Genomic DNA, 63,335 nt, shown 5'->3' on the forward strand with positions numbered 1-63,335 from the left:
TCTGAAGTATCACATCGCCACACTCAAACCACACACTTTAAAAAAAAAAAAAAGATATATACATGAAACCCAATACATTTTGAACAAGGAGCACTGTGGGCTGTTGAGATTTATGCAATGTCACAGTTGTTTCTCCTTGACAGCATTGAGTTTCAATGGAGAGCAAATAGAGACACTGAGACAGTAGCCTGATCCTCTGACGTTTCTCCTTCGTAATCTCACGCGTGTCTCCTTGAGAGATCTAAGCAATATCTCAAACTGTGCCTGATATGTCTGAAATTTCATTTACAACTTACCACTTGCAATTTATTTACAATTTACAACAGTGTCTATATCAAAACTGCATTAAGTGTATTGTAATTAGAAGAACAACTGCTGAGAAATTCAAATGAGTTGTTGTTTTTGGTTTTGTTTTCTTGTTTTTAGCAGATCTAACCATTTTGTAAGGGTTTATACTTAAAATATGACAAATACACTTTGTCAATGGGGTAAAAAAAAATGCAACGCAAGAGATTCACTGAAAGTACGCATCATTATTTCCTGACGTTGCTTCTGATTTGAGAATGTTTATTGAAATGAAGGAGCAGAATAAGGAGGTGTCAGAGAAAAGGAGGAGGAGACTTGGGAAGGTCCTCGTCCTTCATATTTCATCTCCTGTGGTCAGTGGAAGTGTGTCTGCTTCTACCTGTGTGGGAGAAAGACCACATCCCTGCTCATCACCGTCCCTCCTTCATTCACGCCTGCATTGACAAATAATGGCCATAATTATCTCACACATTGACGAGGATCATCAATGCATGAAGTAAGAAGCTTTTTTGGAGAAGTGCTTTACCCCACATTGAAGGTACGATTCTTACGCTGCTTTTGTGTTTTTATTGCATGATTCATGTTTGGACAGTAATTTCAGAAGCTCGACAGGTGCTGCTTTTCTGACAAGTCCAGTATTTGACTAAAACAGCTTGTGTTCTATTTTGTGATCTTGTGTGAGCAGTTTGTCAGAGAAATTTAGCTTCTAACTATTTTATTCTTGTGGTTTTATTTTTTTTCATTTCACTATCTGACTTTTCATAATACCTTAATATTTTGTTCAATTTATTTATTTATTTTATGTCAATTGATTCAAGCATATTTGGGTCATCATTTATCAAATATGAATATTATTTGTTAACACTTGTAAGGAGATATTTTATATGATCTGATCCTTAATATTTTTTTTGTTAATTTCAATATTTGCATTACAATAATTCCCTTATATTTTGTTGACATCAAATGTCAATTTATTCAAGTACAATTGGTCATCATTTATCAAATATGAACATTATTTGTGAACAGTAAAACTGCACAGTTGAAAGGTATTTAAATGATCTGATCGTTGAAATGACTTTCATTGGTGGAACCAATTTTTTTGTAGAAGAAAAAACTGTTCAGATGAAGCTCATGTTTAGAATTTGCTAAATGGATTATGGCAGTAATGAGTCATCTATTATATGTTTATTACAACATAATGTTTATCGCATTAAACAGATCTACATGTGACAATGTTTGTTGATATTTGTTGAACAGATCTGTGCTTCAGTCTAGTTTAGTTTACAGCCTGTACAGAGAGCGAGTTTTAGCGGGCACCATCCGGTTCGGGTTGATCTCGAATCAACATGGTTGATTTGCTCCTCCCTCTGTCTTTCTAATCATCCCTCTTTCCCCTGCGTCCATCACTGCGCTCTCCTCATCCCATCAGAGAGGCTCCTGCGTCCGAGGTCTCTCTCCATCCTCTGCATTCCAGCCCAGAGACCCATGCCAAGAGGCAGACTCGCAGTCACACTCATGTCCTCTGCCATCGCCCCCGTTAAACCCTCCAGCACCGCGGGCCCCAAGGAGGTGGAGCTGATCCTGGTGAAGGAGCAGAATGGGGTTCAGTTCACCTCCACCACCCTGGTCAGTCCCAGCGGTCAGACGCACCCGTCAGGAGAGGAGAGGGAGACCTGGGGCAAAAAGATCGACTTCCTCTTGTCAGTGATTGGCTTCGCTGTGGATCTCGCCAATGTCTGGAGGTTTCCCTACCTGTGCTACAAAAACGGAGGAGGTGAGACTGTCATCTTTTAATGTTAAAATAGGTCTGAAATTTGAGGTGTGTTTGTTTTTGAAGCCATGCTGAGGAAATTGATTAAATCTAGATGTAGAAGAATATAGATTTTCCAGCAATTTACAGCTGAATTAGTCGGTGAAGAGAAATGTTTATGTAAAATGTTAACACGTAATGATATTGAGCCTGGAAAACCTTGAAAAACCAATATTGTGGATTTAATGTACATCATCAGTTTGGACCATTTAACTAAAACAAAAACCATTAAAATTAACTTCAACTGAAAAATAAAGCAATTTAATTTAGTTTAACTTGATTTATTAAAATAGCAAACTGAAACTGAAACAAAAATTAATAAACGCAAAGGTAACTCTTTATTTTGGATAGTCCACTTTAGACATTCTACTAACTATACGTAACTGCAACTACATGTCAACTAACTCTCAGTAGAGTATTAGTAGACTGTCTGCTTAATATCTGCTAACACTTTATTTTGATGTTCCCCAACAGACATTCTACCGACTATAAGTAACTCTGCAAGTACATGTCAACCTATTCTACTAACCCTACCAGATTACCAGATCTAATGAGAGTTAGTTGACATGTAGTTGCAAATGAATGAGAGTTAATTGACATGTATTTGCAAATGAATGAGAGGTAATTGACATGTAGTTGCAAAGTTACTTAGTAGAACATCTAAAGTGTAATTGAAACTAAATAGAAATCAATAAAATTCAATAAAATGTGAAAAACACAAAGTTTAACAAAGTTACTTAGACGTTGAATTTAACTGAAAACCGAAAATATACACATTGTACTCATGTAACTCAACTTACATTTTAGTAGTTTTATTTTTAGTATTATTTTTTAATGAGTTATAGAAGCATCAGTGCTCATCCAGAGTGAATCTAGACGAAAAAGAAGCTTGAATATAAGCGAGTCACGTTTTCATCATGACATCATTCCCAGACTTCCATTTGTATGATTTCATTTTCATGACTTTACTCATATTCTAAAATGTATATTTCTGTAGGGTTCATACTCTTAACTGTTTTTTTGGGTTGTGTCAGGTGCTTTCCTGGTGCCGTACCTCTTCTTCATGGTGATTGCTGGGATGCCGCTGTTCTATATGGAGTTAGCGCTCGGCCAGTACAACCGTGAAGGAGCAGCAGGAGTCTGGAAGATCTGTCCTATCTTTAAAGGTAACGTGAACTTTGGCTTTTGATTTTATACAGATGGCACGTTTAGGTCTTAAGGTGACAGTGCTGTTTTGATCAGATGTTCACTAGCTCTGGAGGAAGAAGGTGTTTGTGTCCCCGAAATGAACTCATCATGGCAAACGCCAGACAGGTGCTGTTTATCTCCAGCTGAAATCATCTGCAGTCAAATGGAAGACAGAAAAATTGGCTTTTAGTATGACATTTGCCTGCCAGACCTCAGTCGTTGGTGGATCGCAAACTTCCCATCATGACGGTGGCCTGACACACGCATACAAAATATATTGAAGCTAAGTGACCTTCACTCTCAGATCTGCATTGTTCCTAAATAAAAAAGACTTTGTAATGTGATGAGAAGTTTTCTATAAAGAACGTATTCTTCTCTTGTTCCTTAGAAAACCTACACTCTTAAAAATAAAGGTTCCAAAAGGAGGTTCTTGCAGTGGTCATAAAAAAAACTTTCAGTGAACAGTTCTTAAAAGAACAAATTTTTTCTTAATTACATTTTAATAACCTTTTTCCACTATAAAGGACCTTTTGTGCAATGAAAAGGTTCCATGGATGTTAAAGGTTCTTAATGAAAGCATCAGTGCTAATAAAGAAACTTTATTATGTAACTTTATTATGTCTCATTAAGGACTTTTATAATTCTCCATATAATAAAATGTGAAGAAGATGACTCTTTGCTGAACCACCTTTTTTGGGATGTATCAGTTGTTTTTGGTGCTGCTTTGGTAGAATTGTTCATGTATGTTAGATTTCAAGTTGGTAAATCGGGGCTCTTCAAAATAAAATCTTAAAAATAATCAGCTTGAAACGTAAAAACTATGTCCAACACCACAAATTCTCCTCAAACTGTTTATATAACGAAACCCAGTATGTAAAGCATGATTCTGAACACACTCTGCAGGGTTGACAAAGCCATCATCTGTTTCCCAAAGACGCCTGTTTTCAGTATCCGTAACGGGCTGTCAAGCATATCGCGGATGGAGAGAGAGAAGGAGACGGACATTTTAATCACAAGCTTGGCTCTCTGTAAGCCTGCCACTCAACGAGAGATTACTGTAATTACCGCTGATCAACATGTTTGCTTCCTCAGGATCGATGCCGGGAATCACACATGTGCTGCTAATATATGATGGGAGAATCCTGCTTTTTGCTTTTAGACAAAGGACTCAGTTTGAAGAGCCATGGGGGTTTGATGACAGTGTAAACTAACTCTGTCTTATTTGAGTTCATGCACAGTGACCCGGAAGCTTTTTGTTTTGTCTTAGTGATTGTGAATCTTTATTTCACCTCATCTGTCAATTTGGTTGACTGATGTGCTACACAAGAGGCGCTTATTCAGGAGTAAAGACAGAGCTGGACATTTTAAAAAGTGAAAACTTTCCACAAATAGTATATGTAACATATATATGTAACATTATAGGTAAAGGTCTCCTTGTATAGACATTTTTTGGCATAAAGGGTTCTTTAAAATTGAGTCATGAACCCCAGGGTTCTATTTAAACCCCTTTGATCCCTTTCTTGTAAGAGTGGAGCGTATCTAGTCCAGGAGTTATTTTGGGTAATAATATACTGTAAAATAATGTAATCTAATAGAATCTTAAATGGCTTTTAGTATCACCAGTTGTTAGATTACATTAAAATTTCTAATAGTGTAACGAGTGTAGCATAACACACAACTCGGAATGAAAGCAGAAAGTCCAGAAGAAATACATAAGAGAGAAATTAACAGGGCTACTACACTTTACCATAAACAATACTGGACGAAGAACTGAGGAAACAGGGCTTATAAACGTGAGGAAACATAATCAGGATGAAACAGAACAGGTGTGTGGGACTAATTAACAAACGAGGAAATTAACTAGGAAATCAGGCAAACAGCAAAAGATCACGCAGAGTGGAAATGGAATTATAACAGAACATAATAAAAGTTTTAGCTTACAGTATCAGCTGTATTTGCACTGACTGTATGCTTACAAAAACACTGAAGCATGCACAAACTTTTTCAAAGATGTAAATGAAACTCACAGTTTCATTGTGATTTAAACTATTCATTTTAGTTCCTTTGTACTTAATTTCCTACCATCTTTAGTATCTATGGTTATTCTTTAATTAGTTCACCTGTTTGTATTCAAGTCATTATCAAGTATTTCTTGTGTTCATTTGTCTGGTGTTGAATAAAGCAGCCCGGGACAATGTGAAGGAGTTATATTCCAAGGATCCTAATGTTTGGAGGATTATGTGGAGGAGTTCCCTGACATCTGCCACCGAGTGACATACGATGACCTCACGCTTATGGAAGGGTTTTGGTGTGGGCTGGACGAGGACATTCGCTTCACCGTGCCCAGGGGGGATCCCTGTTGGAGTCTTACGGAGTATAACAACTTTGCTGTCTGGGTAGACGGATCCTCCTTTGAGTTGGGAAACACTGAACCCACCCAACATCCATCCTCACATCGTCAATTCCAGAGTCCAGCCATCTTTCACCCACTCACATATGGACATTCAGCCAGAACCCACCACAGACGAAGAGCTCAAGTTTGCCATGGTGAGAGAGCCAGAACCTGAAAAGGGGACAGTGCCAGCCATCGCCCCGGAGCCCGAGCCCCATAAAGAGTCTGACCAGGTGTGTGAGCTGGCACCACCTTGAATCGGTGTGGGATGACTGGTGGAATATAAGGGTATGGACACCCACCATACAACCACTGAGGGTGAGCTGGAGTTGGACTAAGTGGAGTGTAATTATTTGGAAAGTTTAGAGGAGCAAATCTTTTTTCTCCTGTCACCGCTGATCCAGCCTAGCTCAGAGTCCCCTGTGAATTTGTCGTCGCCCAGCCCTCACTCTCCCGCCTCCCCTTCTAACCAGCTCTTCAGCCCAGACTCTGCAGTCCCTCAACATCTCCAGTTACCCCACTCAACGGATCTGCCTCAGGTCCTCCAGTTGCCAGCACCGTCTAGGTAAGAGGTTCCCAAAGATCAACCTTCAGCTTCTGGGCTATTCACTCCACCTCGGTCAGTCGACTCACAAGCTCTGCCTTGGCTCCTCCCTCCCTCGGCTTCACCCAAAACCATCGTCCTTTCGCCTCCTCTGGTTTCCCTTATCCCACTGGCTTCGCCCAAGTCAGACGTTGCTCCATCTTAAAGTGAAAAAGTGACTTGTGAAGGCCAAGTATGGTAACCCATACTGGGAATTTGTCCTCTGCATTTAACCCATCCAAGTTAGTGCACACACATTAGGAGTAGTGAGTAGTGAACACACACACACTGTAAAACGTGGACACATACCCCCGAAGCAGTGGGCAGCGATTGGGGGTTAGGTGCCTTGCTTAAGGGCACCTCAGTCATTTCCAGCCGGTATTTAGAATCAAACCCACAACCAGTCTGACTCTGTAACCATTAGGCCACGACTGCCCACAGACTTCTGGATCATCAGCTATGCTTAGTCCCTCCACACCTAAGGCTTCATCGGGCTCCTCCTTCCCTCTGGCTTTTCCTCTGTCCTCAGTCCCCACGTCGTCACCTCAGTTCTCAGGCTCCTTGGCTCCACCTCCATTGCTTGTCGCGGTTTCTTCACTATGGTCTCCTAAGCCATCAGAGTCATTCAGCCACATCAGCTCTCCATCTACACCCTGGTCTACTCTGCCAACAGCTCCATCTCTGTCCGTCATCACCATGGTCCCTTCAGCCTTGCCTTCAGCATGGCTCCTCCCTCCGTTGCTGTGGGCTGTCACCCTGACTGCGGATACCAGTTTGGCTACTCCTCCCATCCACACCATCTTGGATCCTTCTGCCATTGGCTCCTCCCTGGATTCTGCCACCATCTACTCCTCCCTGGATTCTGCCACCATCTGCTCTTTCCTGGTTCCTCTCGTCTGCCCTCCTGCTGGTTTCCAGCCCTTCACCAGCTCCCCGTCCACCTCTAGAACCCCCCACTGTGTGAGGCTGTGCCTTCCTGTGGGGTGGGGGGCTGGGAGTTCTGTTACACTTTCTTTGTGTTTGGCTCTCATTTTCAAGTACTTTTAGGTTACATCCTGTTTCATTCTGTTTCAAAGTAAATCCAACAAAATGTTTTCCCTCAGTGCATTTTAAAGATTCTCTCATCTGTTTGTTTTTTTAAAACGAACAACAAAGTTTTGGCATCACAACATTACTTTTGACAACAACACCTACATTTGTTGTCATCTAATATCCCAAAATGCAAATATCATTTTAATCCATCCATTCCAGGCTGGTTAGAGCTGGTTTAGCTGGTGGAATACTAGAGGAACGACTTACTGTAGCTGATGAGGCTTATTGACCAACATGTTCATTATAAGGCTGACCAAGTACATCTTGCTGGTTAAACTAGTTATACACCAGCATCCAAAACATAACTAACAAAACATAACCATTTGGGGCAGTCGTGGCCTAATGGTTAGAGAGTCGGACTTGTAACCCTGAAGGTTGCGGGTTCGAGTCTCAGGTCCGGCAGGAATTGTCGGTGAATAACCAGCGCTGTCCTCCACCCTCAATACCACAACTGTGGTGAGACCCTTGAGCAAAGCACCGAATCCCCAACTGCTCCCCGGGCGCCGCAGCAATATGGCTGCCCACTGCTCTGGGTGTGTGTTCACGGTGTGTGTGTGTGTTCACTACTGTGTGTGTGCACTTGGATGGGTTAAATGCAGAGCACAAATTCCAAGTATGGGTCACCATACTTGGCCACACGCCACTTCACTTCACTTCACTTCACTTCATAACTTGGTGAGCAGTGATTGTGTTTTCAGCAGTGATATCTTACTCACCTCAGGTTTGCTTGGTTTTCTCAGGTGTGGGCTTCACAGTGATCCTGATCTCCTTGTATGTGGGATTCTACTATAACGTCATCATCGCCTGGGCTCTGTTCTACCTGTTCTCCTCGTTCACCAGTGAACTGCCCTGGATCAACTGCAACAACACCTGGAATAGTCCCAACTGCTCCGACCTCAATGATACTCTGTTCAACGACACGCATAAGGCCACTCCGGCGCTCGAGTACTTTGAGTACGGCCAGCACAAACACAAGCTGTCATGACAAAAGCACTTCACAAATACAGAGAAACCTCTCTACAATCATTACTGTACAGTCAGAAAGAACAATCATCATCTACACTGTAAAAAATGGCAGCTGAGGTTATTTACATATTACATATTTACAAAACAACCGGTACATTTTACAATTTAAAACTGTAATTTACACAAAAACATTAGATTTTTAACCAGTAAATCCTCCCTGCTGAATTAGGAAAGGCCACAAAATCTGTTTTGTACCTTTATAATATACTGACTTCACCATAATAACATGGGTGTTAAAGAGAAAGACATGATGAATCAAAGTGACTGGCTGAGGTACTGTAAATACTAATATATAGAATACACACAATGTCATACACAAAAACACAAAACAACATCATGGTAACACACACTAATTAATGTAATAAACATTTAACAACATAAGAAAAACCCTAATGTACATGACTGATAACAAAAAAATATATATATTTCTTTAGATATTTAAGATTATTAAAAGGAAAACCCATCAAATTTGATTCTGGGAATCTCAGCTTTTCACTGTAAATTAATGCTATTTGTACTTCCAAAAACTTTTACAGTTACAAATTGCAATCATGTTTAGCAGTATTTGTTTGCCCTGGTGTCTCTTGCACCTCCAGGCGAGGCGTGCTGCATCTTCATGAGAGTACTGGGATAGATGACCTTGGTTTGCCCCGTTGGCAGCTCACCGCCTGCCTGGCCGTGGTCATCGTGGTCCTCTACTTCAGTCTGTGGAAGGGAGTCAAGACATCAGGAAAGGTTCGAGCTCTTACAAGAACTCTAATGCATCTCTGCGTTCTAGCCAATCTGATGTTTAACTGGTGTAAGTCAAGTGTGCCGCACAAATCCTGAAACGTGAAGCCAAAGTGTCTCGATTGCCCTCAGGTAGTTGGTCCCAGTATAGGTCATAAACCCCGCCCTCTCTGTGTGATGTAATGGGACGTGATACACACTAAACGATCAAATTACACTTCAAATCATGTTTTTCAAAGATGGTTTCTGTCAGTTTAGGTAGTTTTTTATCACGCTGATATAAGTTCAATGTTCGTTTTTTAAATAAGTTTGGTTAAATAAGTTAGTTAGTTATTTGATGCTATAAAAATGGCGAGTGTGACGTCATGATTGACAGCTGAGATTGACAGCTTCTCTGAGAGAAGTTGTCACTGAGGCACTAACAGATTTATTTCAGGATTTTTGGGAGGAGATTGGAGTTTCAAGTTTAATTGATATCGCGGCTCTACTTCCTGCTCTCTACTGCGCAGACTCAGGTCCCAAGGTCACTACTGCGCAGACTCGGGTCCCAAATCAGTGCAAGATGTCAGTGCCATATTGGCACATTGGCGGCTTCACTTTTTTTCACCATCTTTTTTCACGGTCTATGGTGTAAGTGCACAGACTGACCAGACTTGGAAGCCAGCTAACCAGAAAATTGCGCTTTTGGCACTTTCCATAAACAGTGTAGCAAAAAGTAGTACATAGTATAAGGAGATCAGAAATTTTTGATTATCAGTGCCTTGGGGCCAAAACAAACATTATATGAGCTGCTTATATTTATATATTTATTTTATAAGAGTTTTCATTTTTTCCTCCACCCTGTTAAATACAAAGTTCTGTCATGAAACTCTAGATGGCGCAGGCTGATAGGTCCTTAACTCAATCTGCTTGCAATCACATTATTCTCTATAGCCCACAGCTGACTGGTTACTGTTGTATCAGTAGCCAATGAGCTTGCTGCTCAACCTTCAAATACTGGTCAGCATTTTCTGTTAGCAGTTGCAGCATGCTTTCAGAAACTCTCCACCTTCCCCAGCTCCACCTGTATAGATCTGCCACGGTAATTCAAGCATGCTTTTTTGTACAGCAGCAGCAGCATGTCTTACTTGCTCACAGCAGCGTGTCGTGTGTATTGACAGCAGCAAGTCCCACTTTTTTTTTTTTTTTTTTTTACAAATTGCTAAAATTACTGATTATTTACTATGTTTTTTTCTTTCCATTTTTTTTTAAATGAGGGGAAATCGTGCTAAAACATGGTTCTGCACAAAATGTGTAACACAATTAACTATTACTTTTTTGTTAAATAAAAGTTCATAAAAATGAATACAATTTATAATAATCAATTTTTTTTTAAATTAAAATAATAATTAACACATTATAATGAATCTGAGACTTCTGGGGTGGGACAGATTAAAACTTATTTTTTATGCATTTTTGTAATGTTACATAATTGTTTAAAAAAATTACTAATAAAACCAAAAAACAAACAAATACATTTTCTGATCGATTAGACATGCTTGCAAACGTATCACAACACAAATCATATTTCTGCAAAAATCTGGTTTGCAATTGTCATTTTTCACTTTTCTCTTTAGAAAATATGTGAATTATAGACTGTTGTTTGGTATAAATACGATGCATTGATGTTGTACGGTGACATTCATGATATTTGTGTGCAGGTGGTGTGGATCACAGCCACAATGCCGTATGTCGTCCTCACTGTCCTGCTCCTGCGTGGAGTCACACTGCCTGGAGCCATCGATGGCATTAAAGCTTACCTGAGTGTGGACTTCCTGCGCTTGTGTGATGCTCAGGTACAGACACACGGGTTCCAAGAACTGTTCACTGAAATGTTCTTTGGGGAACCTAAAATGATTCTTCTTTGGCATTGTGAAAACCCTCTTTTGGAACCTTCTGGAGAGAGTTTTGTGCCCAGGAGTTTTGTACACACAGAGTCACGGCAGACCAAACTTCCCTTAAGTTCACACATACTTTGGGTTTCCATGTTTATGGGGACTTTCCATAGACATAATGGTTTGTATACTGTACAAACTGCATATTCTATCCCCTTAAACTAACCCTACCCCTTAACCTTCACAGAAAACGTTCGGCATTATTTAAAAAACAAAAACAAAACATCATTTAGTATGATTTATAAGCTGTTTTCCTCATGGGGACCAAAAAATGGAATACCTGAGCCACGTGTAGCGTCTTCTCCATTAAATGCACAGGCATATAATTGCATTAAAGAGCAGGACCGGGGAAAAATCCCTGAGGCAAGGGATTTCTTTAAGAGCGTTGCAACAAACGTCTTAACCGTCACCCTTACCTAAGTGTTTATACTAAGCTTTTCGCGATAGTTTCTGGCAAAACACGGCAATGGAGAAGCGGTTGCTATAGTTACGAAATCTCACGCAATAAACATAACGGACCACTGACTTTTAAACAAGTTTGACATTAACCAAACTATACAGCTGCACTACAATATATGAGTTATGGAGAATATTAAAGGCGGTCTGATGGACGACACAGAGCATCCTAGAGCACATTGTTTTTATGAGTCCAGCTACGACACCTGACCGGAGGGTGTTCAAAATCCTGCCGCGCCACTCGCATCGTTTTCCATTAAATGACATTATAAATGTCCAACTCGTTGTTATTGTATTGTGCTCACGCATCAACGCCACTTTGCTCACAACTTCATTTTGGTGATTATTCACTGAATGACGCGTTCGGTGTCCTAGTCCTAGTCCGTGTGCTAACCAGCTTTACAGCAATTGAACCAACAAATCTAAAACAAACTGGACCAAGGACAGCATTTTTTTTAAAAAGAAAACACCCAAGCCTGCCACTATAATCAGTCACTCTTGCGAACAAGATGAAAGCCTGCCATGAAATAATTAATTCAAATACACAGTGGAAGTAATGAAAAAAACATGAAAACATTGGTGTTAAATGTTTATTTAAACAATATACACCGTGTCACGTCATACTTTCAACAGGCTTATTTTAATTGATTGGTGCACATCGGTACATTCTTCATCAATTCAATCATCCATCAATTTTGAGTTCAGCAGATGACTCAAGGGACCTATTTTGATCCCTTAATTTTTTAAGGGCTAAATGCTTACCAAGGACTTTGTTACAACGCATAACAGAACTTAAGGGAAAACTTAAGCATTTAAGGGAAATATTTAGTGACAGGTTTAAGATTCCTTAAGTGGACCCTTAGGGTTTTTTCTTGCAACCCATGTTTCACTAAGGGTACCCTTAACCTTGTAACTAAGGGTTTTCTTAACTTAAGGGCTTTCATGCAACTGGGCCCAGCTCTTTATTGCTCTTTGAGAACCAGTGGCATTTATGCAAAGAGTTTTGATCAGTCGATAGCACCGACAGAGATTCATGTGTGTGTATGTGTGTGGGCTTATGAATCAATCTCATAAGAATCGCTCATGTCATCGTCATGGAACGGCAGGTGAAGTTACTATTAACCTTAAGTAAGTTTTTCCACGATCCACGATTCTTTCCCGGTGGACCACTTGGCAAAGAGACCTCAAAGCGGCAATTTCAGAATTAGATTAGACACATGTGTGCAGCAGCAATTTGCAAAATTACCCTGTATTCACAAGTGTCTTTCATCTTTCTGCTGAATGAGTTTCCTGCAATTATCTCTAATGATAGCTGTTGTGCGGCCCCTTTTGTGCGGCTGGCCGGGGCCGTTTTGTGTCGCAGGTCTGGATCGAGGCAGCCACGCAGATCTGTTTTTCTCTGGGAGTGGGGTTTGGTGTGCTAATCGCCTTCTCCAGCTACAACAAATTCAGCAACAACTGTTATAGGTGAGCAAAGCAGAGTCATGTACTGGAGCAATAACGCAAACAGACACAGCGGGATTCACGAGCGACACGCACACACATTTTCTCACACCTTGTATTGCTGAATAAAAACCCCTTTGATGCTTTTTAGCACAGAGGCTTTTTGCATGGTCATCTTGACATCAACTGTTTCCTCAATATCAGGCTGAACAGAATAAAGCTGCCGATGTTTGTTGTGTTACAGAGACGCCATCATAACTAGCTCCATAAACTCTCTGACCAGCTTCTTCTCTGGGTTTGTCATATTCTCCTTCTTGGGTTACATGTCACAGAAGCACAACGTCGCTCTAGATAAAGTCGCCACAGATGGTGAGTGAGTGTTTTTGTATTGTGCAATCTCAGAAAAGGAAAAAAAAAGGTACAAAAGCTGTCACTAGGGGAGTACCCATTCAAAAAAACTACTAATATGTATATTTAATTAATTCCCCGGTTTCACAGACAAGGCTTAAGACAGACTAAAATGCATGTTTGAGAAATAGTTTTTTTGTTATAAGCAACTTTTTTTTTGTCTCCAGATAAGCATATAAGAGAGAAAAGCAAATGCTGGTTAGGTACGTTTTGAAGCATGGTAGCTGGTTTGAGATGGTTTAAGCTGGTCATGAGCTGGTCTTAAACAGGTCCTAAGAAATTAGCTCCAGCTCAGGACCAGTTTATAACCAGCTCAGGACCAGCTTAAACCAGCTCAAACCAGCTACCATGCTTCAAAACATACCTAACCAGCATATGCTTTTCTCTAAGGCACATTTATAAAAGCTAGTTAAATGTCCTAATTGAACTAAGGCATAATCCTGGCTTAATCTAAGCCCTGTCTGTAAAACCAGGCCTAAATGTACATTTAGGGTACTAAATATGCTTGCTGTATGGGTAAATAAGGCACAAATGTGTACCAATTGAAAGGGTAGACTACTTAGCTTTTGTACCTTTCTTTTTTCTTTTCTTTTTTTGAGTGTCCTGCGATTGAACCAGTGCATCTTACATTACATTGTTAATTTCTACATGAAGCACATTTTTAACATTTCAAGTTGTATAAATTAACATTTACATTTACATTTATTCATTTAGCAGATGTTTTTATCCAAAGGGACTTACAAATGAGATTATTACATTAAGAATACATAAAAAAAAATACATTTATCAATGAATTATGAACAATAGTATCGTTATAGTTTGTTGTAACTTGTATTAACCAATTTAATCTTATTGTAGAGTGAATTGGTGTGAAATTATCTTTTGCTGAAAATCATGATGCATGTTTCTGGGGCAATCAAGTTTTGTTTGCATAATTTTCATAAAGATTCTCTCTCATTAGTCTCATGCAGAATTTAAATAATATACTGTAGCATATGAAATTTAATTTAAACTATTTAGGTAATAATAATATTATTAACAATATTATTCATATTTCATAAATATTAGATACATGCTCAATGCTTCATGTCCTTTGTGAAATAAACATGTGGCACTGAATTCCTGATTGATCTTGTTCAAAGCGTAACTGTCACTGGAGCCGGTGTTCATTGTGACATACTCCTAACACCAGCGTCTGGAGACAGAGAATTATTTCTCGTCATCCTGAGAGCAAAATCAATATGTGCGATGTAGAATGTCAGTGGAATTCAAACCCGTCGATTTATCTAATTCTCAGCAACATTTCTGTTGGTCTGATTCATGTTCTTTTGATCTTTAAAACCTTTTGATTACAGACTTTTTCCTAAATGCTTTAACCCTTTAACTGTCACCCCCCTTTTTAGAATACACATGAAAATGCACTATCCAAACTTAAAGGGCTGTAATTCAAGAATGCTTTGGAATATAGACCAAAGTTTGGTCTCGTTTTAAAGACGACATTCTGCAGATTATTGCTGAAGTGAAAGCAATTCAAAATATGAAAGTATTAAATAGTTATGGAAGTTTAAATTTACTGTAAATGAAAAATACTGTACTAAATATTTTTTATTTCATATAAAATATATATTTTACAAAAAATAATTTACTCTAAAATTACTATAAAATCAAAGCCATATGTCTAACCAATTTGTGTTCCAAATTTGAAGTTGATATCACAAAAATTGAAGTCCCCATGAGATTTTGTTTAGGGTGCTGTACCAAAAATAGCCACCGGGTGTCATTCAAATTCCATTTATTGTTGTTTTGATGCATTTTCCTGTAAATTTCTGTCCAAATATTACTTCCATCACAAAACAGTCACCAAATATGGACCCTTGAGACTCAGACCTTTCCGACAATATGCGTTTTGTCAAGATTGGAAAAGATTTTGAATATAAAGTAGTTAAAATAATTGTTGTAATATGAAACATGACAGCGCCCACTAGGGGAGGAGCCCACTAGAATAATTTAGAGTAACGTTTCCATGGCAACACAATGTCCGATTTCAAAACGGTTTTCACAGGATGAATTTTGAGTTTGTAAGCTTTCAAATGATACCTAATTTGTGATAATTACTTAAATATATGATATGAAAAAAAGGCGATCAAAAAAAGAGCACCAGGCGTCCCACCTGTGGGACGGTGACAGTTAAGAGGTTAAAACAATTTTGCAGACAAGTATGCTATACAAAACAAAACCCTAATGTTGTGAAATATTATTACGATTCAAAATGACAGTTCTTTTTATGTGAATATATATTAAAATGTCCTTTATTAATATGATGCAAAGCTGATTTTTCAGCATCATTACTCCAGACTTCAGTGTCAACTTCAGAAATCATTTTAAAATGCGGATTTGATGCTCAAGAAATATTTATTATTATCAATTATGATTATTATGGAAACTGTGATGCATGTTATTTTTCAGGATTCTTTGATGAATAGAAAGTTCAAAAGAACTGCATTTATTTGAAATAGAAATATGTTAATTCATTATAAATGTCTTTACCGTTGCTCTTTTGATCAATTTAATGCATCTTTGCTGAATTATTAATATCTCTTTTTTTATCTAACTGACCACAACATTTTAAATGAAAAAATTACGTTTTTATCCTATGATATAATTCAGATAGTGAAGTAAAATCATAATAGTGTTTAAATAGTGTTTAATAGTGTTTAAAAAGTCTTCCAGGAAAAGTTGGAGAAGATTTTTCAATATTATTATTATGATCATTATTATAGTTTTTTTTTTTTTTTTTTACCATTTGTGTTATTTCATAATTGTACTATTAGTCTAACGTGGAAAGTAAAAGAAAAGAATGAGAAGATGCATAAATATTTTGACTGTTAGTGTATATGTATGTATATATGTATATATATGTATATATATATATATATATATATATATATATATATATATATATATATATATATATATATATATATATATATATATATATATATAATTGTTGATTGCATTTAGTTAAAAAAAACTATATAATGCAATTATACAGTGTGTTGGTGTATAATTTATATTGATATGATTGTGATATTCTAAAAAATTATAAACTATTACTGTGAGTTCGGTGCATTGAATTCAGAACTTCTCTCTGCAGTGTATGTAAATTTGTTGAATCTTTGCTCTTTGCTTCTCTCCAGGTCCTGGTCTGGTGTTCATTATTTATCCAGAAGCCATTGCTACACTACCAGGTTCATCAGTGTGGGCTGTAATATTCTTCATCATGCTGCTCACTTTAGGAATCGACAGTGCTGTGAGTCCATGTGCTAGACTTATTTTGTCCATCTTCACTTGCTCAGTCTGAAACAAAACTCCAGGTTGCATGTATTTACCTTATCGATGTGATGAATGGATGCTAATAAACACAATGCTCTGTCCTCATAGCCTGGTAAATCCACCAGTGTAACCAAAGCTGAAATCTGTTTTTCAGATGGGAGGGATGGAGTCAGTGATCACGGGACTCATCGACGAATTCAAATTCCTGCACAAACATAGAGAGCTCTTCACGCTTTTCATCGTAGTTTCCACGTTCCTCATCTCTCTCTTCTGTGTCACAAACGTATGTGAGAGACAAACAGTCCTTTAATGAGAGCGCTCTCATCTAATGAGCTTTTCATCTGATTATGAAGAGTCTCTCAAAGACTTGTGTCGAATCTCTGTTCATCGTGATCATGCTCTTCTCTTTGGTTTCGTCTCATCTCATCTCATTTCTCTCTCCAGGGCGGCATCTATGTGTTTACCCTGTTGGACCACTTTGCCGCTGGGACATCGATTCTGTTTGGAGTGTTGATTGAGGCCATCGGCATCGCCTGGTTCTACGGTGAGGCTGATTCCTCTTCTTACATGTCCAGTGAAGCTGATGTGGCATTAGGGCTCTGATGGCCTTTCAGACGGCTGTGCTCCAGGGCCGCTCGCACTCATTAAGCTCCCAGGGGTCCGGATATGTGGCTTATGGACTCATATCTGTCTGGAATGCTCTGGTTTACTCTTCTTCGCAAGGGTTTTAAAAACCACTTATGAATTTGCCATTCTATATTGATCTACTTGAAACAATCTCATTGAGTTTAACCCGATGTACTAAAAATAATAAAAACGAAAACTGAAATAATTTTTTTTTAAAATAATATATAAACTAATAAAAAGGACAAAAGCACAATTAAATTACTAAAACTTTAACTAAAATGAAAATAAAAATGGGAAATATAAAAATAAAAACTAATTCATAATGATAATAAAAAAATATTATAGCATCTCAATTATACAAAAATAACTGGTTGTAATGACTAGCAGCATTGAAGAGATTTGGGTTTTTTAAAAGGCGTTAAAGAAATAATAATAATAATCCTGTGCACATGTTAGGTCGAATTGGCAGTGTTTGTGGTTTGTGGTTTTGTTATCTTGAAATACAATATATTTTTTTAACAATCTGAATGATGGTCCTCTGGGCAGATGCAGAGAAATTGTAATTATTTAAAAGTAACCACAAAAATAATATTAGAAGTTAGTCAGACAATGTTACATCAGTCTGAAGTAGAAACTACAGACAAATTGGATTGCTCAAGCATTTTTACAAATGTGCCTTTCAATGAAAAAGTCAAGTCTTTAAAGAGTTAGAATTATTATTATTATTATTATTATTATCATTATTAATTATATATATATATATATATATATATATATATATTCATACAATTCTTACAAATTCATCTGCAAACACCACCTTGTAAAATAAATGTGTTTATTTTATGTGTGTTAACGTGCTTCACTTTTGGTGCTAAATAGAGGCTTTTGCATCTGAAGTGGAAACAAGAGCCACAGTGGATTGCTCAATATTTTTTATAGGTTGGTGACATTTGGCTAACTGCTAAGGGTGGACATTGTGGTTACATAATACGATTGTATCCTGAAAATGATGGTTAGAAATTATTTTCAAATAACCCCTAAATGTTTAACACATTGACTTTTTCCTCGAAAAGTAATTTCACTGCCTTTGGCGAACAGGCATGTGGTCGGAGGAATGTGAACTTTGCAAACATACCTGAGGCAAAAACGATTCTTGGAGACCTGAACTTCAGCATGACTCCATAAGCTCCGGACTGAGAGATCAGCATCAGAGAGCAATGTTTGAACCTCTGGATCTTGAGGCAGCAGGTCACAGGCTGCTGCTGTCAGTCAGGCCAAGACCAACCAGCCTGAGGCTTCAGTGGCCTTTTTGGAAGTTCTATTTCCTGGCAAACACCTGTGCCTTTGGACCTCTGCTCGTGACACAGCTCTGCTCTCGCTGTCGGCTGCATTCAGACATCAAGCCTTGATCAAAGCCCTGCGGCCAACCAGACTACATGCCATTTTTGACACACCATAAATAGAAATATTCATATGTTCCAAATGTACACTACCATTGAAAAGGTTGGGGTCATTAAGATTTTTTAAATACTTTTATTCAGCAAGGATGCATTAAATTGATCGTGACAGTAAAATGAGTAAGTGACAGTCTATTTTAAAAAAATGCAGTCCCTTTGAACTTTCTGTTCATTAGAGGTTTCTAAACATTGATGATAGTAAGAAATGTTTCTTGAACAGCAAATCGTCATATTAGAATGATTTCTGTGACTGAAGACTAATGATGCTGCAAATTCAGCTTTATATCACAGGAATAAATTACTTTTTAAAATATATTACAATGGCAAACAGTAATTTTAAATTGTAAAAATTTTTCACAGTATTACTGATTTTACTGTATTTTTGATCAAATAAATGCAACCTTGGTGAGCAGAAGAGACTTCTTTCAAAAACATTTTTAAAATCTTACCGACCCGAAACATTTGAGAAATCTTGTATCATTGATCAGAGATAAAGGAAAGATAAGAGTTCACAAGATGCCAGTGTTACAATTGATTGTCACAGTGGTTGTAGACAATTATAACACTTTAATTATAATTACAAACACAATTAATTATATGAATCCTCGTATGTGTGTTTAGAGCACACATTTTAAAATGGGTTCATTTCTTTTTGCTGAAATAAATGGAAATGATATGTAAAAGAACAGAAGTCTTCAAATAGATATTTTGATGAAAAACATGTCATTTTAAAGAGTCATTTTTCAATTCAGTTATACAATTTACCTTTTGTTACATATCTCTGATTTGAATAGAAGCTGCAATATCAGTGACATTCATGTTCATATTTAACCAATAACCTAAATAGATATTGGTTTGGATTCAAAGGTATCAACAGTTTGGAGAGCAGAAGAGAAATTTTTGACATGAAATAAAGGCTAAACTAAACTAAACAAACTATTTTGAGCTTAACCTTCAGGGCATTTACCAGCATGTGTGTTCTTAGGTGTGGATCGCTTCAGTGATGATATCGAGGAGATGATTGGACAGAGACCCGGCCTCTACTGGAGACTGTGCTGGAAGTTTGTTAGCCCGTGTTTCCTCTTGGTACGTTTACAATCCATTTGTATCCTGAAACTCCTTTATTTACCATTAAACAAAACTTGTTTTCTCTTCCCTTCATTCAGTTCATGGTTGTTGTCAGTTTTGCAACGTTCAACCCTCCCAAGTATGGTTCCTATTATTTCCCCACTTGGGCTACGATGGTGGGTTGGTGTCTGTCCATATCGTCTATGATCATGGTGCCTCTCTACGCCATTTACAAGTTCTGTTCTCTGCCAGGAAGCTTTTGTGATGTAAGTATTCCAGACGGTGAATATGCAAAAAAAAACTTTAATGAGATGCATTGTCAAGTCACATTTTGTTTTTATAACGCTTTATACAATACAGATCCCTGTAGTTTCAAAGCAGCTTCACAGTAATATAACATAATCAATAATGCAAACTTCATCATAAATTATGAAACAACTTCAATTTCAGCTGTAAAGCAGCTCTACTGAAGACAATAGTGTCATCATTCAGCTCAATTAATTTCCATAACATTGTTGATGCTACAAAGTTAGTGTCATTATCAATTCAGCGCGAATCATTTCAAATTTTGTTCTCATCCAATAGAAGGTATACGCACATGAAGTCAGAGTCACTGCGGTTACACCCACTGAGTGGCGAAAAGAATGTATGTAATGGACGGAAACCAGACTGAAAAAGTTCAAACAGATTTTCCAACATTGATAGTACAGATATATTCAACATGCTATTCAGAGAAGCAAATAGATCACTGCAATTTGCAGAAACAACTGGAAACATTGAATTACAGTTACCATTTTGTGTCAGATATGTTACATGTTGGGGTAAAATCATACCCTAGGTTATATTTTATATTCTGCATAACTGTCATTGTCCATTATGACGAGCCTTGTGTTTTATAAAGGGGGGTGGTTGGAAAACCAGTTTTCCTTACAAAGAAAAAGGAACTCATCATTTGCCTTATGGTAAAAGCTATCCAACTTTAAAAGTTCTACACAATATATATTGTATTACTTTACACTAAGGTTCATTAGTTAACATTAGTTAACTACATTAGTTAACATGAACTAATAATGAACTGCACTTATAAAACATTTATTTATCTTTGTTAATGTTAATTTCAACATTTACTAATGCATTATTCAAATCTTGCTAACATTAGTTAATGCACTGTGAACTAACATGAACAAACCATGAACAGCTGGATTCACATGAACAGTGGCGGCTGGTGATAATTATTTTTTGGGGGGCGTTTTTTTCTCGGCGGGGGGGTCAAATAAATACAAAGCAGTATCAAGATGCATGTTGACTAAATTCAAGCATTAAAGATAAATCTTTTTACACATTCATTTCCAACATACAATTGAATGAGGAAAGGAAAAACAAAAGAAAACAGCAACAACAGACTAGCATGTTGACTAATTGAACATAAATTTTGCTCTCCTTTTTTTCACTTTCGCTTTAGTGGCCAAGAGCTTAAAGTTGAATGACAGGTGACAAGAACCAATCAGATTGGATAAAATAACACGCATCCAATTCTGATTCGCCAGGGATGCAGCGACCTGCGTCCGGTGGAGGATCTTTAAGAAACCAATTAGAGACCAGCTTCAGGTCACATGCTGCCTGTAGATTTTTGAACTCAGATAGACATCCATTTGTCCGGCGTCCCTCGCGCATGAAACCACATGAAACATATTGAAGAACATTTAAAATAGTTAACCGATCAAAGCCAGTTTTTATTAAATGCTGAGGCTCTTACTAACAGCCAGCACGTTGTATGAGTAAACTATTTTATTTTTATTTCATTTTTATATCATTTTTGTATACATGTATATTTTTGGAATTTTGATGGGGGCGGCGCCCCAGCGCCCTCTATTGACAAGCCGCCATTGGTTAACAAAGATTAACTAATGCTGAACCGAGGTGTTGTTCATGGTTAGTTCATGTTAACTAATTAAACTAATGTTAACTAATACAACCTTATTGTAAAGTGTTACCATATATTAAATGTCCAGAATATTCATTGATGTCCTCATCACTTTAATTTCGCCAGCAAACCCTGTCTTGAAGTGTCAGAGCAGCTGAATCGATAATGTCTTTTTTAAACTTAATAATTGCTACTATTAATTGAACCACTTTTAAACATTCATCACTATGCAGAAATCATAATGCATTATTGTTGATATTAACATCCGTGCATTCATCTTGTTGTCTCCATGATTTTGTGTGAATGTGTTGTGCTATTATCTCGGCAGAAACTGGCTTATGCCATCACTCCAGAGACTGAACATCACTTGGTGGAGCGTGGGGAGGTCCGGCAGTTCACGGTAAGATCTTATTTTCAGGATCATGGGTGGAAAAAAATCAGACAGCCGTTTCATGTGTAGTAGGAAGATTACATAAATTTTATGGGTGAACTTTCAATTATGCTAAACTTGACATTTTACTGCATCGTTATCACAGATACAGTACACGACTTTTAGGGCAGTGCGATCCTCAGTGCAGATATGCTGGGATTGTTTTAGCCTCACTATTATTCCTCCATAAGTGCATCTGTAAACATTTGATCTGTGTGCCTGCTTTCACACTCTTAAAAGAAAACATTCTACAGTATATAGAACATTAAAGGGTTCATATGTAGAACCTTTTAGGGGTTCCCATCAGGGGATCATTTTATGTATTTAGTTTTAATTAATTAATTTAGTTTTAATTCTCTTTTAGTTTTAATTAAATTGTGTGAATTAAACAGCTCGTAAACATATTTTATCACTAGAAGGAAAAATTGGGTAACAATACATTTTAAGGTGATAACATGTTCTTACTATAGTAATAACAGTAAATTAATGATGCATAATTACAAGTAACCAACCCTAAAACAAACCCAAACTTTGACTCTATAGTAAGTACATGTACCTGTAGCCAATTTATATACTCAGTACGTATTTGAGTTAATGTCACTTTTAAATGAAGTGCAACCAAAAATTTTAATCACAAGTTAAACATGCAAGTATTATGTAATCATTTAAGACCTTTCTACTTTCTAAAGCACCTTTTTGGTTTATAGGGTTCTTAAAGCAGTTTCCAACTGACACTAGTGCACTCAAAAAATGTATTGTTGGAATTATTTTAAAAAGCAGCATCAAGTGGTTCCACGCAACAATATTGAGTATTTTGTACAAATAACAATTTAGTTTAATGAACAAAAGAAATTCAAGTGAATACAAATCATTTGAATTGGTCACTGTTACATAATATTTATATGTGCAGTTTACTTAATAATGTAAAGCTACATTTATAAAAGTTTATTACATAAGGTACACATTTATTGACTTAATTTATCATATTAAATTAACTATTTTCTCTACAAAACGCACTCAAAAAATAACTCTTGGAACAAACTACATTTAATTGAGAGCAGGAATTCCATCCTATAAACATGTTTAGAACTCACAGACTAAACACAGGCGCCAAAGTTCAAAACCATTAAAGAAACTCCTCTAAATGTCCAACATAACTGACCATTAAACTAACATAAACTAAAAACATCTTTCCCTTTACTGAGAAACACATAAAATAACACTTTTATCCCTAAATTTACTCTCCAAATGCAGTCCCTTGCAAAGCATGCTGGAAACTCGTATTCCACTGCCCAGTTAGTTATGTGAACATTAATTTGTGGGTTTCACTCAGCAATGTTAAGTCGACTGAAAAAACACTTATTGAGTAAAGCTGACAATACTAATTTTTAGTAGAAACAACTCAAATTAGGTTCATGTAGTTACATGAGTTTTTAAGTAATGTGAACAAGGATGTTTGAGTGAAACTAACAACAGTGAAAGTCTATTTTTTGAGTTTGTGTTGTAACAGATTGTCAGGTGTGCCATGGAAAATTATCAAATTCCAAAAAATAAGTAAAAATAAATGCTACATAAAAGACTATATCATCGCGATGTCTGGCCGAAACCTTGTATCTCTATTTCATCATTTTTTGTTTTATAAAATAATACTATTGGTCATCTTTGCTTTCTATATGTGCCTAAACCTCGTAACTCCATTGGAGTTGTGCCGCGCACAGTTTGGAGATCTGATGTTTGCATAAGTACAGTGTTTTCTTTACTCAAGAAACACTGTGTCCGTGAAGCCTAGCGTTTTTTGTGTTTGAAGAGCAGAGAATTGTCTTTTTTTTTTCTAAGGGTATATTTACACGATAAGGATATATTAAAAATGGAAAAGTGTTTCCACATTTGTTTTTTTCGAATATAGACAATCAAAACTATCAAAACGATCCCTGTTCACATGGATCCACGAAAATGACTAAAAACACTGTATTATGCAGAGCAGGCCCGTAGTTGTCACTTTGTAAAGAAACACGACCTCACCAATTCACATTTTTGTACTTTAAAGGTGCAGTGTGTAGTATTTATGAGGATCTATGGACAGAAATGCAATATTATATACATAACTATATTTTCAGTGGTGTATTCACCTTACATAATGAACCGTTATGTTTTTATTACCTTAGAATGAGACATTTCTATCTACATACACCGGGGGTCCCCTTACAGTGAAATCGCCATTTTGCTCTGCCATGTTTCTACAGTAGCCCTAAACGGAGAAACTGCTCTACAGAGTGCTAGTCACTCTCTGCTCTCTCCGACGACATTTTTGTCCTGTGGCGGCCACCGTAGCTTCTCTATGTGCTTCGAAAGAGAGGGGTGAGCGGTGGGCGATTGCAATTCACAACCTCACTGCTAAAAACAAAATTTTACACACTGCACCTTAAAACCGAGACGATAACGGTGTCGTTTTCAGTAACTTGAACTCGTTATTAAAGGTTTGCATTTTCAGACCCCCAAAACGCCATTGTTGTGTAAATGAACGGCCAAAATCCATTAAATGTTTTCCGGTTTTAGTTGAAAATGGTGTCATGTAAAAGATCCATAAGAATGCTTATTTTCTGTAAAGCAACTTCAAAATACTACATATTGTGAAAAGTTCAATATGAACATGACTTGTTTCTCACAGCTTCAACACTGGCTGGTGGTTTGAGCGGCACTCTACATGGAGGTAACGAAGGCACCAGAGGACTCGGCTTGACAAGAGCAATGCGTGTCAGTGCCAACAGAAGCGTATTACTAGTTGTTTCTTTCTCGCATAATCGGACGTGGCTGTTTCGTGACTTCGATCACAATGTGGTTGACATTCTGTCAGTATCAGTTTTACTCTCAGTATACGATGACTGTTATGATGGCTGATGTTGTCCCCACTGACTGTTTATTAATGTTTATTTATTTCTTCTTTTATGTGATCAGAGTACAACTGAGCCTTATTGATAAATGTGATTGAAGTGTCGAAAACTGTACAATATACATCTTTAGCAACACTAAAGTTTAGAAAAGTGTAAATAGTGCTATTGCAAAAATAAATCTATCCTCTTTGTGTCTGAGAATTGCAAATGCATTTATGAATGATCAGCAAAGTTCAGTTGATCGCAACAAGTTCCATGCTTGCTTACATTATCGACCATATGCACACTTGATGCATATATGAAGTCCCAGAGAAGAGCTCTCTTCACAGAAGACTATAGATTGCAATAAGGTTTAACCATTGGTAACTTTGAATCTGTTTAAGGGGCGTCAACAGTTGCTCCATGTTTGCAAAACTGCAGAGAAATCCATCTGCAGGCAACAACATGTAATGTGTCAATCAATGATTCCTTTTGTGGGCTATTTGCAGTCATCTTTGCATTTACTTCATGCGGTGGTAATCTTTCAAACGACAAAACACAGTGGCATTTATGGGATTTCTGTCACAATGAATGTTGTCATCCACAACTGTACTACTGGACTACTGGAGATTTATTTACATAAAAGTTTATTACGAATATTTGAAGTCTTTAAATTTAACGATTTCAGTGCCTGCTGAAATTTGTCAACTACTGAAATATCAATAAAGAGTGTTTATGTAAAAAAGAAAAAAGAAAAAGGAATTTGATTGTTTCTTAACACTTAATCTATTCACGTCATTGGAGTCAATATTTGTGGAAGAGAAGTGCTGATTTCAAGCTGTGGACATATCACAAAATAGGCAATAATATGGACACAACCAGTGTCAAGTTTCTACTAAAACAAATTCCATGACATTTTATTGTACTGTATACCCAGCTATCAAGGGATGTTCTAAGAACTTTGGCTTACGTTCTGGCAAGGTTGTCCCAAAGTTATGAACAAACATTCTTCCATCTTTTACCATTCATAGAATATTTATGTTAATTCATTAAGTTGTCTTTAATAATGTTCTCAAAATTTTAGAACAAAAATATACTGACTCTGCAAAAAAAAAAAACTCTGCAAAACCTAATATGAACATTAGCAAAACGTTCTTAGAACATGTTTTTGTTAGCTGGATATAACATAGAAACATAGTCTATTGATACTGAGTCCCAAACATTACTGCAATTCCATCAGGTTGGAAACTATAAACAAATCTTAAATATTTTCAAGAATATTCTCAGGCTTTTGTTGATTCATCGTTATACTACAACACTTCCTACAATGTGATTTGCTAAAACTGTCCCTCACAGGCCGTGACACATCTGTGGTATAAGCTAACATTTTTTGTGATTGAATTCCTGACCCTAAATATTATGTTAAAGCCACCATGAAATCAAAGATTGACCATTCTTATTTTTATGGAATATTGCAGGGTTTTATTATGATTTATTCATGCAAATAATTGTATTTAATCAAAATAACTTCCCCTCACTCTTGCAGATTCTGTTTTCCATTTGTTCCTGTAATCCTGTCCTTTTTTAGTGTAGTCGTCTCTCTAGGATTAGAAATTTTTTTTTTTGATCTACACATACTTTAACAACAAATGTTCAAGCTTGTAATGGTATAACACCGAAATCTTTACATATGAGTAAGTCATTGCTTTCACCAGAAAGGCCAGTTGCAGTCAGCAATTAGACCAGAACCAAACCAGCTCTAACCAGCACAAACCTGCCTTAAAAAGTATAAAAAATGTTTTAGCAGGTATCTTTTTTTCTTAGTGTTAATACCATTTTAAAGTGCCCCTATTATACTAGTTTAAAGGTTCCAAATTTTGTTTAGGGGGTCACTTAGAATAGGTTTACATGCATCCAAGGTACAAAAACATGTTCTTATAATATGCATTTAATATCCCCTAATTTCTCAAAGATTCTCAAATAATTCATTCAAAGCTGTTTGATTATTCAGCATTTCTAAACACCACCTTTTCGTTAGCCTACTGTGCTCTGATTGGTCAGATCGCCCAGTATGTTGTGATTGGTTTACCGCGTAAATGCAATATAAATAAATTCAAAACCACTGAAAACATTGTATATTTATATTAATACTTTTATAAATGTTTATAAAAATAACAAGTACTGCATCTCTAACTTGATAAACTTTTTAGGCCATAGGTGTACAAAGATATTTTTCGCCATAACTAAGAACTAAGAACAATGGCTATCACAGTTTGACGTTGCTAGGGGTGTTTACATAGAGAATACATGAGCAAGTTAGCGAGGGCAACCGTGAACAATGCTCGCATCTTTACATCCTACTATAATACAGATAGTGCTCCACTCTGTTCTAAAAATAAAGATATTTTGTTTTTCACTTATGTAAGTGAACCAGGCCCACAGGTAAAGAGTAAACACTTACCCAAACAATAATGGTACAAACGCTGAGCACAAATAATGCCTGATAAAACATTACACAAAATCTTGATCCATCCTTTATCATTACTCCAATTAATAAGAACAACAAACAATCTGCATTAATCAACACAATTGTAGGTAATAGCGAGCCTACACTGTAAAACCCAACAAGTTAAGCAAACTCATTTAATTTGAGGACACTGATTACCTCAATTAAATTGAGTTTAACAAACTTAATTGAAGTAAAGAAAAACTGTAGTTATGAGTACTCTGAACTTATTTTAATTGAGTCCACTAAACCAAGGATACTTCTTAGTATCCAATTAAACTTTACACTGCATTCAAATACTTTTTACAGCTAAAACTTCACTATAATGAGTAAAACAACAGAAATTACAAACTTTAAATGAACTCAGAGAGCTTGCTAGTTACTGCTAGCTCACAATAGCACGCACAAAGTCAAACCCAATGAGTTAAGCAAACCCATTACATTTGAGGAAACTTATTACCTCAAATAATTTGAGTTTAAAAACCAACAGTTATGAGTACTTTAAGCTCATTTCAGTTGAGTTCACTAATATACATTTTTTTTAAATGATTCTTAATATATGTTGCAGTTGAGTAATTAAGTGATTAATTAAGTGATGATTGGGCATTAATTATGATCACCTGATGATAATGAGCAGAATCACAGAAGGAAAGAGCAACACAAGAACTACAACTGACTTAAGCCACAGCTTTAGATGAAATAACAGAAGATAAAAGAAGACATTACATCTCTGAAGATCTCAGCAGAGGAGGATTAAACAACTCCACAAACAGCACTACCAGTTTCACACATTACTAACCAGACTGACTTTATTTCTGTCATTCCTGTTTTAATGAAAATAATAGTTTAATTAAAGTCACCATGATGGTGATGAGTGTTTGCTTTAGTTGGGCTCTTGACCCTTAAATCTTTAACATTAGTATTTTACTCTGGCTGCTTTTAATGTGTGTTTAGAAAGCACATTTGTTATGGTAAGGAATGCCAAGGGAAAATGTGATTAGGTGATGTTGGCTATACAATGATGTTGGTATAATCATCATGTAGTGGCTTAAGTCACTGATCTCACTCAGAGTCTTATGCTCTGGTTATAGCGGTATTGTGTTGTTAATTTTTTTATTAATAATAATGGCTAAATGATTAAACAGCACAAAATCCAGCACTGTTGTGGTAATTGAATAATATGTATGATTTCAAAACCATGTAGTGCTCAAAAGGTTTTAATCTATGGCATTACTTAGACACACACTTTTGAATTTGTGTGTAATTCACATTCCAATATGGCGAGGTTCAGATGTCAATAGCTACATTGGAGAGGAGGTTATTGTCCTCTGGAGATGAAGACGAAGCTGAGCTCCCACCCTCTGGGGTGGTCACTCACACTGAATCAGATTCCGAGTTGATGGCCATGCTTTCCCAGGCCTCCGTGGTGTCCACCTTGGTGGTCCAGAAACTCCATCTCTTGCCAAACCTTGCAGAGATGTGGGATGCTGACAAAGTACACTTTCTCTACACCCCCATCTTGCAAGGTGGCCTCTTTAGCGACACTGTCTAGCAAGTTCTCGGCAGTCCACAAGCAGACGGAGACCATCAAGCACATCTTGCCCCAGCATGATACCCCGGCGTCCCCCTGCCACTACACCTGTTCAGGCACGGCCAGAAACAACAAGAGTCATGTTTCGAGGATGTGCTGCTTCGCACTTGTCTCTAGCCACCCTTGTGAGATCTTGTGAGATCCTTGGAATCAGGTATGTTTCACACCACACTCCATGCCACTACTTTGGGACCCTGTGCTTCCTGGGTTGGGCCCCAGTGGTCATCCTCACTACCCCTCCGCAGGTACGTCGGTGTCCCTCTGGGCCACTCGTGTGGACCCTGGATAGCACTTCCCAGCCAGTCCCGCTGGCTCATTTGGAGAATCACTCGGATACAAGGTCCTCCACTTTGGGCTTTCCCTGTCTCCCCACATTTTTACCAAAGTCACGGAGACTGCCCTTGCCTCATTAAAGAGCACCTATTATGGCATTTTCAAAATGTTCCAAATATTGTTTTAGAAGTCCCCAACAACAGTTTTGCATGCATGCAATGACAAAAAAGATTTTAGTTTTCTTATAATATGCATTTATTTTTACCTGTTTTGACAGCGATTCTCAAATGATTCCTTTAGTGATTCACTTTTCAAAACCCCGCCTTTACGTGACGCTAATCTGCGGTGATTGGTCCGATGACCCAGTCAGTTGTGATTGGTATAGTCTTTGCAGATATTTTCGGAAACGGAACGCCCATCAAAGTCTTATAGTGACAGTAATTTGTTAATATGTGTCAGGAGTTATGAATATGAAAACCGCGTCGGTACCGTTTGATTGTAATATGAGCCTCAGCTGATCTCATTCATAAAAAAACTCCTCTATTCTCCTCACGAAGACTCGCGACAAATCAACATCCCTCAGGGCTTTTAGTTCAAATGTGTGCAGATGAGGAGACATATTGATAGATTCTCATATGTCTGTGTCAAATTTCTAAACAGAGAAGTATTTTTTAATCAATACTTCCTCAAAATGCGCAGATGTAGCCTAATCATGAGCGATTGAGTCTCTTATGTGTTGTTTTCAATTCATACTGGCAGCCGGATGGCGCTCTGTGCACATGTATTCCATATATGGTACAGACAGACGAAGAAGAACCATGTGCCATAATAGAAGTCCTTTATAAAAGCTTCCTGAGATCGCGAAACATGCAAATAGAGACATTTGAAGACTAATAAACACACAATAGCGACGATGTATGGTTTGTCTTCAAGCCACTTAGTCTTCAAATGCTCATCCTTGGGCAGATGAAAAAAGTTTGCTTTTGAGTCGCACTTCAGAACACAGCGTCTCGTCGCCATGATGTTTTCTAGTTTTCACTGGCGTCTTGGAGCGCAATAAGTGGGCGTATCGTATTCAAATAACTTGACAAGTTGACGTCATCTAGTCAGAGAAAAAGCTTCGGTCTTCTAACGATTCTTAAAAATGACTCAGAGTCGACTCTTACTTTTGAAAGAAAATAACTATATATACGGTGCACTGTCATATTTCAAACTTTGCAGGATGTTTTTGTTCACTTAGATCTATGTTACACACTACATGAAAGGTACATTTCAAAATTCCATGATAGGTGCTCTTTAAGGGAAGTGGGCATTTGCATTCCCAACAATCTTGACAACTGACTCTAGCTCACTCTCGAGATTTGTTGTGCAAACACAGGGACCTGGTACTCAGGGACCTCAGCCATCTGAGGCTTCTGGTCAACTGGGAGAAGAGCAAGCTCTCCCCTGTGCAGAGCATCTCTTTTATCTGTATAGATTTGGACTTGGTCAATATTATGATGCTTCTCATGAATAAGCATGCACAGTTGGTGCTGAACTGCCTGAATATGTTCAGGGGGAAGACAGCAGTTCCAATGAAACTATTTCAGAGGCTACTGGGGCATATGGAATCCGCAGCCACGGTAACGCCATTCGGATTGATGCATAAGAGACCACTTCAGTGGCACACTCTGTGTGACCATCACACAAATCTGTCGTCAAGTTTTCAGCCTTTGGTCAGACCTTGCCTTTACATGGGCGGGAGTGAGTCTGGGGTTCTGTATATGCAATGAGCATGCAGCCTCTGGCATATCAATTGCCTAGACATGCTGGCAGTGCTGCTTACTGGTTTCGAGGCTGGCTTTGTGTCTCTCTTGCAGCGCCATTCCCCTCCAAGGAGGGGATGTTCTCCATGAGAGTTTCCCAGTTGGCGAACCCTGGATTGAGTATCCTCAGGCATCCTTTGGCAGACAAATGCGGCAGAGGTGTCCGACAGGTCCAGTACTTGAGATGCATGCCCGGTCAGTCAGCCCCATTACTGGGCTAGATGGCCCATATGTGGTGATTCTCCTTTGGTAATCCCATAGGTGTATTCTTCCAAGGAACGTTTTCCCTTTTGGTAAACCTGTGTCTTTCCCTGGGCATATTCTGCTCTACCCCGTCTCTGCATCTGTAGTAGTTATATCCCTTTCAAGGCGGACATACGACAGCGATCTTTCTATATGTAGCACTGCCCCACGGGTCAGTCCATATGTGTATTTCCACATGCTGTTCTCCATAGCGTCCCTCTCCACCTGGACTAGGTACGCTTACCTAACGTTAACACACTGGTCATGGCTGAAGTAAAAAAATGGGGAGAGAGCCGAAGCACTCTTCCCGTGAAGTAAACGTACAAAAGGAACAGCAACTAATGACTGTCTCTATAGTAAGCCCTGTCCCTTCCACCCTTTAGGCACAGAGGACTAAGATTTTGGGCTTACGTGGAGCGTCGGGTAGGTTACAATTAAGCGAGAGCAGTTGCCAAAAGGCGTGATGCAGCTTGCCAGCATCAGCAAGTGCTTTCCAACAGTTGTAATACAGTTCAGTGATTGTGACACTTTCCATAGGGACCACATTTGTCAGTCAACCTAACATCGTAGTGACTGACAGATGCCGCAACCCTGAACTACCCCGCTGAATGGCCGGACACCGTCTCGGCTCCTCAGCATAAACCTAATGAGTGGATGTGTGCCACCATCTTATATTAACTGTATCTATGGGGAGTGGCTTGGCATGCAAATTCCACTTGCCAATTCTATTGGTGTTTTTCAAAACTCAGAGGTGATTGGGGCTCCCAAGTGAGACCCCATTTGTCAACATAACATCTCCATTCTCTCCATCAAGGAAAAAGGGTTACAGTGACAAGACGTGTTCCAATATAAAGAACCTTTTGTTTAATAGAACGTTTTCATGGATGTTAAAGTTACTTCATGGAAAAAAATATTTTAAGAATGTACTAACCTTTTAACATTTAACCATTTTTGTGGGTGTTTTGTTTCCTTCCACAATCAAAAAACAAATTATTAAAACTGCACTCTTTACAATTTACAAAATATGTCCACTATGACAAAGACTGATATTCAGGGCTTGACATTAACAGCCGCCAATCCGCCAAATGCAGGTGGAGTAAATAAAAATGAGTGAGTGAATTTGGATACTGAGTGTCGGAAGGACTGCCGCTTTTGCATAGTTAAATAATCATGTGAAACTGGCAGCTCCAGTAATGAAAAGATTTATCTCGAACTCTATCATGGAATCTAGCATGTATAAACCTTAATTAAACAATTTAGTAATCAATTAAAAAGGAATTTATACCTGTAGGATATTACGCCACATTTGACCAATGGTTTGGAAAATGGATGGCTTGATGATTCAGCTGCAGGCGCCATCTTCTGGTGAGATGCGGGAATTCATTCTGCACAGCCGGCAAAGTGCATTATGGCTATTCTCTAGCCATTGAGCATGCATCGGTTGTAGACTCGTTATTGCTGTGCATTGTGGGATTGAATGAGTGCATTTGATAACCTCCACTATGATTTCGGACACCACTACAAATGGCTGCCCCCTCAAGCAGTGCCCTATTTAAGGGTATAGGGGGCGATTTTGGACACAGCCATTGTCAGAGAAAAGATGTCTCTGCAAGAGGGAGATGTTATTTTTGTTAAAGATTATGAGGCACAAGAATAACAAAAATAATAATAATAATAATAATGCTGTGCATGAATAAATCTTTTAGAATAAATACTGCAATATTGTCATAAATTCTGCATAATAATTTCATGGTGATTTTAAAGGTATTTGAATCATTTGCGTTCATGGAAGTGACAAGTTTAAACCCTGCGATGAGTCAATGAGTCTATACTCTGATTGTTGATAAACACAGCCAGTTTCCATTTTTCTGGCTGCCATATTTTCTGAGACGTTTTGGAAGTCAATAAAACATCAGAAGGAAAGGTCAGAATATTACATAACAAATCATCTAGCACTTAATAACAGTAAAAGCAGAGGCCCCGTTGACCCTATGGCTAAATAATTGTTTTGGCCTTTATCGAGATGACTTGCGTGTTCCTGAATCCTGCTTGTTGATTATGTGCAACAGCCTCAATCTGACGAAGATTTCCCGGCTGAGGACGAGCACTGGTGAGCCGACCGGAGACAAACACAGACACACACCTGAGGACAGATGGGAAAATCTGATCGCTTCAGAGGTGTCAAGCAGGCAAAGCTTCGTATTAGGCAAATAAATGAGCTGATTTAGACGTGCAAATGACACACTAACCGTCATTGATTGAAGCTGATCAGCAGCTGCTGACACTTATGAGACAAATTGGCACAAATGTGACCATCTGGAGCACAGAGCTGGTTATGATGGTACACCTGTTGAACTCTGGTACTTAATAATGAGAACAGTATGGAGGTTTTATTTAAAGAAGCATTTTATAAATGCTTCCAGCTCTCCAACTTTATTAATTATAAATACAATAACTTCAAGTTAAAACTTAAAAATGTAAAAAAAAAAAAAAGCTGAAGTCATCACTCACTGAGGGAATGACAGGATGTCAACCTGAAAATAATTTTCATTTTAAAAAAATTTTATTTTATTTTTTATATTATCAAACCTATCATTTAAAGAGACATAAACCATCGGTAACACTTTAGAATACAGTTCTGTCATTAATGAATAACTACACAGGAACAAACCATTATTAACATTCTAGTAACTAATATTAAGTAACAAGAATTAGTAAGTAGTCGTGCTTGGTCGAATGTGGTAGTTATTCACTACAATTAGTTAATCACTACTATTTTCATACCTCCCAGAGGACTACTAAGAACTATATACCAAGCGGCAACCTCCTGCAGTTTCTCTTGAAGCCAATACGGAATTGTTAAAATGGCCAACTTTAGAGCAGAATAAAACATGTTTACAGCCTGGTACAAATTGTGCTTTTGGTCTATATGGCTCATTTTGCCCTTCATGACAACTGTGAGAGGGGTGAATTTTTTTATAACTCATTCGTTTACATTATATAAAGCCTTAAAGTTCTGCATAATTAAGGGTGTGGCCACTTCGAGTGACAGGTGGATACCCATTTATCTGCTGTCTGTTAGTCATCGCATCACTTAAGCTCCGCCCACGTCCCGCCTTTTTGCCCATTTTCTGTTATCCGGGAGTGACGCGCGATGAGGCGCTGCCAAGATGGCAACAGCCAGCTCGTCCCTACTTTACGCTTCAGAACGGCTCATCAGAATCCTATGGGTGACGTCACGGACACTACGTCCATATTTTTTTACAGTCTATGCTATATACAGGTTCATAATTAATATGAATAATGCATAATGTATAATTAATTCTAAAGTGAAGGTCATGGTAACCCATCAGTAATGACTCATGTTGACATGAAACAGAAGTTGCAAAAGATTTTTCTCCCCTATTGTGACATATATATCCGAGTGAAGCAGCTTTTGGAAGAAGACAAAAATGTAGGGTGGAACTTGATTTGTCCATGGGCAATTGATTGGGTTGTGTTTTGCTATTAGTTGATCTTATGTGAGATGCCCCGCCCTCGTGCCAGTAAAACACATCATCAGAGAAGAGAAAAGATGTTACTGCAAGAGGGATGGGAAGTTACTTTTATTAAAGAATATGAGGGGACATAAATAGAAAATAGTACATGGTATGTGTCATGGTATGGTGTAGGCAGAAGAAGACGAAGAAGACTTAAGTTGCAAAACAGGTACTTTTACTCACACAAGGATTCAAAAACAGGCAGAAGGTACGCTCACACGGTACACAAAAAAGAACAGACAAAGACTTATTTTGACACGCTGGCAGGTTTTGCGAAATTGCCGACAAATTCCCGAAATCATAGGCAAATCGGTGCTTGTGCACGTGAGTGACAATCACACGGTGTGAATGATCAAAGACTCAATCAGAGAGACTCGCCGATGAGTCGCAGACGCCCGTGACATATTTGGCATGCTAAATATCTGGACCCGTCAGCGATTCAAACTCCTGCTGTGTGAAAAGAGTTCTGAAAAATACATCTGCGATGACCTACAGCAAATGAGAGAGCAAGATACAGGGCAGCGGGAGGTTTGGGGAGGAGTTATAGACCAGAAATTCAGTATTTTAATAGATAGATTTACAATTCTATCAAACAGAAACAAAGCACAAACATTTGCTTCACAAGCCGCAACTGCAGCACATTGCAAAATTATTTATTTACCTCCAACTCTCTTTGCAGAACACAATCCTTGCTCCCTGTGTCTCCAACCATTTCCTCTGCCATAATCTATTTTTTTTCTTTTTTTCTTCACTGCAAATCAGTGCACAGACAATTTGGATTGCAAACTTTCCGCAGTCTATATTTTTAATAACAATTCCAGACTCGCACGAGAACTCCGGTCTGACGCACGTGTGATCTCACGTTGTTTCCTTGTCACTTCTCGCGTGTTTGGTTGTGAAATGTAGTTTGCGGACGAGACAGAGTTGTCTGCGATTCTTCGTCTTGTACAGTAAGGCAATGTGAAACCCCCTGTCACCGATCCATCGTGCAGTGTGAACACAGCAGCTGAATGCTACCCCAGATAGTCATGCAGTGTGAAAAGAGCAGTGATCCGACGAGTTTGAAAATCGTGCAGTCTGAACTCGGCATTAGGAAGCCCAGGGAGCCATGGCGGTGCTGATGGCGAGGGCCATTCAGGTATGGCCTCCGTGGACTGGTAGCCCCCCACAAAAAAAAAAATATTGGGAGGAGCTACTGATACTGGCAAGAGTTCATTGGACGGAGTCCACTCTGGACCGGGGACAGGAGGCGATGTCCTCACCGAACTGGAGACGGGAGGCAGAGTCCCCTCCGGACTGGAGACGGGAGGCGGAGTCCACTCTGGACTGGAGACGGGAGGCAGAGTCCTCTCCGGACTGGAGACGGGACGTGGAGTCCACTCTGGACTGGAGATGGAACCTGCGCTGTGACCGCTAGGTGGCGCTGTGACCATTCGAATTGGCAGCGCTGAAATCTTTAGACCTGGCTGCACTGTTACCATCAGTTTCTGTGCTCAGGTGCTGACTCTGGACACTTGTCGCGGGCTGGAGCCCTCTCTGGACGCAGAACGGAGACAGGGGACGGTTCTGTCCAGAAGTCTACAAGCCAGTTTTCTCCAACTTGACTCTGGACGGGAACTGGAGACGTCTCGGGACTCTGGATGGGGACAGGAGACGTCACGGGACACTGGACGGGGACTGGCTGTGTTCCAGATCAGGACGCGAGGCCTTTCTAGAAACCGGATGACAGCTTCTCTCCAGTTTAGTCCTGAGGTGTCTGGGAGGTCGAGAGGGTGATGCCAAGGTATCGAGAGGTAGTTCAAGGGATTTTATCGTCTTCCAAAATTTAGATGGGTTATTTAGGTTTGAGGACATTGATTTGAGGTAGAAGTCAGATTTGCTCTTTCTTATAAGACGAGTGCACTTATTCCTAAGATACCTATAGTTAGACCAGTCAGATTGGAGGTTTGTGCTCTTTGCTAAGACCCATTCTGCATTTCTCTCATGGATCAGCGAAGACAGTTCTTTGGAAAACCAGGGGTTATCACGCCCTTTAATTCTACAGCATGTTAGAGGGGCATGTTTATCAGTTATCGATAGAAAAAGTGAGTAAAAATAGTTCCATGCCACATTGATATCCGGTATAAGACTAATTCTAAAGAAATCACAGTTGTTTAAATCATGTAAAAAGGCTTGTTCTACAAACTTTTTAAAAATTTTTTTAATGAGGATGCGTGGCTTGGATTTAGGCAGCTTGGTGTCCCTAACACATGCAACGGTGCAATGGTCACTGATGTCGTTAGAGAATACCCCTATTGCTTTATATTTCTGTGGAGTATTAGATCTATTAGGGTTGACTTATCTGGAGATTTTCTATTCGGACGGGTGGGGGAGGAAACAAGCTGAGTAAAATTTAGCTCATTACAGATATTTTTCAGGCAATCAGAATTAGCAGAGAGCCAGTCCCAGTTCAAATCTCCCATAAGCACAATTTCCCGATCCCGTAATTCGACTAATACATCAGCCAACAAGTTTAAGGCCTCCTTAACAGCAGAAGGAGGCTTATAACAAGCAATAATAGTAAGGATTGATGTGGAAGAAAAATAAATATCAATAGTCAAAAACTCAAACATTTTAGGACGTGAGATAGAGTTAGTTACTCTGCAATTAAACCTAGTTTTAATATAAATGGCAAAACCACCTCCCTTATTTTGACGATCACTATGAAATAAATTATAACCAGTAATATGGATAGCAGAATCAGTTAAAACCAAAACATCAGGGTCTGAAGTAGACACCCAAACCCTGACTAGGTCCATTTTTGGCACAAGACTTCTAACATTCATGTGGAGGAAGCCAAGACCATTTCTTTCTTTGAAATCGGTTGGGGTAGGTAAATTAATACATGGGGGTATAGGCCCAGGATTTGGCTTAATGTCACCTGACATCAACAGAAGTAGAATTATTAAAAGATGATATCTTAATCTGACAGCTTTGGATCTGTGAGAATCATGATTTGAGGTTGGCCACTTGATTTTTAGACTATAAAGCTTTCCATAACAGTTTTACTAGGAACACAATATTACAAGGCAAGACATTTTTTTTTAATAACTGGCTGGTAGAGTGCAGTGCACGAGAAATGCATATATGCAATATAGGAGAGCTCAGGATGGAAAACATTTATATCATCAGGGACTTGGTCAAATGAAACAGTATAAAATGTGGTAATATTAACAGTCATTAGTAGGAGAACAAAGTGAAGCAGGAGGCATCTGGCATGCATTTTTTTTCTTTGGTCTGTAGCTATGTGCCCAGGGTAATCCACGGAAACAGGGGGAGACACAGCTGATTTAATTTGTACTGTGGAAGACGCGAGGTAAACAAACAAACCAACGTAGTCGATGTAATGTCTACAATGCCATTTTGTAACACTGAGGCAACTGATGGCCACAATTCACCAAACAACTTTCCTTTTCAAGTTTGAGTGCGAAGCTGAACCCTGCAGGTAACGAGCAGCCCAAACTTTGTGTTGCGTGCATGGTGGAAAACGCTCACGCGTCAACAGCTAAATGCGGAGGAGAATGTTTTATCAGCCAGCGACACTGTTACTTATCGCTTTTTCGTCAAAAATAGATAAGGTAAGAAGCATAACTTTCCTTAGTAGGAGAGTTAGAGAGCGTTGGTATAACTCATGAGGATGAGCTGATCTGTATATCGTGAGATCGTAGGTTGTACCCCGCTCTCCCAATAGAAATAGAATGACAATAGAAAACTAACAGAATTATAATTTTGTCCTATATGTTAAGACATGTATAACAGGAGGACAGAATTCTACTCACACTACAGCAGAACTAGTTCATGTCTCAGGCTTTTTTGCTCATCTGTGTAGGCCACACTGCAATCATTTGTGCTTCATTTGAATCAAATGTCTTCTTCACTGGTAAATCAGTTAACTGAATCGTCCTAATGTCAAAAAAGGTATATTTATTGAACATTTAGATTAAAGAGAGGAATCATAAGCTGTTTCTAAAGAGTAAACATGATTGTAGAGGTGTATTGTATGGCAAGCAGTGTGTGCTGACAGTGTCCGCTCAGATGGTGTCGTCTCAGCGCTCGTGTTGTCAAAGAGCTCCAATTATGAAGCACTTTGGGCTACACAAGGACACGGTGTAAACGCAGCCATTACTACAGCCAATAAACAACAGCAATTACCCGTAATTTCATGTCATGTTGCAGTGGTTGAATCTAAAAGCATATTTGCAAAGGACAAAAACAAGTGCAAAGCCCCCCACATAAGTCTCTGTTCCTCTCTCTCGTCATGAACACATACAATTTACATTAGCACACACAACCTTTAATTGACAAACCGAGCACATACTGTATGTTGTTGTTTTTCTTTTGAAGTCTGATTTGATGCGTATTACTGTAAGTTTTCCCCTTTTGTGTTCTCTAACGGTCTCAGTAAAGACCAATTCAAATGAAACACAAGCATGTGAATTAAATTAGCTTTAGCATAATTTAACCCCAATGTTAGAAATAGCTCAAATTTATTTTCAACAAGATCCCTGATCATTTAAGGCCGATCTGAACAGTTTGAGTGCCACATTTCAGAGCAAAGATCAAAACTAGATTGGACTGAAGAGCAAAGCTGCAGCTCGCAATGTTTTTTTTTTACATGTGTTTATTAAGGGTTTAAAACATGTCATGGGAAATGCAGAAAACAAAAGGAGATATTGTAAAAGGAGGTTGGTAACCAAACAGTTTTGGTGACTTCCATTTTACACTGACAAAAAAAATAAATGATGTAGGATTTGTGCTTTGAAGTTGTTTTGTACATTTCATAAATAATTACAAAAGAAACAAGTGACACATTGAATTAAACATGGATTTGAATTTGAATTAGACTGGACTAGTATTTTCTTGTAAAAAAATAATCCAATTATCTTTGATTTATTTACAACTTCGAACATTTTTTATTTTATTTTATTTTTTGGTGGAGACAAAAAAAGTTTGAAACATCCCTCTTAATATCTTCATTATGTTCCACAGAAGAAAGTAATTAATTCAGGTTTGGAACCATATAATGGCGAGTAAATTATGAGAAAATTATCATTTCTGAGTGATGAACAATGCAGGTATCATGTCAGGTTACGGCAAGCTGTTTTGACTTTAATTCATTCACAGGCTTTAAATCTTCTTGATATCAAAAATTCAATTTTTACTAGTTAAAATGCTAATTCTTGATATTAACAATTGAATTTCAACTAGTAAAAACTCTAATTCTTGATATCTGTAATTGTATTTTCACTAGTGAGATTTCGCCATAGGCGGCCATTCAAATTCAATTGTTAATGTCAGGAATTGAATTCTTGATATCAACAATTCAATTCCTGATATCAAGAACTCAATTCCTGATATCAATATAATTTCAGATATCTAAAATGCTTTCTTACTAGTAACAATAACATTCATGATATCAGAAATTAACATTGTCACTAGTGGCAATTGAATTGTTGATATCAAAAATATTTTTTTTTACTAGTAGGAATTGAATTGTTGATATCAAAAATGCAATTCCTTAAATCAGCAATTGAATTGAAATGGCTATGGCATCCTATGGTGATATTTCACTAGTGAAAATACAATTACTGATATCAAGAATGAATAAAAGTCAAAACGGCTTGCCATAGTCAGGGCTTTACCCTACACTAAGCCTTCTCAATGTTGTGCAAAGGCTTTAAGCCATCTGATGTTGAGCTGATGGACAGTGCATTTCCAAATGTCATGGTTGAATATTAATCAAATTAACATGTAGCTTATTCAAAATTGCTAAACATGACCAAATCAACCAGCCTTTTTATAAGACTGAGTTACTCCAGCCTGCCATTCCATCTCTCTAGTTTGATATAGTGCGCCATCTTGTGGTCAATTATAATAATGCGTGCTTAAATTACAGGATGATCTAAATATCATATATATATATATGTGTGTGTGTGTGTGTGTGTGTGTGTGTGTGTGTGTGTGTACTTGTCTACCTATCTAACAGGGGACCTTGGTGTCGTAACACACTCACTAACAGGGGACCTCTGAGCCAAGAGGGGACATTTTTCAGGTCCCCTGTTGGTCATGCTTTAAATCATGTTAAAATCAAGTAAAAACACTAAAAAAACACTCTGGTGATTTTTTTTACTTTTGACCAAGTGGGGACCTACAAGTGTGTGTGTTTAAATCATGTGAAAATTAAGTAAAAACACTCTGGTAATTTTTTTAAAACTTATGACCAAGTGGGGACCTAAGTGTGTGTGTGTGTTTAAGGTCATACTCAGCAGCTCCCCTGTAGGCTGGAGCAGGAACTGTAAGGGCTCTTAAACACACGTCGTTCACACACACTCCTCTATTGTTTGAATGGCCTGCTGTCCCAGAGAGACTCTGCTGTTTAACAGGCTGCTTACTAAAGGAACAAGCATTACATCTCTTTACTAGATATCCTGACTAGTTTCAAACTTTGCATTACATTACAATTAAATTCTACACAGAATCCAAGAAAAAAGGATTTAAAAATCTAAACAACCAGAATGTAATTAGAAGTTTTGTTTTTGTATTTTTTATTTTAACATATTTTAATGACAGTAGCCTATATTCATTGAATATTATTGTATTTATCAAAATAAACAGAAAATAGTACAAACTTTACTATTCTTTTAAACAAGTGTTAAGACATTATTAAAAAAAAAACATTTTAGCTCAAGTATTTGTATAAATAATGTGTGACTTTTGCCCCATGTAAAATGGGGTGTAAAAGGCCCACCTTACCACCTTATACATTTATGAGTTTTTTAAACAAACCACTTTTGATTTATTTATGATTTACACAATGGCTCGGTCCCCTGTTAGATAGTAAATCACGACACCAGTGTGTTTGCGTTGTCATTTCTTACCATCATAAACACACTGTAGAGATTTAGAGTTTTTATAGCAATAACTGAGTTTTAAGAGTTAAATCAAGCAGAAATAGTTATCTAATGTATTAATTGCAGATCATCTTTGAATAATGATTATGTTAAACACAATGACTCGGTCCCCTGTTAGATAGTAAATCACGACACCAGTGTGTTTGCGTTGTCATTTCTTGCCATCATAAACACACTGTAGAGATTTAGAGTTTTTATAGCAATAACTGAGTTTTAAGAGTTAAATCAAGCAGAAATATTTCTCTAATGTATTAATTGCAGATCCTCTTTGAATAATGATTATGTTAAACACAATGACTCGGTCCCCTGTTAGATAGTAAATCACGACACCAGTGTGTTTGCGTTGTCATTTCTTGCCATCTCAAACACACGGTAGATATTCACTGTATATATTGAGATAACTCAATTTTATGGTGACTTGCATTAAAATGTTTATCCGTCTCAATTAAATTATGTGAACTGAATGACTTTTAACATTGACACTTTAGTTATTTAACCAACTGATGATTTTCAAGTCAGCAATCAACACACAACTGAGTTTTGACCTCCAAAATCTTATTATAGTGTATTTTTATGGTAAGTATTGGTGTTTTACGTTTTAAATCAAGCAGAAATCACTCTTTAAGGAAACAATTGCAGGTCACACTTTATACAGTGAACATGATTTCCTTAAATTGACTTAAGTCCCCTGTTGGATGGTAAAACACGACACCTGTTTGATTGCTTTGCCATTTCTTGCCATCACAAACACACTGTAGAGATTTTGAAGGTCAGAACTAAATTTTTTGGTGACTTGCATGAAAATCTTCATCCGTCTCAATTAAATTATGTGAACTGAATGTCTTTTAACATTGACACTTTAGTCGAAGATTTTCAACTCAACAATCAACACACAACTGATTTTTGACCTCCAAAATCATTATACAGTGTATATTAAATTTAAATAAAAAATAAAAAATTCCTTACAAAACAGTTTGACTCAAGTTTGACTCTCTACTGCTTATTCATTATTGTTTATGTTACATGGTCCATGTTTACATTACAGTATAAAATTGTTCCTAAGTTTTCCCCTTTTATATAGATGGTAATGACTAAATATCCTCGCACACCGAAATTTTCACACGTTAAAAAAAAGATCAAGCACGTTTACACACAGCCTCTGAAACTTTCCTTCCTTCATCATAAAAAAAAATCTGATCAGGTTCAGTTTTCTGCATTTTTCGCATCCATAGCAAGCATTGAAAGAGGGGTTTCAAATTTCTGTGTTATTCATTTTTGTGTTAAAATTTTGAACATAAGTTGAACAGTTTAAAAAAGAAAGTGTGAACTTTCAAATTAGCCATTATAGTTCATAAAGTTTTGCTGGCGTTTGTATCTAATTGAGAAAATAATGAATGTAAATTGAAAGATGTCGTCATTGAACACATTTTGTGCCAAAGCAAATAAATGATCCACAGTTTAGCCACATAGGCTGATGTGATCCCTGAGTGAAGAGTTTTGAAAAAGTGATGAGTATTCAGAAATGTGTCCTAGCAGATGTTTAAAAAACCCTGTAATATCACTATTAGTAAGGGATCACTGTATAATATCAGTCTTTAAATGTGAGATATTTAAAGTGAACCTAAAGTATACTTGCAATAGTGTGATTTTAGCACAATTAAATATACTTAATGGATGTTTCGCAAAAGCGTTGTTTAGTGATATTGCGTCCTTGTGTTCCTGCTGTACGTCATCAGCAACTGTCGAAGTTCAATTACAATACTCAAGAACACATGTACAGAGGATGCACAAAAGTACCCGGATGTTATAAGATATATAAGTATATGAAAACAATGTCTACAATAATATGAAATAAATGTTTTAACAGGTTATGTTTGTGGTTATTTTGTGTTAGCCACTATGTAATATGCTGGGATGGTTAGTTGAGCAACAAGTTCGCAGCACATCTCAATTTCTGTTCTGTGTCCTCACAAACTTCTGAGCTCGTTCTTTCAAGATCACATAGCAAGACTGGTCTCCACGAAAACACAAGTCCCTTCTTTGCATTCCCAGAATTGCGAAACAGCCATCATTAAGAAATGTGCACTGTGCAATAAAGGAGTACTCCAAGAATAATTATAATATTTATACCAGTAAGTCTCACGCAGGTCACTAGGGTTTACAATATTTGATGCTTTAATACTTTCCAAAAAAATTGTTACGGCCATTTCACACTGAACGCGACAAAGCTAGGTGAATCATTGATGAATGGAGGTTTAACACCGAACGCCACTCAAACCATCATCGAGGACTTGCTATAATTATATAATAGGCAGACATGCATTATTTCTAGTGATTTATGATTATGTAATATAATTGACCGATCCAGAGCGAATGCGATCTCTGACTCATAACACTCATACACGTGGAAGAAAACGGACAGTTCTCTTCTGATAGCATATAATTCAGTGGAAAAAGAAGTAAACTTGAGAATTACATATGGCATATCTTGCTTTATTATGCTGAGATTGATCGAGCCTGCTATAAATAACTCCATACAGATCTATTGTTTTACAAAAATAATCTATTGTTTACAAAAGGAGAAAACGTGTGTACTTTAATGTAAACTTGGACCGTGTGACATAAACTGAAGTTAACAGCAAAAAAATATACTATAATGCTGACTGTTGTTAGTGTTTTTTGTTGTAGGAGTTAAAAGTGTATATGTTGGGTGAATCCTCATTGTGTTCTGGAAGAATGAGTTGATTTAAGACATCAATGAAGTGTTTTGGTAGTTTTAGCACATTTTGAACGTGAAATTAACTGCTTCGCTTTGAAAGGTGTCCTAGCGATTGTAGCTGAGAGATAGACGTCAAACAGACTCAAACAAAGACCCAGAATTCTGTGGTGTTACAGCACTGTGGCTGCTGTAAGGTTTCTTTATGAAATAACAGGCACAATGGCAAAGATATTTCTGCAAAAACTCCAAAGTAATGTTCGTTTGCAGTGAGAAAGTCACAAGAGACAACTAAAAAAACTCATGCGTGTATTTAGCCTGGTGTAGATCTGTTTGCTTACACATCCCCCAAACTCCATTTACATATGAATACAGGAAAGGCCAAAGCCATTGTCTCACAGGTGAGGAAGAAGCCTTACAGAGCTAGCTGTTACACCCATGTCACAGACACAAACTTCTCATCCAAACTAGAGAAAACGATGGGATTTACCTGGGAAAATTAAATCAATGTACACTTTTTCCAATCCCTACGACACATTTTTCAATACTTGGGTCACTTTTTTAAAACTCTTCACACACTTTTTCACACAAATTCACACAACTGAATTTCAGCTTGGCACAGCAGTTATTTTAGTGTTCAAAATGCACTAAAACTACCAAAAAGGACCCAACAAACACACTTTTTCAATCATAAAACACAGACCTAAAACACATGATCATTACACAATGTTTTCTTTTGTAAAATTTTCTTTTCAAAAAAAGACTTACACTATAATTCACTGCAGTTTATGTTACATGGTCCTTGGTCCAGTACAGTATAACATTATTCCTAAATTTTTCCCTTTTGAATGGATGGCAATGCAATTTAAAAACTAACACCAGCTAAATCTATTTGTTTTGATAGTATTTTAGATTCAAAATATATTTCAATATGGTATTACTGTCGAAATGTAGCAAATTTCTATTTTTTTTTTTACATAAGTTTAACAGTTTTGAAAAGTGAATGTAAAAATGTTCAAATTGGCCTGTATAGTACATAATGTTTTGGTGGTGTTTGTGTCAAAGTCAGAAAAGAATGAATGTAAATTGAAATATGTCGTCATTGAACACATTTTGTGCCCAAAGCAATGATAAATGATCCAGAGTTTAGCCACATAGACTGATGTGATCACTGAGTGAAGACAAAAAGTGAACAGTGAAAAAGTGATGAGGATTGAGAAATGTGTCCCAGCAAATGTAAAAAAATAAATAAAAATAAAACTGTTGACATGTTTTAAATTGTTTTAAAAATTAAATTAAATATATTTTCATCTTATTAGAAGTGATATTTTCTTGGTGTTTAGCCCCACAGCTTTCTGCATATCGCTTTACTTTTTTTTATTTATTGCATTGGCCAATACTAAATTGATATGTTAAAAACTGTGAATCATTTTTCATTGCTTTCACACAAAATGCATTCAATGACCACATTTTCCAAAATCCACGACCACTTTTGTTATTCGTACCTAACTATCTGCAAAACTATATATTTTTAGCACATTTTTTGAATGCTAACACACTGCTTTCAGAACTGATCAAACACATTCAAGTCAGAACGATGATCAACTCATTTCTGCAGGAATTATACTGAAATATAAAATCCAAAGGGACCCACTTTATATTAGGTGGCCTTAGCTACTATGTACTAACATTTTAATTATCCATTTGATACAATGCACTTATTGTGTACATACATGTCTTTACATTGTACTTACATTTTTAAATATACCTGCATGTAATTACATCTGTAATTAATTTCTGTAGTTACATTTGTAATTACACTGTTGACACTTCCCTTACATCTAACCCTACCTTTAAACTTACCAATACAACCACACCTGACCCTACCCGTATCCCACCTCAATATCAGCAAAAGTGTTTTGCAATACAATATGAACACAATAAGTACATTGTACCTATTTAAGTACATATCGTTAAGGCCCCCTAATATAAAGTGGGGCCATCTAAAGTCATAATTTATCATTGATTTGGCATAAAATATATTCAATGGCGACATCTTTCGATTTATAAGAATTATTTTCTTACTTCAACACAAACACCACCAAAACATTATAGGCCAATTTGAACTGTATAGGCCAATTTGAAAAAATTTTGATTCTCTTTTCAAAACTCCCTAACTTATGTTCAAAACTTAACTAAAATTAATTTAAAAAAAAAAACTATTTGCTACATTTCGGCAGTATTACCATATTGAAATATTGGGTGATTCTTTTGAATCCTCAGAATCCTTTTTGGTAGTTTTAGTGCATTTTGAACACTAAAATAACTGCTGTGCCAAGCTGAAATTCAGTTGTGTGAATTTGTGTGAAAAAGTGTGTGAAGAGTTTTAAAAAAGTGACCCATGTATTGAAAAATGTGTCGTAGGGATTGGAAAAAGTGTACATTGATTTAATTTTCCCAGGTAAATCCCAGCGTTTTCTCTAGTTTGGATGAGAAGTTTGTGTCTGTGACATGGGTGTAACAGCTAGCTCTGTAAGGCTTCTTCCTCACCTGTGAGACAATGGCTTTGGCCTTTCCTGTATTCATATGTAAATGGAGTTTGGAGGATGTGTAAGCAAACAGATCTACACTAGGCTAAATACACGCATGAGTTTTTTTAGTTGTCTCTTGTGACTTTCTCACTGCAACCGAACATTACTTTGGAGTTTTTGCAGAAATATCTTTGCCATTGTGCCTGTTATTTCATAAAGAAACCTTACAGCAGCCACAGTGCTGTAACACCACAGAATTCTGGGTCTTTGTTTGAGTCTGTTTGACGTCTATCTCTCAGCTACAATCGCTAGGACACCTTTCAAAGCAAAGCAGTTAATTTCACGTTCAAAATGTGCTAAAACTACCAAAACACTTCATTGATGTCTTAAATCAACTCATTCTTCCAGAACACAATGAGGATTCACCCAACATATACACTTTTAACTCATACAACAAAAAACACTAACAACAGTCAGCATTATAGTATATTTTTTTGCTGTTAACTTCAGTTTATGTCACACGGTCCAAGTTTACATTAAAGTACACACGTTTTCTCCTTTTGTAAACAATAGATTATTTTTGTAAAACAATAGATCTGTATGGAGTTATTTATAGCAGGCTCGATCAATCTCAGCATAATAAAGCAAGATATGCCATATGTAATTCTCAAGTTTACTTCTTTTTCCACTGAATTATATGCTATCAGAAGAGTCTGTTTTCTTCCACGTGTGTGAGTGTTATGAGTCAGAGATCGCATTCGCTCTGGATCGGTCAATTATATTACATAATCATAAATCACTAGAAATAATGCATGTCTGCCTATTATATAATTATAGCAAGTCCTCGATGATGGTTTGAGTGGCGTTCGGTGTTAAACCTCCATTCATCAACGATTCACCTCACTTTGTCGCGTTCAGTGTGAAATGGCCATAACATTTTTTTTGGATAGTATTAAAGCATCAAATATTGTAAACCCTAGTGACCTGCGTGAGACTTACTGGTATAAATATTATAATTATTTTTGGAGTACTCCTTTATTGCACAATGCACATTTCTTAATGATGGCTGTTTCGCAATTCTGGGAATGCAAAGAAGGGACTTGTGATTTCGTGGAGACCAGTCTTGCTATGTGATCTTGAAAGAACGAGCTCAGAAGTTTGTGATGACACAGAACAGAAATTGAGATGTGCTGCGAACTTGTTGCTCAACTAACCATCCCAGCATATTACATAGTGGCTAACACAAAATAACCACAAACATAACCTATTAAAACATTTATTTCATATTATTGTAGACATTGTTTTCATATACTCATATATCTTATAACATCCGGGTACTTTTGTGCATCCTCTGTACATGTGTTCTTGAGTATTGTAATTGAACTTAGACAGTTGCTGATGACGTACAGCAGGAACACAAGGACGCAATATCACTAAACAACGCTTTTGCGAAACATCCATTAAGTATATTTAATTGTGCTAAAATCACACTATTGCAAGTATACTTTAGGTTCACTTTAAATATCTCACATTTAAAGACTGATATTATACAGTGATCCCTTACTAATAGTGATATTACAGGGTTTTTTAAACATCTGCTAGGACACATTTCTGAATACTCATCACTTTTTCAAAACTCTTCACTCAGGGATCACATCAGCCTATGTGGCTAAACTGTGGATCATTTATTTGCTTTGGCACAAAATGCGTTCAATGACGACATCTTTCAATTTACATTCATTCTTTTCTCAATTAGATACAAACGCCAGCAAAACTTTATGAACTATAATGGCTAATTTGAAAGTTCACACTTTCTTTTTTAAACTGTTCAAAATTTTAACACAAAAATGAATAACACAGAAATTTGAAACCCCTCTTTAAATGCTTGCTATGGATGCGAAAAATGCAGAAAACTGAACCTGATCAGATTTTTTTTTTATGATGAAGGAAGGAAAGTTTCAGAGGCTGTGTGTAAACGTGCTTGATCTTTTTTTTAACGTGTTAAAATTTCGGTGTGCGAGGATATTTAGTCATTACCATCTATATAAAAGGGGAAAACTTAGGAACAATTTTATACTGTAATGTAAACATGGACCATGTAACATAAACAATAATGAATAAGCAGTAGAGAGTCAAACTTGAGTCAAACTGTTTTGTAAAGAAATTTTATATTTTTTATTTAAATTTAATATACACTGTATAATGATTTTGGAGGTCAAAACTCAGTTGTGTGTTGATTGTTGAGTTGAAAATCTTCGACTAAAGTGTCAATGTTAAAAGACATTCAGTTCACATAATTTAATTGAGACGGATGAAGATTTTCATGCAAGTCACCAAAAAATTTAGTTCTGACCTTCAAAATCTCTACAGTGTGTTTGTGATGGCAAGAAATGGCAAAGCAATCAAACAGGTGTCGTGTTTTACCATCCAACAGGGGACTTAAGTCAATTTAAGGAAATCATGTTCACTGTATAAAGTGTGACCTGCAATTGTTTCCTTAAAGAGTGATTTCTGCTTGATTTAAAACATAAAACACCAATACTTACCATAAAAATACACTATAATAAGATTTTGGAGGTCAAAACTCAGTTGTGTGTTGATTGCTGGGTTGCAAATCATCAGTTAAACAACTAAAGTGTCAATATTAAAAGTCATTCAGTTCACATAATTTAATTGAGACGGATAAACATTTTAATGCAAGTCACCATAAAATTGAGTTATCTCAATATATACAGTGAATATCTACCGTGTGTTTGAGATGAAGAAATGACAAAGCAAACACACTGGTGTCGTGATTTACTATCTAACAGGGGACCGAGTCATTGTGTTTAACATAATCATTATTCAAAGATGATCTGCAATTAATACATTAGAGAAATATTTCTGCTTGATTTAACTCTTAAAACTCAGTTATTGCTATAAAAACTCTAAATATCTACAGTGTGTTTATGGCAAGAAATGACAAATTAAACACCCTGGTGTCGTGATTTACTATCTAACAGGGGACCGAGTCATTGTGTTTAACATAATCATTATTCAAAGAGGATCTGCAATTAATACATTAGAGAAATATTTCTGCTTGATTTAACTCTTAAAACTCAGTTATTGCTATAAAAACTCTAAATATCTACAGTGTGTTTGAGATGGCAAGAAATGACAACGCAAACACACTGGTGTCGTGATTTACTATCTAACAGGGGACCGAGTCATTGTGTTTAACATAATCATTATTCAAAGAGGATCTGCAATTAATACATTAGAGAAATATTTCTTCTTGATTTAACTCTTAAAACTCAGTTATTGCTATAAAAACTCTAAATATCTACAGTGTGTTTATGGCAAGAAATGACAAATTAAACACCCTGGTGTCGTGATTTACTGTCTAACAGGGGACCGAGTCATTGTGTTTAACATAATCATTATTCAAAGAGGATCTGCAATTAATACATTAGAGAAATATTTCTGCTTGATTTAACTCTTAAAACTCAGTTATTGCTATAAAAACTCTAAATCTCCACAGTGTGTTTATGATGGCAAGAAATGACAACGCAAACACACTGGTGTCGTGATTTACTATCTAACAGGGGACCGAGTCATTGTGTTTAACATAATCATTATTCAAAGAGGATCTGCAATTAATACATTAGAGAAATATTTCTGCTTGATTTAACTCTTAAAACTCAGTTATTGCTATAAAAACTCTAAATCTCCACAGTGTGTTTGAGATGGCAAGAAATGACAAATTAAACACACTGGTGTCGTGATTTACTATCTAACAGGGGACCGAGTCATTGTGTTTAACATAATCATTATTCAAAGATGATCTGCAATTAATACATTAGAGAAATATTTCTGCTTGATTTAACTCTTAAAACTCAGTTATTGCTATAAAAACTCTAAATATCTACAGTGTGTTTATGGCAAGAAATGACAAATTAAACACCCTGGTTTCGTGATTTACTATCTAACAGGGGACCGAGTCATTGTGTTTAACATAATCATTATTCAAAGAGGATCTGCAATTAATACATTAGAGAAATATTTCTGCTTGATTTAACTCTTAAAACTCAGTTATTGCTATAAAAACTCTAAATATCTACAGTGTGTTTATGGCAAGAAATGACAAATTAAACACCCTGGTGTCGTGATTTACTATCTAACAGGGGACCGAGTCATTGTGTTTAACATAATCATTATTCAAAGAGGATCTGCAATTAATACATTAGAGAAATATTTCTGCTTGATTTAACTCTTAAAACTCAGTTATTGCTATAAAAACTCTAAATATCTACAGTGTGTTTATGGCAAGAAATGACAAATTAAACACCCTGGTTTCGTGATTTACTATCTAACAGGGGACCGAGTCATTGTGTTTAACATAATCATTATTCAAAGAGGATCTGCAATTAATACATTAGAGAAATATTTCTGCTTGATTTAACTCTTAAAACTCAGTTATTGCTATAAAAACTCTAAATCTCCACAGTGTGTTTATGATGGCAAGAAATGACAACGCAAACACACTGGTGTCGTGATTTACTATCTAACAGGGGACCGAGTCATTGTGTTTAACATAATCATTATTCAAAGAGGATCTGCAATTAATACATTAGAGAAATATTTCTGCTTGATTTAACTCTTAAAACTCAGTTATTGCTATAAAAACTCTAAATATCTACAGTGTGTTTATGGCAAGAAATGACAAATTAAACACCCTGGTGTCGTGATTTACTGTCTAACAGGGGACCGAGTCATTGTGTTTAACATAATCATTATTCAAAGAGGATCTGCAATTAATACATTAGAGAAATATTTCTGCTTGATTTAACTCTTAAAACTCAGTTATTGCTATAAAAACTCTAAATCTCCACAGTGTGTTTATGATGGCAAGAAATGACAACGCAAACACACTGGTGTCGTGATTTACTATCTAACAGGGGACCGAGTCATTGTGTTTAACATAATCATTATTCAAAGAGGATCTGCAATTAATACATTAGAGAAATATTTCTGCTTGATTTAACTCTTAAAACTCAGTTATTGCTATAAAAACTCTAAATCTCCACAGTGTGTTTGAGATGGCATAAATGACAAATTAAACACACTGGTGTCGTGATTTACTATCTAACAGGGGACCGAGTCATTGTGTTTAACATAATCATTATTCAAAGATGATCTGCAATTAATACATTAGAGAAATATTTCTGCTTGATTTAACTCTTAAAACTCAGTTATTGCTATAAAAACTCTAAATATCTACAGTGTGTTTATGGCAAGAAATGACAAATTAAACACCCTGGTTTCGTGATTTACTATCTAACAGGGGACCGAGTCATTGTGTTTAACATAATCATTATTCAAAGAGGATCTGCAATTAATACATTAGAGAAATATTTCTGCTTGATTTAACTCTTAAAACTCAGTTATTGCTATAAAAACTCTAAATATCTACAGTGTGTTTATGGCAAGAAATGACAAATTAAACACCCTGGTGTCGTGATTTACTATCTAACAGGGGACCGAGTCATTGTGTTTAACATAATCATTATTCAAAGAGGATCTGCAATTAATACATTAGAGAAATATTTCTGCTTGATTTAACTCTTAAAACTCAGTTATTGCTATAAAAACTCTAAATATCTACAGTGTGTTTATGGCAAGAAATGACAAATTAAACACCCTGGTTTCGTGATTTACTATCTAACAGGGGACCGAGTCATTGTGTTTAACATAATCATTATTCAAAGAGGATCTGCAATTAATACATTAGAGAAATATTTCTGCTTGATTTAACTCTTAAAACTCAGTTATTGCTATAAAAACTCTAAATCTCCACAGTGTGTTTATGATGGCAAGAAATGACAACGCAAACACACTGGTGTCGTGATTTACTATCTAACAGGGGACCGAGTCATTGTGTTTAACATAATCATTATTCAAAGAGGATCTGCAATTAATACATTAGAGAAATATTTCTGCTTGATTTAACTCTTAAAACTCAGTTATTGCTATAAAAACTCTAAATCTCCACAGTGTGTTTGAGATGGCAAGAAATGACAAATTAAACACACTGGTGTCGTGATTTACTATCTAACAGGGGACCGAGTCATTGTGTTTAACATAATCATTATTCAAAGATGATCTGCAATTAATACATTAGAGAAATATTTCTGCTTGATTTAACTCTTAAAACTCAGTTATTGCTATAAAAACTCTAAATATCTACAGTGTGTTTATGGCAAGAAATGACAAATTAAACACCCTGGTTTCGTGATTTACTATCTAACAGGGGACCGAGTCATTGTGTTTAACATAATCATTATTCAAAGAGGATCTGCAATTAATACATTAGAGAAATATTTCTGCTTGATTTAACTCTTAAAACTCAGTTATTGCTATAAAAACTCTAAATATCTACAGTGTGTTTATGGCAAGAAATGACAAATTAAACACCCTGGTGTCGTGATTTACTATCTAACAGGGGACCGAGTCATTGTGTTTAACATAATCATTATTCAAAGAGGATCTGCAATTAATACATTAGAGAAATATTTCTGCTTGATTTAACTCTTAAAACTCAGTTATTGCTATAAAAACTCTAAATATCTACAGTGTGTTTATGGCAAGAAATGACAAATTAAACACCCTGGTTTCGTGATTTACTATCTAACAGGGGACCGAGTCATTGTGTTTAACATAATCATTATTCAAAGAGGATCTGCAATTAATACATTAGAGAAATATTTCTGCTTGATTTAACTCTTAAAACTCAGTTATTGCTATAAAAACTCTAAATATCTACAGTGTGTTTATGGCAAGAAATGACAAATTAAACACCCTGGTGTCGTGATTTACTATCTAACAGGGGACCGAGTCATTGTGTTTAACATAATCATTATTCAAAGAGGATCTGCAATTAATACATTAGAGAAATATTTCTGCTTGATTTAACTCTTAAAACTCAGTTATTGCTATAAAAACTCTAAATCTCTACAGTGTGTTTGAGATGACAAGAAATTACAAATTAAACACACTGGTGTCGTGATTTACTATCTAACAGGGGACCAAGTCATTGTGTTTAACATAATCATTATTCAAAGATGATCTGCAATTAATACATTAGAGAAGTATTTCTGCTTGATTTAACTCTTAAAACTCAGTTATTGCTATAAAAACTCTAAATCTCTACAGTGTGTTTATGGCAAGAAATGACAAATTAAACACCCTGGTGTCGTGATTTACTATCTAACAGGGGACCGAGTCATTGTGTTTAACATAATCATTATTCAAAGAGGATCTGCAATTAATACATTAGAGAACTATTTCTGCTTGATTTAACTCTTAAAACTCAGTTATTGCTATAAAAAATCTGAATCTCCACAGTGTGTTTGAGATGGCAAGAAATGACAAATTAAACACACTGGTGTCGTGATTTACTATCTAACAGGGGACCGAGTCATTGTGTTTAACATAATCATTATTCAAAGATGATCTGCAATTAATACATTAGAAAAATATTTCTGCTTGATTTAACTCTTAAAACTCAGTTATTGCTATAAAAACTCTAAATATCTACAGTGTGTTTATGGCAAGAAATGACAAATTAAACACCCTGGTGTCGTGATTTACTATCTAACAGGGGACCGAGTCATTGTGTTTAACATAATCATTATTCAAAGATGATCTGCAATTAATACATTAGAGAAATATTTCTGCTTTATTTAACTCTTAAAACTCAGTTATTGCTATAAAAACTCTAAATCTCCACAGTGTGTTTATGGCAAGAAATGACAACGCAAACACACTGGTGTCGTGATTTACTATCTAACAGGGGACCGAGCCATTGTGTTTAACATAATCATTATTTACTATATAAAGTGATGACCTGTGATTATTACCTTAAAGAACAATTTCTGCTTGTCCAGTCCTATATATATATATTTTTTTATTGGTGCAAGAAATCAAATCTCACTCTAAAAATCTCAAAAACAAAGGACATTTTTTGGGATTTTAGAGAGCAGAAACTATGTTTTATTCAAAAATAAGTCACACATTGAAATACCTTTACTGTAAAAAAAATGTGGGTCTCCAATTGAAAATTTTCTGTAAATTGATGCACTTTAATTCAATTTAAATTCAAGAAATTCAATTTGGCCAACTAAAATTTAGATGTGATCGGTCACTAGAAAATTTTCAATTGGAGAGATGATTTTTTTTTTACAGTGTTGGTGTTCTTGAAAATAAGCTTAAATGAGAGATGTGGACGGATCATATACTGTAAGTATGAAGACACAACAGAGAATGAATTTCTTAAAGATAATTCTTAATTTTAAGAATTTTTTAATTTCTTAAATTCTTTTCTGTAATGTCCACAACATGGCTTTTTCTCCGTTGTGTGCTCATTGTGTTCCCTGATGCCTGTGTGAACATTATATAATTATATATATATATATTAAATAATGAAGACAGACTTGACTGCCAGCTCTCTTCCCTTTCACACACACAGCTCCATTGCAGGCTATGGAGGTCCCCTGTTGGATAGGTAGACATCGGTCAGGTCCCCTCTTGGCATGTTTAAAAAATAAAAAATAAATGCTTATTTGAAGTTATATTATGAAAAAAGACCTTAAAACAAAATTTTGTATCTAAGTTTTGTTTCTTCAAAATGACTAGAAACACAGGTCCCCTCTTGGTCAGTGTGGAGTGATGGTCCCCTGTTGGTAATATAGACGTGTATGTGTGTGTGTGTGTGTGTGTGTGTGTGTGTGTGTGTGTGTGTGTGTGAATATGAAACATTAGTGAACATTTAGCAAATACAGTAGCAGCCTCAAGGGAAGACAGCATAGTAAGCACTAGATGGGTGTTACAGTCTGATGTTCCCCCACAGACCTGTTAGCAAGAACACTCTGTACGGGTTAGCTGTACAGATCATTAGGTCAATGTTTAGTTTTATGCTAATGCTAAATTACTTTAACATAATTTCTGAATGTGTAGCATTCAGATGCAAAAAGGTCCCTGACTAGAGGATTACTTCTGAGAAGCATGAACATGGTTCACAGTGATTGATTGATTGATTGATTGATTTATTGATTGATTGATTGATTGATTGATTGAGTTATTGATTGATTGAGTTTTTTTTAATTTATTGCCTTTGTGCATGCTGTTATTTTAAATAACAAAGTCCTCATGTTCTGCAAAAACATTAGGCTTTCAACATAATATTTTTTAAACAGTTGCCTGATATCAGAAAAATTTATATATAAATTATATATATACAGTAGAAAACATTAGGAAACATTTTACAATATATATATATATATATATATATATATATATATATATATATATATATATATATATATATATATATATATATATATATTGTAAAATGTTTCCACAATGTCAAATAAAATGTGATTCACCCAGGTAAGTGACGCACATGCACACGCACCAGGCCATACACGTGATATAAAAGAAAACATGATTTATCAGACCAGGCCACCTTCATCCACTGCTCCGTGGTCCAGTTCTGATGCTCACGTGCCCACTGTTGGCGCTTTCGGCAGTGGGTCAGCATTGGGCACCCTGACTGGTCTGTGGCTGTGCAGCCCCATACACAACAAACTGCGATGCACTGTGTATTCTGACACCTTTCTATCAGAACCAGCATTAACTTATTGAGCAATTTGAGCTACAGTAGCTGGTCTGTTTGATCGGACCACACGGGCCAGCCTTCACTCCCCACGTGCATCAATGAACCTTGACCGGCCATGACCCTTTCGCCGGTTCACCACTGTTTCTTCCTTCGACCACTTTTGATAGATACTGACCACTGCAGACTGGAAACACCCCACAAGAGCTGCAGTTTTGGAGATACTCTGACCCAGTCATCTAGCCATCACAATTTGGCCCTTGTCAAACTCGCTCAAATCCTTACGCTTTCCCATTTTTCCTGTATAGCCTACTTTTTTGTAGTAAGAATACTAATATCAATGTTCTAATGGAATATGTAACAGATACCAGACTCGGAGAGATGTTAAACTGAACCAGACAGGTATTTATTGAACAGTTGAAAAAATGACATGAATCAGGAAGGTGGCAGAGATACAGTATTTAATAGGCTACTCAATAAAATAAGTACAAGCCAAGTATTTGGAATACTTAAATATACTACAGGATAATGCGCCCTGCCACAAAGCAAAAATGGTTCAGGAATGATTTGAGGAGCACAACAACGAGTTTGAGGTGTTGACATGGCCTCCAAAATTCCCCAGATCTCAATCCAGTAGACCATCTGTGTGATGTGCTGAACAATCAAGTCCGATCCATGGAGGCCCCACCTCGCAACTTACAGGACTTAAGGGATTTGCTGCTAACATCTTGGTGCCAGATACCACAGCACACCTTCAGGGGTCTAGTGGAGTCCAAGCCTCAACGGGTAAGGGCTGTTTTGGTAGCAAAAGGTGGACCAACTCAATATTAGGAATTCATAATGTTATGACTGATCGGTGTATACAATAGTTCTGTTATGTTTGTTTTCTGTTTGTTCTGAGAATAGACTGTATCGAATTAGCTCTGAGGGGAAATATTAATAATTATTCATAACTCATTATGATTATTCATTATGATTATTTGAATAAATTAAATAGATTAACTTGATGTAGCTACATTACCATTACAATCAATCAATCAGTTCCTCCTATGAACGTTCAGTATTAATTATTAATTCATTCTAAGAAAATTATATTTTTCATGGTTACAGAAAAATTATTCTTTCTTTGAATTTACGTAAGCGCTTGGAGTGCATAGCAAGATCGATCATTTAAGGGACAATTAGTTTGCAGGCAGGAAGTCAGGACCAAACATATATTGTGCACAATCTTTAATAACTAAATCACGGAACAAGACTAAAACTAACATGAAACATACATTCACAAAACATATACATGACAAGAGGTAAGGTTAAAGTGGTTGGAGGGAAAAGGGTCAGAACAGATGGATGAAGTTATGCAACGAGTCGAAACCTTGGGAAGAACCGTCTTTGATAAACTTTACAGTTTTGCTAACTACACAGCGACTTGTATTTTTTAGTACATTACTTGCATTTAACCCAGGAAGGCGTCCAGATATACGGCCACAGAAGAAAGTCTTGATGGTTCCGTCCGATGGTTTTGCAGTTGCGATCATTTCCTTCCGTGTTGAGCGAAGGAATGACGGTGAACTTTCATAGACTCAGATGGTCGAAGAAGGCTGCACAAGCTGTGAGTTGGGCCTGCTGGTCCAAATGGCTGAGTAGTGGCATCTGGTTTTCTGTCCCACACACACACACACACGTGAGGCTGTGTGTGGAGGCCTTATCTGGCCGGTAGGCCGGCTGGCCGAGATGAGGTGTTGTTTCAGCCAGGGAGAACAGAAGAGAAGGAGTGTCTGTCCATCCGTTTCTTTTAAACGTTGAGGAGAAATCCCGCCTTGAAGGTCAGTGAGCCAATCGTATTCAGGCTCTTGGAGGGAACGTTTTACGACTCTTTTTATGTCTCAAGTAGATCGTTCGCAGATTGCTGGTTGGTGAAGGAACTTTTAAAGATTCTTGGAATACTAGTATGTGGCACAAGGATCAACGTATCATATACACAATCATTCAGGTCTTTAAATCTTAACTTCGTAGACACCAATCATGCCATACACATGATTTTCGTTAACCATAGTATGCAATTCTGAAACAAATCCAACAGAGATTGAATTAACACATAGACCAAACCCTATAAAAACAAATCATGAGACGGATATATGTTTATATTTCTCAAGTGGTTATATATAGGCTATATGAGTTTAAGATGGTGTATTTGTCCTTTTCAGAAAGAGTCTCAGCTCTCTCTGCAAATTCCTTCATGTCGTAAAACGTCTTATCTGATTGTTTCCAGGGTAACCGAGAATCCTTCTCTGCTGTGTTGGGGGAGACTCTGTTACTAAGCACAAGCATTTAAAACATATTAGTAAATGTATATCCGGCGATTATGTGTCTGATTTCGCCTCAGTTGCTATAAGACATTTAGAATTTTATTCATCACTGGAATTCCTACATTACTTGTAATAATCTTAAACAACATTCAGACGCAATAAATACTACATTGAGGCAATTCTAAGATGGCATTCTATGATTTTGTTGTGTATACTAAAGTCTGTCAATCATCATTAGAGCGGCACCCTCAGGTTGAATAATGCAATGACATAAGAATTCTGCCAAAAGTGTGTCTGATGTGTTCACTGATTAGAATATAAATGTTTATCATAAACTAGCGCTAAGACCCAGAATCTGCCCTAATTAAATTTATGGCCAAGAGCCGCTACTGCTGTAGATGAAAATTGATGAAATTCTGTCATCGATTACTTGCCCTCATGTCGTTCCAAACCTGTGGGTCCTTTTTTTCCTGTGGAACACAAAAATTATTGACCACAATTATTAAATCACTTTTTGTAAGTCACTCTGGATAAGAGCATCTGCTAAATGGCATAAATTCAATATGAATTTTAGCATATCTGTATAATGGATGTACTATATCACTTGGTCTTCATAGGAAAACGCTGTTCCCAAACCAGTGCAGAGAGATGCGCTAATTAACCAAATTTCCAAGGATGCTTTCCCTTGGCACTAATCTTGCGAATGGTCAATGCGTTTAACACACAGTTGTTATGCAACACACCAAACAAACATGTTTTTTGTTCCAAGATATAACTAGGTAAGAGCAACAGAGGGGTTGTTCTTGCACATGAAATCCTTGGTGTCCAATTAGACTTATTAAGTGCAGTATACATCCACATCCAAAAGTGGATGTAAAGTCTGTTTAAGCAGTAAAGGGTTATATATGATAGGACACATACTGTAAATCCACATTTACTGAAATATGCAGTATGGCAAGCCAATTGTATGTATGCTAGTACTTACTGAGCTTACACATACTTGGGCCTATTAACTTTGACCAGTAACTATTCATAAGGTACTTGTATTTATTCTGCTGAAAACTTTTTTTCCAAATAATTTTATGATCTATTAAATTTTTCCTAGTAATAAATAATACCTATTTTAGGCATTAGTACTGTAGGTATTCAATATTTTTATAGTCACATTTTAGTACGATTTTTAATTGAATTGTAAAACGGTTAGACAATTGTAATGAGATAAGAAATATCACTAATATTTACAAAGATATATATTACTAGTGCGATTAATACTAGTGTCTCATTAATGGGTACTAGCATCTAATAAATCTAAAAAGTACTATTAAATGGAATGGATACCTGTGACTATTAAAATGGTTTCTAACAAACTAAGTAATAAGTAGGCCTACTATACAGTAGAGTTGAGTTTCCACACATGCCAGCATGATGAAACTTAATGTATTTACAAGTTACCATATCAACACTATATAGAGAAAAAAATGCGCCAACATTAACTGAACATTTATTAAACCATAGCAAAAGTAGATTTCTCACTGATGTAAATTTTTCATCTCTGTTTTTTGTGTTTATTTAATATTAGACAAATCTGATATTATTTTAATCATATATCTCTTATTTAACAGTTAAGATAGTTCTTTAATTCTGATCTAACCAGCAGAAGACACCAGGCGTGTTTAAATCCCAGTTGTGCAGATGGGGCACTGCATTACAATGTGCCCCTATTAGAACTATACTATTCTATTCTATACTTTTTAAAATTACATTGAGAAACCATGAGAAAAGGGTGAATATTATAACTCATTCGTTAACATTATATAAAGCCATAAATTCCTACATAATTAAGGGCGTGGCCACTTTGAGTGACAGGTGGATAGCCATTTATCTGATGTAGTCACCACGTCACCTCCGCCCCACCCATGTCCCACCTCTTTGCCCATTTTCTGTTATCCGGGTGTGATGCGCGATGATGCACTGCCAATATGGCAACGGCCAGCTCGTCCCTACTTTACGCTTCAAAACTGCTCTTCAGAATCCTGTGGGTGACGTCACGGACACTACGTCCATATTTTTTTTACAGTCTATGGTTGCAAATGACCCCATAAAAGGGGACGGTTGTAACATTCATTAAAATGTAATAACAATAATACCTTTAACATAATATTGCAATTTCTTTATTTTATTTGTACACATACAGGGTCTTTACTAAGTTAAATAAACTTTTAGAGTAACTTTAACAATACTGGTTATGTAGCTTACATTAATTGTTGTCATGCTGTTGCAACTGTCCCTACACTAACAGCCATGATAAAAACTTGCTATGCTAGCTTGACACAATAGCCTTGACACATGGCAGCTATGTCTTTTAGAAGCTAAGAAAACACTGATTAAAATGATATAACTTTATAATGCTTCACGCAAAAAGTTTAGACAGTATGACGAAAACTCTGAGCATGAAAAAAAATTACTTTTTTACTTTACATTTTTTTTTTTTTTTTTGCAGAAGGAATGGTCACATGTGGCTTCTTTCTTCCAGAAAGGTAGAGGGGCTATATGAGCATATACCTATAGCATGAGTATCATCACTCTACCTCATTCCTGATTGAAGGAATAAGCAATGTTGCAACTGCCCATGTTGCAACCGTCCCCACTCTCCCCTACTAGTCATAAGTGTACAGATCCCCATATAATTCAATGGCAAAATGTGCAGTTCGTACAATATAAAACTTGTCTCTGACTAGCAATCAAATGAATACTAGTATCAAATAAAGTTACTGGTGAACAAGGAAAAAATTCTAGTCACTTTTGGAATACTTACTATTAGCACAAAGATACTACCAATTAGGGATGGGCAACAGTGGTCGAGTAATCGAGTACTCAAACGTGACAGTGATCAACGATCATGAGAACGATGATCGCCCTGAAAAAAAAAATATTTGTCTCTTTTTTTATTGGTTATCGCGTCGTTTTGCGCGGTACCGGAGGTCTGATTGGTTAGCGTTTTACAGCACGCCTCCAGACCGCGGCGAAATAAAGTGAAACTGAGGCGTGCACTGCAGTGATGTCTGGAATCACTGATCATTGAATGGTTAGTGCAAGATGTGCAGCGCCAATCTGTCATAGCCTACATAGCATTATAATGAGAACACCGTGGAAAATGCTGTAAATGATCTGTGCTTAGTTCCCCGTGTATCAGCTGATCCACAGAGAAACTAGCGAGAACACTCAGACTAGCACGTGAAGTTCATGTGCGCATTCTGCAGATGCACGTTGTAAGATTACTTTTATGTTGTCTATATCTGATTAATCTAATATAAAATGCATTTGGTTGAGCTTAATAAGCTAGCAAAGCGCTGCCGTTATACCGGCTGTTCATTCTCTTCAGTTTCAGCTCAAATGCATTAATGCTCGAGCTCGACATGGTTTAGAGACAGATATTCTTTTCAGATAGGCTATTTCTTTCTCAGAATCATTGATATTAGTAATGCAGCAATGCTATACTGTTCTCGTATTTTTTAACAGTAGACCTAGTTTATTTAAAGCTGTTTTTCGTTATGAGTTTGAAAACGCGCAGTGATGTCTGTAAACGCTTCGATCATGAATAATAAAAGGAAGTGCATGATGTGCAGAGTCAATCTGTCAAAGCATACTATGTTTTGGTACTATTAAATACTGGATGACGTGTAACTTTCTGCTATTAAATTCAGATAAAACGGAGGTATTACTTATTGGTCCAAAAAACTGCCCACAAAACCTCAATTACAATTTTACCTTGGAAGGATGTCCTGTCACTTTATCCACTACAGTAAAAGACCTAGGTGTTATATTAGACCGCAACCTAACATTCGAAAATCATATTTCATATGTTACAAGAACGGCATTTTTCCACCTTAGAAACATTGCTAAGCTACGTAACATGCTATCTATTTCTGATGCAGAAAAGTTAGTTCATGCATTCATGACTTCGAGATTAGATTACTGTAATGCTTTATTAGCTGGTTGTCCTGCATCATCAATAAACAAGCTACAGTTAGTCCAAAACGCAGCTGCTAGAGTGCTTACTAGGTCAAGAAAATATGATCATATAACACCAATTTTATCATCTCTACACTGGTTACCTATCAAGTTCCGTATCAATTACAAACTATTG

At 36.7% G+C, this 63,335-nt stretch overlaps 1 protein-coding gene across 1 annotated transcript; it reads left to right on the plus strand.

The window, feature by feature from the left end:
• The first annotated feature begins 671 nt into the window (after nucleotides 1–671).
• Nucleotides 672–25,815, plus strand: slc6a3 (solute carrier family 6 member 3). Its single transcript, XM_079837750.1, has 15 exons — nucleotides 672–844; nucleotides 1,736–2,080; nucleotides 3,151–3,282; nucleotides 8,112–8,325; nucleotides 8,994–9,132; nucleotides 10,827–10,961; nucleotides 12,880–12,983; nucleotides 13,204–13,328; nucleotides 16,565–16,677; nucleotides 16,855–16,983; nucleotides 17,145–17,244; nucleotides 19,770–19,870; nucleotides 19,951–20,118; nucleotides 22,105–22,176; nucleotides 24,875–25,815. Exons 2-15 carry the CDS (start codon nucleotides 1,792–1,794, stop codon nucleotides 24,896–24,898), a joined length of 1,845 nt encoding a protein of 614 aa, XP_079693876.1. The 5' UTR covers nucleotides 672–844; nucleotides 1,736–1,791; the 3' UTR covers nucleotides 24,899–25,815.
• Nucleotides 25,816–63,335: the final 37,520 nt, after the last annotated feature.

The sequence above is a fragment of the Gobio gobio genome, assembly GCF_949357685.1.
Source record: "Gobio gobio genome assembly, chromosome: 15".
Taxonomy (NCBI): Eukaryota; Metazoa; Chordata; class Actinopteri; order Cypriniformes; family Gobionidae; genus Gobio; species Gobio gobio.

What these genes read in the sequence shown, in the direction of transcription:
- slc6a3 (XM_079837750.1), top strand. Translation starts at nt 1,792, where the DNA reads ATGCCAAGAGGCAGACTCGCAGTCACACTCATGTCCTCTGCCATCGCC. An exon ending in GTGCTACAAAAACGGAGGAG is followed by an intron (nt 2,081 to 3,150) that starts GTGAGACTGTCA and finishes GGGTTGTGTCAG; the next exon opens with GTGCTTTCCTGGTGCCGTAC. An exon ending in GATCTGTCCTATCTTTAAAG is followed by an intron (nt 3,283 to 8,111) that starts GTAACGTGAACT and finishes TGGTTTTCTCAG; the next exon opens with GTGTGGGCTTCACAGTGATC.